Below are 72,089 nucleotides of genomic sequence, written 5' to 3'. Positions count from 1 at the left end.
TAAAAAAAGTGACATTCCACCATGAGGAATAATAGTCATTAATATATATGTACCTAACACAGGATCATCAAATTATATAAAGCAACTCCTAACAGACGTAAAGGGAGAAACTAACAGTAACACAATAATAAGTAGGGAATCTTAAAACCCCACTTACATCAATGGACAGATCATCCAGAAAGAACATCAAAAATAAAACAGTGGCCTTAAATGAAACACTAGACCAAATGAACTTAATAGATATATAGAACATTCCATCCCCAAACTGCAGAATACACATTCTTCTCAAGTGCACATGGAACATTCTCAAAGATAGATGATATGTTGAGAAACAAAGCAAGCTTCAATAAATTTAAGAAGATTGAAATCATATCAAGCATCTTTTCAAAACACAATGGTGTGAAACTAGAAATCAATTACAAGAAAAAAACTAGGAATGTCACAGATATGTGAAGACTAAACAACATGCTACTGAACAACTATTGGATCAATGAAGAAATCAAAGGAGAAATTAAAAAATACCTGGAGACAAATGAAAATGAAAACACATAAAAAGAAACTGAAATAGGGTGATATACACCTGAACTTTACACAATATTGTAAGCCAATATAACCTCAATAAAATAATTTAAGAAAAAAAGCACCTGAGGAAAAAAATCATCATTTGCCGATGCTAAAACCAATTATATGTAAACCCAAGAGAATAATGGAAAACTGTTAGTAATAAAAATAATATAAGGAACTTCTCCAGTTATGACAGAAATATACACCAAAAAGCTCAATGGATTTCTGATATACTAATTAAAACAATTTAAAAACTACATTAGAAGAGTGTTATGGACTGAATTGTGTCTTCCCAAAATTTGTATCTTGAAGCCCTAACCCCCAATGTGATGGTTTCTGGAGATGGGGCATTTGGAAGGTATTTAGATTCAGATGAGGTCCTCAAGGTGCAGCCGCATGTTGGGATTCATGTGCTCATAAGAAGAGGAAGAGACACTGGAAATCTCACACCACCATGTGAGGACACAGAAAAAAGATGTCCAACCTCAAGCCAGGAAGAGAGACCTTGCCAGAACCCAATCATGGCGGCACCATCATATCAAACTTCTAGACTCTGGAACTGTGGGAAAAGAGATTTCTGTTGTTTAAGCCACCTAGCCTATGGCATTTTGTTATGGCAGCCCGAGCTGACTAATACGAAGAGGTCTATGAACAATAGCAAGAATCTCCTATGTTTCTTAGGAATAAACTTATCAAGAAATATGTAAACCTGGTTAAAAAAATAAAAGTCTAATGTGCCACCAATCATACAAGACTTGATTCAATGGACACAGTATCTTTTGTCTGGGATATCCTAAATTTATAAAGATATATCCACTATCCAAATTAAACTACAGATTTAAGTGAGACCTAATAAAATCCCAGTGGGATTTTTTGAGACCTTGAAAATAGTTTTAAAGTATACTTGAAGGAAAAAAAAATGTGTTATGAGAACCAGAAGACTATCTGAAAAATATGAGTAACGGGGGGAGACTAATCCCTGTAAAATGTTACAACTTGTTATACAGTATAGTAATTCTAGCAGTATGTTACAGCCAGAAAAGAGAGACAGATCAGTGAAAAGTGTGGATATGAGTCAGTGTTAAAAAAACAAACAAACAGAAACACACCTAAGGAGATTTAAAATTTTAGCATATGATAAATTTCAAGCCACTGTCTAAAGGTTGAATTATTTGATAGGTGATTGTATCAGCGTGCTTGTGCGACCCTGAGAGTGAGGATTCCTCAGGTTTTTGTTCCCTAAATTCCTCCTGGGCCTCATTATAGTCCAGGTCTTGGATTTGAACAACTGGTCACAAGAAATAAATCAATGATATATTTTCCTTCTTTTCTCTTCCCTTCTGTTCCCTTTCTTCCCTCTTAGCTTTCTTTCATCTATCTATCTATCTATCTATCTATCTATCTATCTATCTATCTATCTATCTATCTATCTATCATCTATCTATCTAGCTAGCTAGCTAACTATCTATTACCTATCTATCTGTCTGTCTGTCTATCTGTCTATCATTTATCTATCTGTCTATCCATCCATCACCTACCTTGTTGTGTGTGCATATATTTAATAAAAAATTTGGAAGGACAATTTTGTATTATTAACAGATATGGTTTTGGTGGTGAACTGGAGGTGGTTTTCAATTTCAATTTAATTACTTCCTTGTTTGTATAAAAATTATAAGAAAATAAAATTATTTTTATTTTGAAAGAAAAGCTGAAAATGCCTTTCTCAATTCTGGCACATAGCAGGTGCTCAATAATGGAACATTTATCGGTCGGTTCTCTGTGTGTGCATGTACTTGCATTTGTAAGTCTTTGTCTTTCATGTTATCTTCATCACTGATTTCATCTCCATTTTTCTCTCCCATCATACATCCTCTCTGCCATCCCCCTCACACTGTCTTTGTGTCTGTAGATGTCTTACATTCTCTTTCCTTCAGAATCCTCATCTTTTTCAAAAATTTTCACCCAGTATTTGGAGTTAGACAAAGGGAGAAAGTCACACACAGACAGGGGTGACAAGGCATTCTCATAGGGTGGGGAGGGCATGGCTTTCCTGTGGAGAATGGGATGAAGACTTCCTGCTTCCTGAAATTTCCCTCTGCATCTGGGAAGTGGCTACGGTGGAAGGTGTCTAACTTCTCAAAGTGGCATGGGTCATGGAGGACAGATCTCATGACAGGGTACACAGTAGTGTCCTAAGAGGATATCAAAGCCAAGGGGACCCAAGTGGACATCTACAAGGACTGGCTGAATCAATGATGGCACATCCACAGTTGATAACAAGCTTCATCCACTGTATTTTCTAAAGTTGGTGGCTGAAATATTGAAATAATTCTACCCAATTTAGTCAATAGTTTTTTTCCCTAGCTCTCCAGGTATCCCCACTGACCACCCTGACACCTCTTCCACAAGCCCCTTTGGACTTCTCCATGATCCATCAACAAAAAGGCTCACATCTGGTTCAGCGGAGGCCTCCTAGGTCTCCTTCACAAAACAGAAAATCAACCATTAACCACTTTAAAGGGTATAATTCAATGGCATTTTTTGCAACCACAATGTTGTAAAATTGTCATCTCTATGCCCAAACATTTTCATCACCCTAAAAGGAAACTCTATACCCATTAAGAAGTCAGTTCCCATTCTTCCCTCCCTCAAGCCCCTGGCACCACTAGTATGCTTCTGTCTCTGTGAACTTACCTGTTATGGAAGTTTCATACAAATGGAGTCAAACAGTAAAGTGGCCTGTGTCTGGCTTCTTTAATTCATCATATTTTCAAGGTTCATCCACATTGTAGCATGTATCAGTACTTCTCCAATATGGTGAGATTGAGTGCTGGAACCAGTCTCATGGGGAATCAATGAGTGGAGAGCAGAGCAAATGATCCCAAGTGAGAACCAGGTGGAAGCTGTACTGCCTTTTATGACCTTGCCTTTGAAGTCATGGAGCATCACTTCCACTGGATTCTCTTGCTCAAAGCAGTTATAAATTCCACTCAGATTCAAGTGAAGGGGAAAAGAGGACATCTCAGTTGGGGCATGACAGTGTCACATGGAAAGAAGAGTGCATGGAACAGGACACTATTAATTTATTAACAGTGGAAATTAATAAAAGAAACCCTAACTAAATTGGAGTGAGGAAGGCCTGTAGGGGGAGCTCTCACATCCTATCACATGTCATCAATTACAGCAAACAGGAAGAGACAGACAGACGCTTGCATCTCTGACAGGAAGTGAAAGTACTTTACTACTGAGAGGAGATTTCTCTCCCCAGCAGGCAAGAGCCCAGCCAATGAGAAACACCACAGCTCAGCCAAGGAGAAGCTGTCACTGCTCTGAACTGTTACTGTCCTCCAATGGACTTTCAGTTTAGAACATCCCCTCCCTACTCCCCCTTTTTCTCTATAAAATCATGCTCCACACCCTTGGTTTTCTGAATTTGCCTATGATTTGCTGTAGTATGCACATTCCGAATTGCAATCCTTTTGGTTATTCCCAAATAAACCCATTTTCAAATAAAATAACAGGTGAATTTGCCATTTTAGTTGACATATATGTGGTTTCAGAAAAGTGGGTCCAAAGGAGGCGATCTCCTAGAGACAGTGACCACCAGAATTGAGCAAGGTACCCACACGGAACCCCTCGTGCTTATTGCTTATGTGTGTTGCCACCTGCTTTCAGTTTGGTGAGTCTTCTCTCAGATGATGAACTCTGCTCTCCTTGAGTTTTGAGCTCTCAGATTTTATTCGGAAATGGGAGAGGCTTTGTCCTCTTGGGGGAGGTACTTGGTCCTCTTAGTTCAAGGCTCTGTCCTTGGGTTCATGACATTGTCTTTGGTGATTACTCATTTGTTTTCTGAGTGTAGCACAGTTTCTTTTGGGACTTGGGCTTGCTGAAAATCCAGGAGTTTTTCTTTGGTTATCAGATTCCTTTTGGAATGACAGCTTTTTCTTTCAAAATAAATCCAGCAACTTTTCTTTTGTTTTTAGATTCCTTTGGGGATTGGGCTAGAACTTGAGCAACTTTCTTGCATTTTCAGAGGAAATTTCAGAAATGGGATAACAGTCATCTAAAGGTTCTGAGCGAAACTCTCTTTCCGGAACCCCATCCTGGTTTATGTTTTAAGAACTTCAGGCCCCCTAAATGCACATTTTAAACTAAGAGTGCCAAACAGAACAAAAGCAGTCCAGAATTGCAATGGCCATTATGGGGAACTTTTGATCTCCCCAAACTATCCTTTCTTAAAATTGAATTGGAAATGTGCAGCTCTAAAATTAAGGAAAACAATTGGTATGTCTGTTTGCATTGGTACCCACAGGCTTCTGGATACCCACTGTTGATGCAAATAATCAATAACCAATCTATAGGTAAGAGAGGTATTTAAAGAGTTAATGTGAGAGCTGGCCTGGAAGCACTCTCTTCCCCAGGGAAGAAAGCACTCTGGGGAAGTGTGGTTTACAGCGTGGTTATATAAGATTTCAGAACAAAGAACATACAGCAGCAGCACAGAAATATAACTTTTTCCTTAAAATCACAAGGAGACGATTTGCCACAGTTGAGCACATTCTCAGCAGGTCAACTTGATATTGGTTTTCTGTTAGGAAAGGCTTGTCTTCAAAGAACTACTGGTATGGGCATCACAGAAAGGGAGACATTCATCTGTATCTTTAAAGAATGCCTTCTCTGCTTTCAGAAAATGTTTGAAGCAGATGTACAATGTATGTGCAGAGGGACACAAATCAGGCTGCTCTGGGATAAAGTTTTATGCCAAATCAGATTTAAACCAGAATGACTTCCCCATATGCCGATATGTGACAGCTTCTTCCTATTATTATTTTCATCATTTTTCCCTTTATGACCGATAATATTTTGATAGAAAGCAATGACGATCAAGTTATTGTCCCTTCTTGCCGGGGTGGTTGCTGCCTGCCCTGGGTCCATCATGTCCCTCAGAGCTGGGCTTTTATTTTATTGGTTCACCCAGTTACCCATGTTGAGGGAAAAATAGCTGAGCTTAGTGAGCAGACATAGTGGTATATCCTGATAAGGGAAGCCTTCCATAGGTCAATAATTTTAGATTGTTGCACAAACACTGTACATACAGTTCAACAAGATTTTGTAGTTATCACTTATAACAGTTAACAACTATAGAGAAGATTTAGTAGTAATGATAGTAAAGTGTTTAGTTGAGAGGAATAAGTCTTAAGCTTAATCCTTATCAGAGAAAGAAGGTTGTTCAAAATGTCAGATTGATCGACCATCTCAAGTTGTCAAGCAATCATTAGTCTAGCTTGCATATCACTCTTGCAACAATAAGCAAAGAAAACCGTTATTAGCTTGATTAGCATGATTAGTACAAGAATTCCAAGAAGTAACAAAAATAGGAATTGTAATCAGATCACAGAAGGGAACCAATATCTGAAAAGAGCCAACTAAATAAATTGAGACTTTGTGAGGGGTCGCTTAGGGTATCACCTGTTTTTTCATGTGTTTTAACAGAGATGACACATTGGAAAACTCATCAGGTATAAAAACACAACATTCAGTTTGAATTATAGCACATGTGACACCTTGGGATGAAGTTAGAGTATCTAAGGCCATTCTATTTTGATGGACAGCCTTTCTCATTAAGGACATCTCAGTACTCAATAAAGCTAGTCCTGTTTGGATACTGGCAAGGGCCTGTTGAGTTAATCTAGTCAGGGCTTCTACATGGGATGTGACATCTTCTAATCCTATGAGGAGAACAAATACAGCTGCTAAGTGGTCACACCAATGGAACAATGAATGAGTCTATCTGTCCTTAAGGAGAGGAAGATGGGCAACAGTTGTTAACTTAGGATGAATCCTTCCCTGCATCTAAGGGAACCCCAGAGCACAGCTTCCTAGCTATCCAGGTGGTAGCCAAGGCACAGATTTGTTCCACAAGACCACTGAGTTCCTATGGGTGCCACCCAATACATGTCTGTACTTTGAGACCAGTCTGTTCCAAACCAATCAATTTCTTCAAGAATGATAGTATTTTGACATGACTCCAGGGGTATCCATCCCATGTTGTGGGTACAGTTAGGTAAGTTTTGTTTGGAATGGTTTCTCTGTTCCAGTGTAAAGGTGCTCACGTACTTAAAGACCCATCACTAGCAGTGAGACAGACAAATCCATCCCAGATTTGTGTGAAACATCCCATAGTTCTTATCGTAAAATTCAATTTCTTTTGTTTAGTGGCAAAGTGTTGGGGATAATTGAGTATTTTGAGCAACAGAAAAGGAATAACCATTTCTTGTACCATTAATAGTATTGGCTATTGGCCAGGCTTCAAGATCATAGTTAGTAATATCAGATGACCTCTGAACATTAGAACTATATCTATCTATCGTGTGGATTGAATAAACAAACATAGTATCAGAAAAACCTTAAATGGCAACCTGATAGTTAATTAAAAGCTTTTGTACTTATGCTCTGCTAAGTGAAAGAGGCCAGACACAAAAGATCACATATTGTGGGATTCTATTTATTTGAAATGTCCAGAGAATGCAAATCCACGGAGACAGAAAGCAGACTGGTATTTTCCAGGGGCTGAAGGGAAGGGGAAATGGGGAGTGACTGCTAATGGGTACGGGGTTTTCTTCTGGGTGATGAAAGTGTTTGGAACTAGATAGTTGTCGTGGATGCACAACATTATGAATGAACTAAATGTCATTGAATGATACACGTTAAAATGGTGAACTTTATGTTGTGTGAGTGTCACCTTTATTTTAAAATATATGTGGGGGGAGAAGGAGCTGTGGTGAAGAGTTTGAGTTCTAGATCCAGGCAGACAGAGTGTGAATCTTCCTCCTCCACTCACCAGCCTTGTGACCTTAGACAGCTGATGCTGCTGCCCGGCCACTGTTTACTCATCTGTAAAGTGCGTGTGATTGTTGCACCCACCAAAGAGGGATAACAGGAGGAGGATTCAAGCATGGTCATGTATGCAGAGATCATGGATCACAAGGAGTTGATAAGTGGCAGCTGTGGTTGTTCTGGGGAAGGGAGAAGCTCCTCAGGGTGAGCCGTGGCCTCATAGGTACAGCTTCAGAAACCCTGATCCAAGTTCACACTTTTGGGCCCTGTTTCTATATGTACACTACTTCTGGAATTGCATTAACAGAGAAAAGGAAAACACCTCCTTGATTCTTTAGAAGAGCTGCAGCTTGATGGAAGGAGGCAAGACCACAGAAAGCACTTTCCCATGGAGGTGGCAACCATGGAGGGGGAGGACAAAGGCTTACAAAGGTTCTCTCAGAGGTAGGAAGACATGGAGACAGTCAGGGGACATTCTCTGCAGAGGTGGGGATACTTTATGACCCTGGAATCCTTCAACTCCCTTCCCTCAGTGCCCTCGGCGGGGCAGGAAGCTGATCTGGTACTTTGGGGGCAGTTTGCCCACACCATTCTCCAGGGGAGTGAAGTCGATGTTCTCAGGAGCCACGGGGCTGACAACAGAGAAGTTCTGGAGGATGGTGGTGAAGAAGAGGAATAATTCCATACGAGCAATGCCTTCGCCGAGACAAACGCGCTTCCCTGTGGGCACAGATGATGATCAATGTGGGCATGGGGCAGATGCACGTTCTTTGCCTTGTCACATCCCAAAGCCCAGACACCTGATTCCATTGCAACATATTTACATGGGATTCACCTTTAAACTGCATTTTAGGGTTGATTTTAGGAAGTTCCCAAACCCTGTGAATCCAAGTGTAAACCTTGGGTGGATGTGTTTTGCACATTTTTCCAGGAGAGAATTTGTAGCTTCTTTTAGGTTTCCAAAAGGTTTGTTGTCCCCACAGACTCTAAGGACCCAGTTCTGGTTGGATGTGTGTGTGTGTGTCTGCCTCCACATATAGGTGTGTGGGTATTTCTGATATAACATTTTCTATGTCCTTCATTTCTAATATGGGGGTACCTATCTCAGAGGGCTATTATGAGGATGAAGAATTTAATATTTGTAAAAATTCTTAGACTAGAATTCTATTCTGACCCAGATTTAGGATCCTGTATATGTAGTTAGTGCTTTCTGTTTGTGTCTGGGTATGTGTGGTGGGAGTGTGTCTCTTACACTGAGCATGTTTGTCTATCTCTTGGACGTCTTCTTATCTCAGCCTGAGAGCCACGCACTTCAAGATTTCAGAGAAATTCCCAAATTGTGCATAAAATTGTGAATGAGATTGATGACTATGAGAGGGGGATCTATGGCTTCCATCAGATTCTCACACCCACCCCCAATAGTTTATGAACCACGGGCTTGGAGAGAAATGAGGAGAAAAGGAGCTGAAAACCCACGCAGAGACACTGAGAGCCTCCTCCTTTACCTCCGTGTTTTTCATCTGCAAGCTGACAACCTTGGGAGGTCATATCAAGGATGGGTTTCCAGGCATTTCCTAGACCTTTCAAGTTTATAGACCTTGTGCCTGTGTGGAGCTATCTGGGGAAGGGTCCACATCTTTCTGGAACTTCCAGAAGTTAGGGGACATGAGCTTAGAAGTACTCAGGGCAGAGCTCAGGGCTGGCTGTTCATGTTTAACTGGTTCTGTGACCCAGGTTTTTCAGAACAGCATGACACCTCTTGTATCCCTCCCTGCCCATCCTCTGCATCCCTGGGGCTGTCCACGTGAAAACACTTTGGTATACGTTTGGCTTTAACACCTGTTTGGCTCGGCTTGCCTTTCTTTCTGCCCATAGCAGTCAGCCTCGGTTTTTTTCTGTCTATACCTCCTGTCAGGCCCTGGTTCTCTGTCTCTCTTCTGTTTGTCTCCTTTTTTCTGCTTTCTTCCTGTTGTTTACCTCCCTATCTCTGTCCATTTGGGTCTGATTCTGTCTGCAACTCTCTCTGTCTCATTTTTCATCCCCATCTACAGGTAACGTTTCTCTCCTTTACTATTTCTTCTTCTCTGCTTATGTCACTCTCTTTTTCCCCTTGTTTGCTTTTCTGTTTCTCTCCCTCTTCTTCTCCCTTTCCCTCGTCCCCTCCCCTCCTCCCTCGTTCTTTTCCTTCTCACTCTCTCTCCTCTCCTTCCTCTCTTGTCTGACATTCACCCTGTCTCTTTCCACTGCTGTCTTCCCTGTGTCTATGTCCTGCTGTGTCTCTCTGTTCCCCTCTCTGTTTCTCACTCACTCTGTCCTTCTCTGTCTGTCTCTGTCCTTGTTTCCCCACCTCTCTGCCTCTCTCTAAACATAGGTCAGGACTATTGAATGGAGGTTTGACCCTCAGCCCACCACATAGCCCCCAACTCTCACTTAAGATGAAATGAGGGAGGAGGCCATTGCACTGGGCAGAGCCAGAGCCCTGGTTCACTGAAGTCACTGATGGAAATCAAGACTCGGGACTTGATTCTCCAGTCTTCCTTTCTCCTAAATGAAGAGGACCCTGGGGCTAGAGGTTTTCTCTGGATGAGGCCACTGAGTGGGGAACTGGGATAGAGACACATCAGAGGATGTCAGGACCCTCCCTGGCTCCCGAGTGCCATCAGGATTAAGCCAAACTCTCCCCAACTTTCAGGGCCCTCCAGATGAGCTCTTTGCCCTTATCCCCTTCCTTAATCCATACCCCAGACAGCCTGGTTTCTTCAAGTTTCTCAATGCACCATGCTATCTCCACCTTTAGGCTCTTCCCTTGCTGTTCCCTCTGCTTGAAACACTCTTTCCAGTAGCTGGTTGATGGTCAGCCATGATGTCTTAGCTTAGAAGCCAGTGCTTCAAGTAAGCTTTTCCTCACTAACCTACCAAGAGTTGTCAGTACCTCCTATTCCATGCTCCCAACACCCCCTTTACAGCACTTATGACAATTATGATTATTATAATAATAACAATTGCCCCATGAGCATTTACTTTGTGTCAACCCATTCTAAGCATATTGCAAGCATTAATTCTTTTAGTTAGTTATTATTGTGTGACTGTACTATGAATGCCCATCTCTCCTGCTGGACCGTAAATTTCATGAGGCAGGAAATGTCTCTATGTGGTGTGTCCAATACATTATCTTCAGCCCCCAATAGAGCATTGTGCTATAAATAATTAACAACAGATATTTTATGCTGAGATGTGGAGAGGTTAAAATACCTGCCCAGGGTCCAGCTAACCAAGATGCGCCTTTGCGATCAAACTTCTCAAGCCCCCTCTAGGGTTGTAGTGAAGATGGAGCAAGTTAATGCAGGTAAGGCAACTGGTATACATTCACTGCTCAATAAACAAAGACCTCTCCCTGATTGTCTCAAGGAGGGGATAGCATCTGCATTCTGGTGTCTGGGAAAGGGAGTACGGGTCCACCTTACCTGTGGAGAAGGGAATAAAAGCTTCATTCTTCTTCAGTGCCCCATTGGCATCCAGAAAGTGGTCAGGGTTGAAGGCGTCTGGTTTTTCAAAGTAACGTGGGTCATGGAGAGCAGAGCTCAGAATGGGATAAACTTCAGTGCCCTGAGGGAGGGTCATAGGAGCAAAATATTGTCTTTCTCTTCCCCACTCCACCCCAAATTCAAAACAAGAGGCCCCTAGTCATAAAACCAACAGGATGTTATGTTTGGAGATGAAGAGAACCCAGGATGCCCACTCTGGAGGCATGCAGGAGCCCAGCTGGCCTCACCTTCGGGATGATGTACCCTCGGAAGTAAGTGTCTTTGGTGACCACGTGGGGCAGGCTCATGGGGAGGAGGTCCGAGAATCTCTGAATCTCATGGATGACTGCGTCAGTGTATGGCATTTTGGCTCGGTCATCGAGGGCTGGAGGGCGTTGTGAGCCAATCACCTGATCAATCTCCTTGTGGATTCTCTCTGCACAGAAGAGTGGGACCAGTGAACCTCATTTCAGCGGGGACACTGATCAATGGGCCAACAAGCAAGGAAATACCTATAGTAAAAGGTTAGATTATTGACACCCCTCAGAGCAACCAGCTTGAGGTGGGGGGAGGATGGAGGAAGCAACAAGATTTCTTACCCACTGAAATCTAGTGAATATTATGGATGCTTTCCCCACATGCACAGGTAAACACAGACACACACATGCCCACAGGTGCCACAATTTTGCATAGAATTTCAGATTAACAACTCTAGGCTATGAATCTATAAAAATTCTCCGAGAAGAGTAGACAATGAACTAATACTTATTTTGTATGTATGATAGATGAGGCACTGTGCTAGGTCCTCAGGAATATGACAGTGAAATAGATCAATAGATTAACCCATGAACAACTGGATACGTAAATGAATACATCAATCAATCAATCAACCAACGGACCGATTCAAGAATGGAAAGATTCATGAATAGAAGAATGTTAATAAATGTATGTATTTACTTATCAATCAATAGATGAATTAATGAATTATTAATTAATAAATGGTCCATAGATCAATAAATCATGTGAATGTATGAATGGCTAGATTTATGGAGAAATAAGGGAATGAGTAAATTAGAGAAAGAATGAGTAAAAAAACCAATAAATAAAAGGATGCATTTAATGACAGATGACCAAATCAAGAATGCATAAATGAGTGAATTATTAAATGGACAAATGAAGGAATAGATGGATGAAGTATGAATTGAAGGACTGACTGATGGAAGGATTAAAGCATAATACCTAGCTTAAAGAAGGACAGATGGATGCATGAATGAATGAATGAGCCAATGAATCAATGACAAATAGTTCGTTGAATTCATCATCATTTCAAAGGACGAATAGATGAATCAGTTAATCCAAATAAAGAATGAAGTGCATGCTTTTGGATAAATCATAGATAAAAGTATCTGAGCATACAGGTTAATTAAGAAATAAAAGGACGGACAGATGAATGGATGGATGGATGGATGGGTGGATGGTTGTGTGGATGCATGAGTTGATTTTTAAGGGATCATAGAAAACAGTGGGAGAACAGATTGACAGATTCTTCATTCATCCATCCACCAACAGGACTGGCCCAGTTGAGAGCTCCTTCAAAACCTGCAGTGATCCAGCCAGAAGAATGGAACACACCCTCTCTCATTGATGAAGGACTCCTAGTCCCACTTCTGCATTCCAAAAGGGGTCAGAAGACCTCTCTTGCCTGGCTGTCCCAAGTCTGCCCACCTGTGATGTGGGGGTATTTGAGCATAAGCAGGAATCCATAGCGGAGAGTGGTGCTGGTGGTCTCAGTGCCCCCGAAGAAGAGCGCGAGAGTATTGAGGATGAGGTTCTGCTCGTGGAACTCACTGTTTGGGTCAGACTTCTCCTGTGCCCAGAAGGGTAGGGCTCGTGTCAGGGGAGGCTGGACCCTCACCCCACACACCTGTCTCAGGTTGCCCTCCACCTGTTTCTGGGTCTCTCATACTGTCTGGCTCATTTTCCTATTCTCTGTCATCTGCATGTCCAACCAAGTATCTCTGTTTCTGTCTCTCTAAGTCTCTCTTCACTCTGTCTGGCTCTGTTTCAAGCTCTCTGTCCATCTCTTTGATGTGTTTGTCTCTCTTCTTCTCTCAGTCTCTTTCTGCCTCTGTGGGTCTTTTCACCTGTTGCTGTATTATTGTCCCCTGTCCTGTATTTCCAGTATCTCTCTCTTCTCTCTTCCCTACTTTCTCCTTCCTTTCATCTCCCACTCCATTCCCTCCTGCATCTCCCCTCCCTTTTCCTAATCTCCCTTCCTCACCCTCTGTACTTCCCTCCTCCTCTTCCCCACCCTCTAAACCTTTCCGCCATCTTGTTCTCAACCCCCATTTTTCCTCTTTCCCCTCCCATCCAGCTCCCCTCTCCCAAACCCCACTTTGTCCATGCGCAGCAGGTACGTATCAATGATGTCCCGGGGGTTGCTGGGGTCCAGGGTTTTACGGTGCTCCTCCACACTGCGGGCAATGAAGGCGTTGATTTCCTGCAGGATTTTGTAGACTTGCCTGTGTGTGCCAGGAAAGTGCTTCAGGAAGTTGGGGAAGAGCTCAAACACCTGAGGCAGGAGGTAGAGAAGGGGATGTGAGGTCCTCCTGGGGCTGAGGTCACAGAAGGGGCAGCCCTGTTGGACCTTTATACCTCCTAGGGGAATCTCTGTCTCCCTCTGTCTTTATCTGTTTGTCTCTGTCTCTCTGTTTCTCTGTCTCATTTTCTCTCTATATATATATTTATATCTGAGTCCCTCAGACACTGATTCTATGTCTCCCTTGATCTGTTTTTCTCTCATTTTTCTCTTTCTGCATCTTCCTCTCTCATCCTTCTGTCTTATTGTTGGTCTCTGCCCCACCTCTCCATCTCTCCTTTCCACCTCTCCTTATCTCTGTGTGTCTCCTCTTATCATCATCTCTCTGGGCTTCTCTTGCCTACCTCAGCCAGTTTACCTGTTTTGCTCAAATCTCTCTCTGACTCTTTCCACCTCCTGCATCTCCCTTGCTGTGTAAGATATTGATAACAGGATGTTGACACAAGATGAGCCTATTGGTGGTTTATGACTATTTATTTATGTGGAACATATTTTTACTGTTATGTCTGATAATAAATGTAATAGTCAAGTCATTGCAAATAATAGCAAAAGATTAAAAACATATCAATGTAAAATTCCTTGTTAATCCCTCCCTCTAAAGACAACCACTGTTAACTTTTTAGTGGATCAGCTTCCAGACATTTCTATTTCCATGGTTCTCTAGGGGAAGAGATAATTGAAACCACCTCTTGGGCTTGTCTCAGATCCTCACCCTGGGACCGCATTCCAGATTTGTAACAGTCTAACCCGTGAATGTGACACACACCTGGTGAAGAACAATGGCCATGTGTATGTTGTGCCATTTAATTTTTTTAAGTTAATATACAATAGATGTATTTCCAGATTAGTTGAGAAAGAGAAAATTCATTATTTTGTTTTAAAAGAGGAGCGTATTCCTTTATAATTTGGGAGACAATTTCTAAAAACATAAAGAAGGAGGAGAAAGGGGGAAATGAAGAAATGCAGTTTCTTATTTTCATTGATCTTTGGATTTCATCAAGTGAGGAGTTTTGCCAAAGACAGAGGCAAAGATCCAGGGGAAGCAGGGACAGAAGAGTAGAGAGCCTGAAAGCCTGATTCATTCTCTCTCTCTCTCTCCCCCGCCCCCGTCTCACACACACACACACACACACACACACACACACACACATGCACACAAACTCTGTTTTCAATTGCCTGTCTCAGGATCTCTTCATGTCTGCCCTTCTTTGTCCTGTTTTCTCTCTGTCTTCTCTCTTTTCCTCTCCTTTTCTCTCCTCTCTCTTCCAAGTCCACATTTCTTAGTCTCTCTCTCTCTATTTCTGCCTCCCTCATCACTCCTCTTTCTTTCTCTTAGTATCTCAGTCCCTGTCTCACCAACTGTCCCTCCCAGCAGGTCTCAGTGTCCCTGTATCTCCCTGTGTCTCTGCCCTTCTTCCAGACCTAAGCTGCATTTCTGGCCCTCAAAGCAGATCACTCCTTTCCCCTGCTCTGGATGCTCCCTCATCACCACTGTACCTCAGCCTCTTCCTGACCTGGCTGGAGAAGGAGCTGATGAGTGCAAAGGACTGGTAAAACAAGTCCAGGAGCCGCAGGAACTCAGGATCTCTGTAGGAGAAGCGTTTTCCAAAGACAATGGAGGAGATGACGTTGGCGGTGATGGCTTGGAAGAAGAAGGTGGGATCCTGGAAGGCTCCTAGGGGGAGGAGGTGAAGGTCATTGGACACAGACTCAAAGGCCTAGAGAGTATTTGGCTGCTGCCCCAGCTCTGTGTGACTGTCCTCCATCGCTCAGTAATGATGGAGAAGACAGGACCAGGAACAGCTAACAGATGTCAGACCATATTATGTGCCAGGCCCTACTCTAAACACTTCATATATTGTTTTACTTAATTTCCCCACAGCAACCCTGTGAGGAATGCACACTTCTGTTATTACCCCCATTTCATAGATGGGCAGACGGAGAAGTTATGTCATTTGACAAGAGTTCCCCAGCTACTCCTCACTGGGGCCAGGATTTGACCCCGGCAGCCCAGCTACAGGGCTGTGTGGTCAGTCCCCGCTCAGGCTCCAGCTCTGACTCTGGGAGCAGGGAGAGTTCAGTCCCAGGGACAGGGGTTGTGCAGTGCAGGGGTTCAGTTAATCACATGTGCAAGTTAAAAACCTCTGCTCCCCCTGTCCCTTATCTGTCACTACCTCTTCATCTCTTCTCCCCACCTGTCAGGCTCTGGTCTTCAGGAATCATTCTGCACTTGTTACTTGATGTCTGTGTAGACAGACTTGGCCCGGTTGGAGGGAGGGTGGGCTGTGAGCCCGGGGAATGTCAGGTGGGTGCAGCCACTCTCTCTGGGTCTCACCCATCCATCTTCCCTTGTTCTCCTGCAGACCCTTTGCTGAGCCTGTCTGTCTGTCTCTCCAATTTTTTCTGCCTCACTTTCTTTCTGACTTTTTTCTTTCTGTCTCTCCGAGCCTCTTCTACTCTCTCTCTTGTCTCTGCGTGTCTCTCGTGGTCTTGGTCTCCCCATCTCTGTCTTTGTCTCTTTCTCTGTCTCTCTGTGTCACTCTGTTTCTTCCCGTCTTTCTTCTCAGCCCTCTGGCTCTATTCTTCTGTTGCTCCCTGTTTCTCTGCCTCTGCATCTCCCTCCCAGTCTCCACACTTATGTCTTGAAATCTCTTAAGAAAGGACACTGTCACATTTGTGTCTCATAAACACTCTTTGATGGAGAATCCACAAACAACCAGAAGTGCTTCTTTGATGGCCCATCCAGCTGCCTGAGAGCAGAATACCCGTCTGCCCTCTTTGCTCACTGCCAGCTCATCAGCTGTTTATGCAAAGAAAGGAAAACTCAGTTCCTCATTTTCAAAATGTCTATACTTTTCACTTTTCTCTCTCTACTTTCTTTTATTTAAGTCTCGTTTTTTCTTTGATAGATACAATTAAGCCATGCATTGGTTTCCCTGAATGTCAGTAAACAGCATGCTAATTTCTTAGCCTATGTCTTTGGGTTGTTGTCAACACTACACACCCCACATCTCTTCTGGCTCCCCGTGTCCGTCTACTGCTCATCTCTGTCCGTCTCCATGCTCCTCTCTCTGGCCCTGTCCCCCAGTCTGATGGTCTCTCAGGCTCTGTCTTTCTCTCTCTCCACCTCTCTTTCTCTGCCCACCTCTACCCCTCTGTCTTTCTGTTGCTGTGCACTACACTTCTCTCCTGATTCACTGTCCTTCTTTCCTCCCCGTCCCCCGGGGCTCACCCTTGGTATTCCGCAGCTCCTCCAACAGACACTGAGCCTCCTCCTGAATCCGCTCCTCCACACTCCGCTTTCCCATCCCGAAGTCCCTCAAGGTGGCCAGAGAGAATCGGCGAAGGGTCCTCCAACGTTCCCCGTTGGCAAAAACCACACCTGGGGTTGTAGAAGTTAGAAGACGACTCTGGGTCCCTCTTGAGCGCTTATCCTGCCTTCCCAGACTCACCTCCCCAATCCCCTTCCTCCATCCTGCCCCTACTCAGTTCTTCTGAGGTCCTTACCATATCCCTGGATGACTTCCTCAACAACAGCGATTTTTCCTCGGCCAGAGAAGGCCTCAGCTTGGTCCACCAGGGCCTCCCGGATGGCCTCTGTCCCACACAGCATGACCACAGGCCTTGGACCCAGGTACACCATAAAGACGTCCCCATATTTCTCTTGGAGCTGCCAACGATAGCCACCCACGGGCTTGCTGTTAGTCAGTGTGCACCTCTGTGGCCATCCTAATTGTTATACCATCAAAAGACTCACAATAGATAAATAGCTGCTCCCCCCGAGACCTTCTACCTCAGGACTCAGCAACTACAAAGTTAATCCAAGACCCAGCCACGATCCACATGATTGGTGCCCTGATGTTTAAATATTTCTAGTAACACTCTTGCCCAAACCCCTGAGTCTATAGACCTCTCTGACATCGTAACTGAAGAATCTTCTTTCTTGTGAACCAACTTCAACCTGCCATCTTCCTCCTGACAAATTCCCCAGAGAACCACCCTGAACTGACCACCTGGAAGACATGAAGGGAAAGAGAGGGCCTTCTGAAGTGATCATGAAATTTGAAAAATCATAACATCAGTACAGCCACTTGGGAAACTCCCCAGCTGTACTTACAAATGCATGTTTACTTAGTGAGTCAGGATATACACTCTAAACAAGATGCACAGCAAAAATATGCATGTGGATTCACCAAAAATATGAACAAGGAGATTCTTAGGAACCTTACTAATGAAATGTTCAGCACCATCGATACAGAATAAATATGTAATGATGCACTCATGCCATGCAATACTATACAACAATGAAAAAGAACAAACCATTGCTATGCCCAACAACACGAATGAAACTCTCAGACATAATGTTGAGTGAAAGCAACTAGACTAAGAGTCCATCCATCCTAATTCTACTTATATTATGTTCAATAACAGATAACACAGACCTATGGTGTCAGGATAGTAAGAAGGTAGTGACTGGGATGGGTGCATGAGGGAGGTTTGCAGGGACAGGCCATGTTGTTACTTACCTGTATGTCATTTACATGAGTATGTTCATTTGAGAATATTCACTGAGGTGCACACTTATGATTCGTGCGCTTTTGTAGAGTGATGTTAAACTTCAATAAAACGTTGACTTGAAATCATAAAAGGGTTAAGTTTACTTAAAACTTACATTAATCTCTGCAAAGCCTCCTCACTGGTCTCCCTACTTTCATTCCTGTCCTCCCTACAATTGTTTGACCACCCACCCACCCCACACCAATCCAGAAGCTAGAGTAACCTCCTTAAAACGTGAGTTAATATCACTAACCTGCTCCAAAACCTCCAACGCTCACACTGCACGGAGAATAACACCTGAAGTCTCACCCTGGACCACACGGCCCTACATAACGTGGCCCCACCACCCCTCTGACTTCTCCTCCCACTCGCCCCTTCACTCACTCAGATCCAGCCTCTGTGTTGTCCCCCAAACATGCTGAGCTTGCCCCCTGTTTTAGGGTTCTTACACCAACACCTGCCTCTCTCTGGTGCCTTCCACCTGCCTCCTTCAGGGTCTCTGCTCAGAAACAGAGCAAGACTGAGCTTTCCCCTCACCACTCAATCTAAAGTAGCTCTCACCACTTTCTAAAATATCACTCTGCTTTATTTTAGTCATAGCTCTTGTCTAACTAATATTTCCTTATTTGTTTATTTTGTATCCCTGTCCAATGCCACATCATCAATGCTGAAAATATTCCCCAACATACAGAAGGTGCCCAGTAAATTATTATTGTATGAGTTAATAGACGAATGAGTGGATTGAAGTAGCTGCCAGTTAGCTTACTATACACCAGGCTCTATGCAATATCCCGTTTGTTCCTCACAACAGTCTCAGGAGGCTCACATTCTTGTGGTCACCATCTCATTTTACAAAGGAGGAATCCAAGAGTAAGAGTTGAGCAAAGAATAAGAGTTGAATCTGGAACATGAACCCAAGTCTGTCTGACCCAGAAGGAATTGGGAGCATACAGGGGAATGGAGGAGGAGCAGTTCCACCGTCCCCAACCTGTCCCATCATGACATCCACTAGCCCATGCCCTCTACCTCCCTCCCTCTCTCAATCTCTCTCTCTCTTCTTCTCTCTCTCTCTCCACAAAGATGGAATGATAATGGAGGCTCATGGACAACTTGAGGATACTTGGAGGGTCTATGGGAGAGCTTTAGGGGGTCTGGAACTCTCACAATTTTATGCTAAAGGTGCATGAATATTTGTAGGGGAGGGAGGGCACAGCTTTAATGAAATTCCCAAAGGATTCAGTGATCCCAAAATTCTTAGGTAGCTTAAGTGCATGAGGGCATTGGAGATGAAAAGGTCTTTGTGCTGGACCCAGCTTCCCCTCTGAAGTCCCAGCTGTGTGACTGTGGACAAGTGCCCTCCCCAGGCTGAGATGTACTGTCTCTGCCTCTATGACGCGGATAGGTCCTCCCCAGCCCTCTTGTTGTAAAAAGACCTGATGAATTCCCACATCAATACAGATAAATCCTAGCCACATAATTCTGAGTGAAGAAACAGAGTCCAGGAGTTTACACAAAAGCATGGTGCCCTTGTGATGCATTAAGGACACTGAAAGTTAAATAATATGCACTTGGGGCCTCCACATCTGTGAGAAAATGCTCTCTATTAAAAGCAAAGGATGGACATTGAGGGTATTATGCAAAGTGAAATAAGTCAGAGGGAGAAGGTCAAATACCATATGATTTCCTTCATTAAGTAGTAGATAACAACAACAATAAACAAACACATAGAGACAGAGATTGGATTGGTGGTTACCATAGGGGAAGGCGGGAGCGAGGAGGGAGAAAGGGATAATTTGGCACATGTGTGTGATGATGGGTTGTAATTAGTATTTGGGTGGTGAACATGATGTAATCTATGCAGAAATAGAAGTATAATGATGTACACCTGAAATTTATACAATGTTATAAACCAATGTTACTGCAATAAACAAAAAATTTTGAAAAGTTTAAAAAATAAAAAGCAAACGGATGACAGCCCAAGACTCAGGAGTGTGGTCCCCACGGCCGGGGAAAGTGGTTGGAGGAGCACAGGGCAGGTGGAAGTTACTGTCAGTGTTCCAATTCTCTATTGGGTAGTGGGTTTATGGAGGTGGATTACATTATTAACTAATAAATAGATCATCAAACATGAAATCATATCTGGAAGTGACACAGAGCCTAGTAAATACTCCACAGTGTCAGCTACTATTACAGTGCATTAATGTTCATTATTGGTAAGCACTCAGCACCTGGCCTCCTGTCCTGCTCTCCCTCCTGTCTCCCCATTGTCCTGGCACTGCCATGAGCCACTCTTTGCTGTCTTTTGTTGGCAGAGGAGAAACCTACCTGACGGTTACCACGTTCCCCTTTTCTGTCTCTTCCAGTGGTGAGCCGGCACCCAGGAACACGACAGAGGGTGGCAGAGGTGGGTGAAGTTCTACACCCGTGGCTCACACCCAGACACCTCTTCTTGCCCAATTGCCTGCTCTAGAGACAGTGCCCACACACTTCCAAATGAGCAAGGACACCTCTGACTGTCTGGCCTCCATCCACCAGCTTCAGCTTCAGGCCACTCACTCACCAACCTTCACACATCCCACCCCTGAGCCTGGGAGGACGCCTCACTGCTTCTGGGGAGTGATACCCAAGTACGGGGGCAGGGAGCCACCATCGGACCCAACTCATCTGCATCTCACCCTCAGGATGGATTTGAGTAGGCCTCTTCTGTCCATCTGCAGAAGGTTCCCCAAGAAGGGCAGAGGACGGGGTCCTGGCGGGAGGTGGCCTTTGGCCTTTGGGCGGCCTCTGGCCAAGAGAACCAAGAGTCCCAAGAGGAGAGCAAGCAGGAGGAGCACGCTGATCTCCATGGTCTCGCTCTGACTGCCTTCCATCCCACTGCAGCCTTGAGCTGGGCCTTTTATCCTGAGCCTGCCTCCCCACCCAGTTATGTAAGGTCGTCCATCCCCCCCCTTCCCTCATCATTGTCCAGGAGTTTGAACTTTAAAGAGAGGAGCTAAGGGACCCATATTTCTGGCTCTGGCAGCCCGAAAACCTGGTCATTCCCTACCTCTGCAATATCACCCTAGATGTTGGCAGAGATACTGTGGTAGAGATACCAAGGTCCACATGAGTTTGTGTGCGTGCATGTGCGTGTGTGTGTGTTTATTTTTGTGGGTATGGGTGAGCATCCACTGACCGCTTGTTTTGGCCATGATTGAGTGTTTTTGTTTGCATACATTTGTCCATCCATGCTTGCATCCGTGTGTGTGCTTGCATGATTTTCATACGTGAAAGGGGTATTTGTATTTATGTGAATGTGATGATGTGTGTCTCTGTGTATGAGTCTGTGTGTGCTTATGCGTATATTTTTGCATATGTGCAAACTTATATGTATTTACATGGTTTCATACCTGAAGGTGTGTTTGCATTTGCATCGTGGTCTTGGTATACGTCCCTGTGTGTGATCCTGTGTGTGCTTGTGTGTTTGTGCATCAGCCAGTTCCTGTCTCTATGGCGCCTGCAGACCCTCAGTGTCCTTCTCTCCAGTCCCCTTTCCTTCATCCTCCTTTCTGTGACAACCACAGATGAGAGTTGGGAGAAACAGAAGGAGGGGAGAGACACAGAACTGGTGAGACTCAGAGGAGGAGGGGTCAGGTGGAGAGAGACAGAGAGAGCGAAACCTGGCAGGTGGAGTGTTGGGGTCCTCTGGATGTCTGATTGCTCTGACCAGCACCAGGAGGGTCTCTCCCTGCCTCTGGCTCTCTCTTCACAGTGCAGGACTTTTCTCTGACCCTCACTGACATTCTGTATGTGTGTTGCTGTATCTCCTGCTCTCTCTCTCTGTCTTAGTGTCTCTGTTTCCCTCTTTACACTCTGAGCTCCAGGAGCTCAGAGACTGGGTCCAGTTTGATTGATGTCCACTTGGCTTGCATCTGTCTCCATCACCACTCTGAGCCTGCCCCCACCCAGCCTCTGGTAGGCTCACTCCGTATTTGCCAAACATGTGAATGAATGTGTCCATGTCCACCTGTCATGGCCTGGGCCTGACTTTCCACCTCTCTCTGTCTCTCTCCTTTAAAAGGGAGTGGGGGGCGATGAGGCAGCACCTTTCCTGCAATGTTAGGCAAAATCCTTGCAGGACCCAGGTCCCTGACTCCAACAATTGAGTCATACTCCTCCAACCCAGGAGTCGTGGACTGATAATCCTGACCTCTTGAATTCAGGGGTGGAACTTGTACTTTCCCGACCTTGGAGAGATGCCACCATGGATTTTCCTGAACCTGGATACTGGCTCCTGCTGTGCTGAGTGATCCGGCACTAGGCTCGGGTCTTCATGTCAGTCCTGGGAATCACAAGTTGGGACACATGAAGTGCTTTACACAGAGTAAGTCAGGTCTTCTCACCCTTTGAGGCAGGTATGGTTGTCATCCCCACCTTATTGATGGGGAGACTGAAGCACAGAGAGGTTGGGAGTTTTTCCCAAGGTCACACCGCAGATTGGAACTGCATTGTCGAATATGGTATCCACTTGCCACATGTGGCTATTATGCCCTTGAAATATGGCTTGTAAGACTAACTAAAACTAAAATTTAATTTTAACTGGAAATTGATACTCAATTCAGTTACTGGAAAACTTTTAAGTACATTTGGAGGAACTTGAGTATGTGAATCTCCTTTTTACATTGTAACTTTCAAGAAATCTAAATACAGATCAGGTATTTCTGAAGAAACTTTAGGGTCCCAGTTAAGATGAAATATAAGTGTGAAATAGACACCAGATTCCAAAGATTTATAATAAAAAAAAAAGATATGATAAGAGGCAGAGGCAGAAACAGAAAGAAACTCGGAGACAAAGAAAGGCCCAGAAATAGACAAGAGATATAAAGTTATAATACAGAAATGGAGGCAGACAAAGGGAAGTTGCAAGAGACAGAGAGAGAGAACAGGAGAGCAAGAGAGGCAGACACACAGACACACAGAGACCGGGGGCCTCCGAGGGACACAGGCATGGCTGGCATCTATGAAAGAGCTTGTTTTTATATGTGAGACTATGTTCATATTATTATTATTTTATTTTTAAAAGTTTTAATGAGGTATGATTGGCATACAATTAAATGCATATATTGAAACGGTACAATTTAATCAATTCTGACATATTGCACAGCTATGAAACCATCACCACACTCAAGATAATGAACATACCCATCACTCCCAAAAGTCTCCTCACGCCCTTCTGTAACTCCTCTTTTCCCCCATTTCCAACCCCCTCCCCAGGCAACCGCTGACATGCTGTTGTCCCTAGAGATGAGCTTGCACTTTCTAAATCTTATAGAAATGAAATCACATAGTACATCCTCTTTTGTGTCTGCCTTTTTCCACTCAGCATAATTATTTTGAAGTCTGGGGTAGGCTGAATAACGGCCTCCCAAATATGTCCATGTCCCAATCTCTATAACCTGTGAATGTGAACTTACGTGGCAAAAGGGATTTTGTAGATGGAATTAAATTAAGGGTCATCAAATGAGTTGGTTATCTAAGTAGGCCAAGGATGTAATCACAAGGATCCTTAAAGAAAGAGGCAAGAATTTCAAAGTGAATAGCAGGAGAGGTGACAATGCGAAGCAAAGTGTTGGAGCGATGTGAAGGGGCACTGAGGCAAGGAATGCAATTTCCAGAAGGAATACAGCCCTCCAACACCTTGACTTTAGCCCAGAGATTGATTATGCTCTCTGACCTCCAGAAATGCAATAGAATAAATTGTGTTGTTTTATGCCACTAAGTTTGAGGTGAATTATTACAGCACTACCAAGAGAGTAATATAAGGTTCCTTCATGTTGTTGCAAATATCAGTCCCCCATTCCTTTTCACTGCTGAGAGTATTCCATTGTACAGATAATCCACTGTTTGATTACTCATTGATGTGTTGTTGATGGACATTTGGATTATTGCCAGTTTGGGGCTCTTACAAATCTTGCTGCATAGAAGTGTGTGTATATACATACACTTTCATTTCTCTGAGTAAATACCAATTTGCGGAATGGGTGGATCATATTATATGGGGTATACATTTTGTAAGAAACTACCAACTTGTTTTCCAAACCTCTTGTAGGATTTTACATTCTCCCTAGCAGTGTATAAGAGTTCCAGTTGTTCCACATCCTTGCCAACTCTTGGTACGGTCAGTCTATTTCATTTTAGACATTCTGATAGGTGTGTAGTGGTACCTCATTGTAATTTTAATTTTAATTTCCATAATGACTAATGGTGCTGAACATCTTTTTGAGTGCTAATTTGTCCTTTGTATGTCATCTTTGGTGAAGTGGCTGGTCAAATCTTTTGTCCTTTTTTTACATTTAGTTCTTCATTTTCTTACTATTGTGTTTTGAAAGTTCTTTATTCTGGAGAGAAACCCTTTTTCAGGTAGGTGATTTATAAATATTTTCTCCAAGTCTATGTCTTCTCCTCTTGTTCTCTTAATAGTGTCTCTTGAGGAGCAAATGTTTTTACTTCTGATGAAGTTCAACTTATTCTTTTTATGGATTGCACTATTATTGTCTTATCTTAAAAAATTTTCCCCACCAAAGGTCACAAAGATTTGATCCTGTGTCTTTTCCTAGAAGCATTACAGTTTGAGGTTTTATATTCAGACTTGTGATCCATTTTTAGACAATTTTTGCATGAGGTGACAGGTATGGATCAAAATTACTTTTTGGCATATGAATATACAATTTTTCCAGCACTATTTGTTGAAAGTATTGTTTCTCCACTGAATTTCCTTTGCACCTTTGTCAAAAATCATATGAACACATATGTGGGTCAATTTCCAGACTCTCTATTATTCTATTCTTTATTTTGTTGATTTTGACCCAATACCAAACTGTCTTGATTACTGTAGATTTGCATTCCTGAAATCAAATAATGTAATCCTCCAACACTCTTCATCTTTTTATAAGGTATATTATTTGAATTCTTTTGCATTTATATCTGAATTTAAAATCAGTTTGTCAATTTCTAAAAGAAAAAAAAGCCTGCTGGGATTTTGATTGGAATTGTGGTGAATCTGTAGGGAACTGACATCTTAACCATACGAGTCTTTTGACCTATGAAGACAATATATTTCTCCATTGATTTAGGTCTTTCTAGCAGGTAGAATAATGGCCCCCCAAAGATGTCTACATCCTAGTTCTAGAACTTATGAATATTTTAGGTTAGACAGAAAAGGAGAATTATCTGTGCAGATTGACTTAAGGGTATAATCAGCTGAATTTAAGATAGGGGCAGTAATCTAGATTATCCAGGTGGGTGCGATGTAATCATGAGGGTCCTTAAAATAAGTGGCAAAGGGTGGCAGAAGAGAAGGATCAGAAGGATATTGGACAATAGAAGGATGATCAGAGAGACACATTATTGCTGACACTAAAATGGAGGAAGGGGATACAAGCCAAGGAATGCAGGCAGCCTCTAGAAGCTGGAGAAAGGCAAGGAAACAGATTCTCCCTTAGAATTTCCAGAATGGAACCCAGTCCTGCTGACGCTTTGATTTTAGTCCAGTGAGACCTGTATTGAACTTCAGACCTATAGCGCTAAGGATCATAAATTTGTTTTTATATTACTCGATTTGTAATAATTTGTTACAGCAGCAATAGAAAACTAATACAATCTTCTTTAACTTCTCTCAGCAGTGTTTTGTAGCAGTCAGCGTACAGGCCTTTCACATATTTTGACAGATTCATTCCTAAGTATTTCACATTTTTGATGTTATAGTAAATATTCTTTTAAAAAAACTTCTACTTCATGGCTAGTATATAGAAATTGCTAGTACGTAGAAATGCACTTGCTGATCTTGTATTCTGCAGCATTGCTAAACTCGCTTATTAGTTCTAGTAGATTTGTGTGTGTGTGTAGTTTCCATCAGATTTAAACAGGCATGTCATCTGTGAATAAAAGATTTCTACCTCTCCATTTGTAATCGGGATGACTTTTATTCCTTTTTTTTCTTTATTGCGCAAGCTAGAATCTCCAGTGCAATCTTGAATAGAAAATAATAAGAGCAGACATTCTTGACTGGCTCTCAATCTTAGAGGAAATGATTTCAGTCTTTCACTATTAAGTATGATGTTACCTGTAGGTTTTTTGTACATGCCTCTTACCAAGTTGAAGAATTCCCCTTATTCCTAGTTCACTGATATTTTTTGGTCATGAATGTATGTTGGATTTTATCAAATATTTTTTACATATCTACTGCAATGATCATAGATATAGATATAATTGTTTGTTAATATGGTGAATTACATTAATTGATTATGAAATGTAAAAGCAACCTTGCATTCCTGAGTAAACCCACATGGGTAATACAGTCAAATCAGGGGGTTGACCCACAATGTATTATATCCTTCTTATACATTGTTTTTTTGATTTGCTGAAATTTTGTTTAGAATTGGTATGTTCATGAGGATATTGTTCTGTACATTTTTTTTCTTTGTAATGACTTTGTCTAATTTTCATGTCAGGGTAATAGTGGCTTCGTAGAATGAGTTTGGAAGCATTACTTCTTAATTTCCTGGAAGAGTTTGTATAGAATAGGTAATGTTTCTTTACTAACTGTTTGGTAAAATTCACTAGTGAAGCCATATGGGCCTGGAGTTTTCTTTGTAGAAAAGATTTTTTTTTAAGTTTTTAATTGCAGTAAGATACACATAACATAAAATTTAGCATCTTAACCAATTTTCAGGGTACAGTTCACTAGAGTTAAGTATATTTACATTGTTGTGCAATCAACCTCCTGAACTTTTTTGTCTTGCAAAACTGAAACTTTGTACCCATTAAACAACAGCTCCTCATTTCTCTCTTCCCCCGGTCCCTGACAATCACCATTCTCCATGATGTTTTTGTGAATTTGGCTGCTCTAGATACCTCATATAACTGGAATAATAAATATTTGTCTTCTTGTGACTGGCTTATTTCATTTAACATAATGTTCTTGAGGTTCATCTATGTTATGGCTTGTGTCACTTTTCCTTTTTTTTTTTTAAGGCTGAATTATATTCCACTACAGGTATATACCACATCTTGCTTGTCCATTCATCCATTAATAGACACTTGTGGGGCTTCCACCTTTTGGCTATATTGAATAGTGCTGCTATGAACATGGGTGTATAAATAACTCTTTGACACCTTGCTCTCATTTCTTTTGGATATATACCCAGAAGTGAAATTGCTAGCGTGGATGGTAATTCTATTTTTAATCTTTTAAGGAACTTCCCTATTGTTTTCCTTTTTAGCTGCCCTATTTTACATTCTCAGCAACAGTGTAAAGCTGTTCCAATTTCTCCATATCCTTTCCAACATTTGTTATTATATATATATATGTAGCCACATAAGTGACCTGCCCAACCTTCCAACAGCTGAAACAATTGTGTGCTGCCATGCCTGAGGCTGGCCCCACCAAGCTGCACTTCTAAAAGACCTGACAACAGCCTTGCAGACCAGAGGCCTTCATCAATTGTGAGCCCCTGAGCCTAGCAACCGGCTATGCTGGGGGCCTACACACTTGCCAGAAAAACAGCAGCAGGTATGTGCTATTAGACCTTGCAGCCAACTCTGCTGGGGTTCCACTACCCCAACAAAGTGACTAATGGGACAATAGCAGCTGCACACAGCTGAACCTTAAAATCAGCTGGCCATGGGGATAGCCTAGCCTCCCCATGCACCTACAATAAGAGCAACCCTGCACAACAGAAGGACATATGTAACTCACTCAGAGGATACTTCTGGAATATTTGGAACTGGTGATGAGAGGGAAGCACATGGCTGGGCCTCATAAGGCATGAATTACTTAAGGCCACTTCCCCAAGTTTGGGAGATGTAGCTGATCTACCTAATAATAGACATAAGCACAGAGAATTAGGCAAAATGAGAATAAAAAGGAACATGTTCTGAATAAAGGAAAGGGCAAATACTCAGAAAAAGAACTAAAGGAAACAGAGATAAATAATCTACATGATAAAGAGTACAAACTAATAGTCATATGGATACTTGCTGACCTTGGAAGAAAAATAGATGAACACAGTAAGAATTTCAACAAAGAAACTGAAAGTGTAGAAAAGAACCAATCAGAACAAAAGAATACAATAATGGTAATGAAAAATTCACTACAGAGATTCAATAACAGAGTAGAGGATACAAAAGAATGGATCAGTAATCTGGATGAAAGACTAGAGGAAATCACCTAAGCTGAACAGATGAAAGAAAAAAGAGTTAAAAAGAATGAGGACAGTCTGAAAAAAAAACAACAACTTGAAGCATATTAACATCCGTATTATAGGTGTCCCACAGGGAGAAGAGAGACAAAGGAGCAGAAAATCTATTTGAAAAAAAAATAACTGAAAATTTTCCTACCCTAAGGAAGGAAACAGAGATCCATGTACAGGAAGCACAGAGAGCACCAAACAAGATGAACTCAAAGATGCCCACACCAAGACATATTATAATTTAAATGTCAAGAATTAAAGATAAAAGGGCTGGCCTGGTAGTATAGTGGTTAAGTTCATGCACTAAGCTTTGGTGGCCCTGGGTTCACAGGTTTAGATCATGGGCATGGACTGATGCACTGCTTGTCAAGCCATGCTGTGGTGGCATCCCATATAAAGTAGAGGAAGATGGGCATAGATGTTAGCCTAGGGCCAATCTTCTTCAGCAAAAAGAGGAGGATTGGCAACGGATGTTAGCTCAGGGCTAATCTTCCTCACACACACACAAAAAAAGAGAATTAAAGAGAGAATCCTAAAAGCTGCAAGAGAAAGACAATCTACATACAAAGGAAACCCCATAAGGCCATCAGCTGACCTCTCAGCAGAAACCTTACAGGCTAGAAGGGAGTTGCACAATATATTTAAAGTGCTTAAAAGAAAAAAGCTACAGCCCAGAATACTCTGCCAAGAAAGGTTATCTTTCAGAATTGAAGGAGAGATAAAGAAGTTTCCATACAAGCAAATCTAAAAGAATTTATCACCAATAAACCAGCCTCACAAGAAATGTTAAAGGGACTTAGTTAAGTGGAAAAGAAAAGGCCATGAATAGGAATAAGAAAATTATCAAAAAATGAAATAAAATCACTGGTAAAGGCAAGTATACAGTAAAGGTAGCAGGTCAACCACCTATGAAGCTAACATGAAGGTCAAAAGACAAAGGACTGAAATTATCTATTTCCATGATAAGAGGGTAACAGATACACACGCACAGAAAACGAGGTTAGCCATGATACCAAAAACATAAAATAGGGGTGGAGGGGTGTAAAAAGATAGATCTTTTAGCAAGAGATCAATCTTAAGAGACCATCAACTTAATATAGATTGCTATTTATGTAGCTTATTACATATGGACCTCGTGGTAATCGCAAACCAGAAACCTATTATAAATACAAGAGAAATTAAGAAAAAGAAACCCAAATATAATAATAAAGAAAGCCATCAAACCACAAGGGAAGAGAGCAAGAGAAGAAGAAAGGAACAGAGAATAACTACCAAAACACCCAGAATAAAAGCAACAAAATGGGAATAAGTACATACTTAGCAGTAGCTACTTTAAATGTCAATGGACCAAATGCTACTATCAAAAGACATAGGGTGGCTGATTGGATTAAAAAAGCAAGACCCATATATATGCTGCATAGAAGAGAAACACTTCAGACCTAAAGACACTCACATATTGAAAGTGAAGGGATGGGAAAAGGCACTCCATTCAAATGGCAATGAAAGAAAACTGGAGTATCAAAACTTACATCAGACAAAATAGACTTTAAAACAAAACTGTAATGAGAGACAAAGAAAGGCACTACATAATGATAAAGGGAACAAGCCAGTGAGAGGATATAATACTTGTAAATAGCTATGCACCCAGCATATGAGCAACTAAATACGTAAAGAAATTATTAACAGACATAAGAAGAGAAATAGACAGTAACACAAAAATAGTAGGGGACTTTAACACCCCACTTACACCAATGAATAGATCATTGAAAAAGAAAGTCAATAAGGAAACATTTGCCTTAAATGACACATTAGAGCAGATGCACTTAGTAGATATATACAGAAAATTCCATCCAAAAATCGCAGAATAACTCATTCTTTTCTAATGTACGTGGAACATTCTCCAGGATTGATCACATCTTAACCCACAAAACAACTCAGTAAATTTAAGAAGATTGAAATAATACCAAGCATATTTTCTGATCACAATGGCATGAAACTAGAAATCAACTACGTGAAGAAAACTAGAAAAGCCACAAATATGCATATAAAAATACATAATACTATTGAACAAATATTGATTCAATGAAGAAATCAAAAGGAAATCAAAGAATACCGGGAGACAAATAAAAATAAATATATGACATGCCAAAATTTATGGGACACAGCAAAAGTGATAGTAAAAGGGAAGTTTATAGCAATACAGGCCTACATCAAGAAACAAGAAAAATCTCAAATAAACAACGTAAAATTGCACCTAAAGGAACTGGAAAAAGAAGAACAAACAAAGCCCCAAATCCGTAGAAGGAAGGAAATAATAAAAATCAGAGTGGAAATAAATGAAATAGAGACTAAAAAAAAAAAAACAGAAAAAAATCAACGAAACCAAGAGCTGGTTCTTTGACAAGATAACAAATATTGACAAACCTTTTGGTTGACTCAAAAAGCAAAAATGAGAGAAGGCTCAAATAAATAAAATAGAAAATGAAAGAGGAGAAATTACAATGAACACCTCAGAAATATAAAAGATTAAAAGAATACTACAAAAAGCTATACACCAATAATTTGGATAATCTAAAAGAAATATACAAATTCTTAGACTCATACAACCTCCCGAAACTGAATCAAGAAGAAATAGAGAACTTGGATAGAACAATCACCAATAAGGAGATCAAAACAGTAATGAAACACTTCCCAAAAAACAAAGCTCCAGGATGCAGGTCACTTCTCTGGTGAATTCTACCAAACATTCAAAGAACACTTAATGCCTATCCTTCTCAAAATCTTCTAAAAATTTGAAGAGATGGGGAAGATTCCTAACTGATTCTATGAGGTCAACATTACCCTGATACCAAAACCAGAAATGGACAACACAAAAAAAGGAAATTACAAGCCAATATCTCTGATGAACATCAATGTAAATATCCTCAACAAAATACTAGCAAATGAAATACAAAAATACAACAAAAACATCGTAGACCATGATAGGGTGGGATTTATTCCAGGGATGCAGGGATGGTTCAACATTGCAAATTAACCAACATGATACACCAAATTAATAAAATGAAGAATAAAAATCACATGACCATGTCACTAGTTGCAGAGAAACCATCTGACAAGATACAGCATCCATTTATGATAAAAATTCTGAATAAAATGGGTATAGAAGGAAAGTACCTCAACATATTAAAGACCATATTTGACAAACACACAAATAACATCATATTCAATGGGAAAAAATTGAAAGCTATCCCTTTAGGAACAAGAACTAAGAAGGAGGCCTACTTTTGCCACTCTTATTTAACATAGTATTTGAAGTCTTAACCAGAGCAATCAGGCAAGAAATAGAAATAAAGGGATCCAAATTGTAAGGAAGAAGTAAAACTGTCACTATTTGTAGATGACATGATTTTTTATATAGAAAACTCTAAAGAATCTGCCAAAACAACATTAGTAATAATAAATGAATACAGGAAAGTTGCAGGATACAAAATTAAGATACAAAATTCAGCCACATTTCTATACACCAACAATGAAGTAACAGAAAGAGTAATTAAAAATACAATTCCGTTTACAATTGCAACAAAAAGAAAAAAGTACCTGGGAATAAATTTAACCAAAAAAGTGAAAGACCTATAAAACTGAAAACTATAAAACATTGTTGAAATAAACTGAGGAAGACACAAAGAAATGGAAAAATACTCCATGGTATTGGATTAGAAAAATTAACATAGTTAAAAAGTCTGTACTTCCTAGAGCAATCTACAGATTCAAGGCAATCCCTATCAAAGTTCCAATGACATTTTTTCACAGAAATGGAACAAAGAACCCAAAAATTTATATGGAATGACACTTGACCCTCAATAGACAAAGGGATCCTGAGAAAAAAGAGCAAAGCAGGAGGTATCAAACTCTCTGATTTCAAAATATACTACAAAACTGTAGTAACAAAAACAGCATGGTACTGGCAGAAAAACAGACACACAGATCAAGGGAACAGAATCAAGATCCCAGAAATAAACCCACACATCTATGGATGGCTAATATTTGACAAGAGAGCCAAGAACATACAATGGAGAAAGGAAAGTCTCTTCAATAAATGGTGTTGAGAAAACTGGACAGCTACATGCAAAAGAATGAAAGAGTATTATCTTGCACTATCTGCAAAAATTAACTCAAAATGGATTAAAGACTTGAATGTAAGACCTGAAACCATAAAACTTCAAGAAGAAAAAAGTAGTACGCTCTACAACATCAGTCTTCAGCAGTATATTTTCAAGTTTCATGTCTGACCAGGCAAGGGAAGCAAAAGAAAAAATAAGCAAATCAGACTACATCAAACTAAAAAGCCTCTGAACAGCTAAAGTAACCATCAACAAAATGAAAAGACAACCCAACAATGGGGATAAGATATTTTCACACCATATATCTGATAAACAGTTAATATCAAAAATATATAACGAACTCATACATCTCAACAACAACAACAACAACAGCACAATTGGAAAATAGGCAAAAGGTCTGCACAAGCATTTTTCCAAAGAAGATATACAAATGGCCAACAGGCACAGGAAAAGATGCTCAACATCATTAAGTATTAGGGAAATGCAAATCATAATTACAGTGAGATATCACCAAGTGCCCATCAGAATGGCTATAATTAACAAGACATAATATAACAATTGTTGTAGAGGATGTTGGGATAAGGGGACTCTCATGCACTGCTGGTTGGAATGTAAACTGGTGCAGCCACTTTGGAAAACAGCATGGAGACTCTTAAAAAAATTAAGAACTACCATATGATCCAGCTATTCCATTGCTGAGTATTTAACCAAAGAACATGAAAACACGAATGCATAAAGATATACGCACCCCTATGTTCATTGCAGCATTATTCACAATAGCCAAGATCTGGAAACAACCTAAGTTCCCATCAAGGGCTGAATGGTTAAAGATGATGTGGTATATACACTCAATGGAATACTACTGTTATAAAAATATGTGAAATCTTGACATTTGGGACAACATGGATGGACCCTAAGTGTTTTATGCTTTGTGAAATAAGTCACATGGAGTAAGTCAAATACTGTATTATCTCACTCATAAATACAAGATAAAAAGAACAACAACAACAAACAAACACATAGATACAGAGATTAGATTTGTAATTACCAGAGGGGAATGAGGAGGGTGGAGGGCCAAAGAGATGACTGGGCACATGTGTATGGTGATGGATTTTAATTAGACTTTGTGGGGTGCACATGATATAGTCTACATAGAAATCAAAATATAATGATGTACACCTGAAATTTATATAATGTTATAAACTAAACTTACCTTACCTTTTAAAAAAGAAAAGAAAAATAAAAAATAAAGTAGCTGTTACAAAGAAACTCGATGAGTTACAAGAAACATCAGGAAGACAGTTCAGTGAGGTCAGGAATAAAATTAACGAACAGAGAAATAATTCACCAAAGAGATTGAAACTGTAAACAAAAAAAAACAAACAAAAATTCCAGATATGAAAAAACAATTCTTGAGATAAAATATAATGTAGAAAACATTAAAAATAAAGCACATCTTATGGAGGAAATAATTACTCAGCTTGAAGATAAAAACCTAGAAGTGATTCAGTTGGAGGAGGACAGATGACTAAGATTTTAAAAAATGAAGAAATTCTTTCAGAAGTATTCAACTCAGTTAGGAAAAGCAACATAGGGATAATAGATATCCCAGAGGAAGAAGAGTAGGAGAAAGAAGCAGAGAATATTTTCAAAGAAATAATAGCTTAGAACTTCCCTAACTCTAGGAAGAAGCTGGACATACGAGTACATGAAGTTAAAAGAACTGCCAAATGCATCAATCCAGAAAGACCTTCTCCAAGGCATATAATATTAAAACTGTCAAAAGTCAATGACAATGAAGAATTATTAACGACAGCAAGACAGAAGGAAATAGGCTCCAAAGGAACCCTCATCAGGCTTTCAGCAGATTTCTCAGCAGAAACTTTACAGGCTAAGACATAGTGGAATGATATATTCAAAACACTGAAAAACTATCAGCCAAGATTACTCTATCCAGCTAAATTATTCTTTAGATATGACGGAGAATGAAAAACTTTTCCAAAGAGACCCAAGGGAGTCCGTTGCCACTAGACTTGCCCTGCAAGAAATGTTGTAGAGAGCCCTCCTCTCTGACACAGAAAGGCAAAGGTCTACAAAGCTTTGAGCAAGGCAATAAACGGACAGACAAAATCAGAAAATTGCAGCTTTACATCAGAATAGGTTAGTAAACATTTAATTGTAACCTAAGGATAAAGGGAAAGAAAGCATCAAAAATAACTATAAACATTTCAATTTGGTCACAAACTCACAGCACAAGAAATAATAATTTTTGAGAACAAAAACATAGAAGGGGAAGAGGAAAGAGATGGAACCTGCATAGGCTAATGGAGATTAGAGGCTATCAGAAAAACTACTGTCTCATCTATGAGTTTTTTTTTTTTTACAAACCTCGTGGTAATCACAAAACACAAAAACAGAGCAGAGTCATAAATGATAAATAAAGAGTAAACTGAGAAAACTTCACAGAAAACCACCAAACTGAAATAATAGACAGAAACATAAAGAAAAAGAAACAATGGAAATATAGAACAACCAGAAAACAAAAGATAAAATGGCAGTATTAATCTCTCTATATATGAATAATCACTCTAAACGTAAATGGATTGAATTAACCAATCAAAAGACAGAGAGTGGCTGAATGGATTAAAAAATAAGACCCAACATTATGCTGCCTCTGGGAAACACATTTCAGCTCTAAAGAGAAACATAGGCTCAGAGTGAAGAGATAGAATATTGATACTTCAAGCAAATGGCAAGCAATGAAAGCATATGTAGCCATCCTTATATCAGAGAAAGTAGAATTCAAGATAAAAAAGATAATGAGAGACAAAGACGGGCATTATATCATTAAAAAAGGGGCACTCCACCAGGAAAATATAACACTTATTTACATTAGTGCACATAACGTAGGAGCACATAATTATATAAAATAACTATTAATGGACTGAAAGGGAGAAATTGACAGCAATACAATAGTGGGGACCTTAAAACCCCACTTAAGTCAATAGATAGATCATCTAGACAAGAAGTGAACAAAGAAACAGTGACCTTGAATGTAACACTAATCCAAAGGACCTAATAGATATATAGAGAACATTCTATCCATAAACAACAGAAAACACATTCTTCTCAAGTGAACAGGGAACATTCTCAAAGATAGACCATATGTTAGGAAACAAGGCAAGCCTAACAAGTTTAAAAAGATTGAAATATCAAGCATTATTCTTGACCACAATGCTATGAAACTAGAAATCAACTACCAGAAAAAAGCTGGGAAAGTCACAAATATGTGGAGACTAAAAAACAGACTACTGAACAACTATTCAATCAATGAAGAAATCAGAGGAGAAATCAAAAAATATCTGGAGACAAATGAAAATGAAGACAACACACCAAAACCTATAGGATGCAGCAAACGTAGTATTAAGAGGGAAATTTATAGCAATACAGGCCTACTTCCAAAAAAAAAAAAAAAAAAAAAAAAGAAAAATCTCAAATAAACAAACCTACTGTATACCTAAAAGAACTAGAGAAAGAAAAACAAAGCCCAAAGTCAGTAGAAGGAAGGAAATAATAAAAATCAGAGTAGAAATAAACAAAGTAGACACTAAAAAACAAAACAAACAAACAAAAAAAGCAAAAAAAAAAATACAAACCAGGAAGGATCAATGAAACTAAGAGCTGGTTCTTAGTTGAGAAGATTAACAAAAATGACAGACTTAGCCAGACTCACTGAGAAAAAAAGACAGAAGAATCAAATGAATAAAATTAGAAATGAAGGGGATAAATTACAACAGACACTACAGAAATACAAGATTATAAGAGAATACTATGAAAAGCCATACTCCAAAAAAATTGATAACCTAGAAGAAATGTCTAAATTCCTAGCATCATACAACCTCCCAAAACTGAATCAAGAAGAAATAGAGAATCTGAATAGATCAATCACAAACAAAGAGATTGAAACAGCAATGAAAAACCTCCCATAAAACAAAAGCTGAGGACCAGATGGCTTCTCTGGTGAATTCTACCAAACATTCGAAGAAAGTCTAATTCCTATCCTTCTCAAATTATTCCAAAAACTTGAAGAGGATAGGATGCTTCCTAACTCATTTTAAGAGGCTTATATTACCCTGATACCAAAACCAGACAAGGACAACACAGAAAAAGGATAACTGCAGGTCAATATTCCCTATGAACATACACACAAAAATCCTCAGCAAAATATTAGCGAATCGAACCTGACAATACATTAAAAGGATCATGCACCACCATCAAGTGGGATTTATTCCAGGGATGCAGGGATGATTCAACATCCACAAATCAATCAGTGCGATATACCACATTAACAAAATGAAGAATAAAATTCACAGGATCATCACAATAGATGCAGAGAAAGCCTTTGACAAATTCCAACATCCATTTATGATAAAAACTCAGGAAAATGGGTATAGAAGGCAAGTACCTCAACATAACGAAGACCATATATGGGAAACCCACAGCCAATATCATACTCAATGGAGAAAACTGAAAGCCATTCCTCTAGAACAGGAGTAAGACTAGGTGCCATCTCTTGCTACTCTTATTCAACGTATACTAGACATTTTAACCATTGCAATGAGGCAAGAAAAAGAAAAAAAGCCATACAAATTGGAAAGGAAGATATAAAACTCTCGCTATTTGTAGATGACATGATTCTATGTATAGAAAATCCTAAAGAATACATCAGAAAATTATTAAAAATCATCAACAATTGCAACAAAGTTGCAGAGTACAAAATCAACATATAAAAATCAGTTGCATTTCAGCATTTTTTTGGTGATAGTTTTAAACTGGAAACAACCCACATATCCATTAACATTAGGATGAATAGAATAATTGAAGTTTATTCGTGCAATGGAATTCTATGCAACAATGAAAATGAATGAACTGCAGCTACAAACCATAGTGATAAATTTCACAAACATAACAGTGAGTGAAAGATGCCAGAAACAAAAAGATACATACTACATGATTCCATTTGTGTAAAGTTCAAACAGGGAAAACTAATATCTGTTGTTAGAAGTCACAGGAAGAAAGGAGTAGTTTGGGAGGAGCATAAGGGGGATCTTCTGGGCAACTGGTAATGTTATATTTCTTGACATTGGCAGTGGTGATATGAGTGGTTTTACTTTGTGAATTTCATTTAGCAGTACACCTATGATTTGTGTACTTGTTTATATGTGTATATTTCAATAAAAAGATTTTTTTAAATTGAAAATAAATCAGTTGCATTTCTTTTATTTTATGGATTTTTGTTGTGGGGGCAGTGATAAATTCGCCCTGAGCTAACATTTGTTGTCAATCTTCCTCTATTTTTTTTTCTCCCCAAAGCTCCAGTACATAGTTATATGTGCTACGTGTAGGTTATTCTAATTCTTCTATGTGAGCCACCTCCACAGCGTCACAACTGACAGCTTGTGGGGTTCCGTGACTGGGATGCAAACCCAGGCAGCTGAAGCTTTGAGCTCTGAACTTAAACCACTAAGCCGTCAGAGCTGGCTTGCATTTCTATACACTAATAATGACTAGTAGAAATAGAAGTCAAGAATACATTCTCATTTACACTCATGAAGGAAAATAATGATTAAAAGAACTAGGAATAAATTTAAACAAGGAAGTGAAAAACCTATACACGGAAAACATGTCATTGTTGAAAGAAACTGAAGACTTAAAGAAATAGAAAGATGTGTCTGTATCTCTCCAGTCCCCCTTCCTGCGTCCTCGCTTCTGTGACAAGCACAGATGAGAGTGTTCGGGGAAACAGAAGGAGGGGGAGAGAGAGACCTGGTGAAACTCAGAGGTGGAGAGGGTCAGGTGGAGAGAGACAGAAAGACTGAGACCTGGCAGGTGGAGCATTCACCCTTCTCTCCCTGCTCTGGCTATGTCTTCACAGTGCAAAACTTTTCTATGACCGTAGAAGACAATCTGTATGTGTGTATTTCTCTCTGCTGCTGTCTCTTTCTGTCTCAGTGTCTCTCTTTCCCAATTTAAATCTTAGCTCCAGGAGCTCAGACACTGGGACCAGTTGGATGTCCAGTGGGCTTGTGTCCGTCTCCATCATCACTCTGAGCCTGCCCCCACAACAGCCTCTGGAAGGCTCAGTCTGTATTTGTTGAATATGAGAATGAATGTGTCCATGTCCACCTGTTGTGACCTGGGCCTGACTTTCTACCTCTCTCTGTCTCTCTTTTAAAGATTTTATTTATTTATTTTTCCCCCAAAGCCCCAGTACATAGTTGTCTGTCATAGCTGCACATCCTTCTAGTTGCTGTATGTGGGACGCGGCCTCAGCATGGCTGGAGGAGTGGTGCCTCGGTGCGCACCCGGGATCCGAACCCGGGCCGCCGGCAGCGGAGCGCACGCACTTAACCGCTAAGCCACGGGGCCGGCCCCCTGTCTCTCTTTTAAAAGAGAGTGGGGGAGATGAGGCAGCATCTTTCCTGCAATGTTAGGCAAAACCCTCGCAGGACCTAAGTCCCTGACCCAGACAGCTGAGTCATACTCCTCCAACCCAGGAGTCATGGACTGATGATCCTGACCTCTTGAATTCAGGGATGGAACCTGTACTTTCCCGACCTTGGAGATGCGCCACCATGGACTTTCTTGAACCCAGGTACTGGATCCTGCTGTGCTGTGTGATCTGCCACTGAGTTGGATCCTCATTCCAGCACTGGGAATAGCTGGTGGGGACGGGTGAAGGGCTTTACAAAGAGTAACTCACTTAATTCTCACACTTTGAGGTAAACATTGTTGTCATCCCCACTTTATAGATGGGGACAGTGAAGCACAGAGAGGTGGGGAGTTTTGCCCAAGGTCACACTGCCGGTTAGAACTACATTATCCAATGTGATAGCCACTTGCCACATGTGGCTATTACGCACTTGAAATATGGCTGGTAGGACTAATTTAAATTTAATTAGAAAATTAATACTTTATTCAGCTATTGGAAAACTTCCACATATGTTTGGAACAACATGGGTATGTGAATCTGCTTCTTCAATTGCAACTTTCGTGAAATCTAAATACACATCAACTATATTATTTCTGAAGAAAATTTATAGTCCCAATTAAGAGGTGCTATAAGTACAAAATACACACCAGATTTCAAAGACTTATACTGAAAAAAAGATATGATAAGTGGCAGAGACAGAAACAGAAAGAAACCCAGAGATAGGAAGAGGCCAAAAAATGCATAAGAGATATAATACCATCTCCATAAGAGATGGAGGCAGAAAAGGGAAGTCACAAGAGAGACAGAGACGGAGAACAAGTGAGCAAGAGAGGCAGAGACACAAAACACAAGAACGGGGGACCTACAGGGGGCACAGGCATGGCTGGCATCTGTAAAAGAGCTTGTTTTTATACGTGAGAGTGTGTTTTTATTATTGTTTTTTTATTTTTGCCAGCTTTACTGAGGTATAATTGGCATACAATAACCTGCATACACTTAGAGTGTACAATTTGATCGGTTCTGACATATCGCATACTTGTGAAACCATCGCCACAATCAAGATAATGAACATATCCATCACCCCAAAAGCCTCCTTATGTCCTTCTGTAACTTCTGCCTTCCTGCACTCCAACCCCCTCCCAGGCAACCACTGATCTGCTGTTTGTCCCTAGAGATTAGCTTGCACTTTCTACATTTTTTAGAAATGGAATCACACAGTATGTCCTCTTTTGTGTCCGCCTTCCTCCACTCAGCATAATTATTTTGAAGTCTGGGGTAGGCTTAATAATGGCCTCCCAAATATGTCCGTGTCCTAATCCCTATAACCTGTGAATTTGACCTTACATGGTAAAAGTGATTTAAGAATCATCAAACGGGGAGATTATCCAAGTAGGCCAAGGATGTAATCACAAGGATCCTTATAAGAAAGAGGCAAGGATGTTAAAGTGAGCAGTAGGAGATGTGATGATGGAAAGTAACGAATTGGAGTGAGGTGAATAGGCCCCGAGTCAAGTAACGCAACTTCCAGATAGAATACAGCCCTGCCCACAATGTGACTTTAGCCCAGTGAGACTGACTTTGGACTCTGACCTCCAGAACTGTAAGAAAATAAATTGTGTTGTTCTAAACCACTACATTTGTGGTGATTTATTACAGCAGTACTGAGACTAATAGAAGGTTTGTTCATATTGTTGCAGTTATCAGGTGCTCATTCCTTATCATTGCTGAGAGTATTCCATTACTTGACTACTCAAGGATTTGTCGATGGACATTTGGGTTATTTTAAGTTTAGGGCTCTTACAACTCAACCTGCTTATGTATATTTACATACAAGTGTTTGTATGTACATATGTTTTAATTTCTTTTGAGTAAATACCTATTTTTGAAATGGTTGGGTCATATGATAGGTGTATTCACTTTGTAAGAAACTGCCAACCTGTTTTACAAAGAGCCTGTAAGATTTGACACTCCCAGCAAGAGTTACGGGAGTTCCACTTGCTCCACATCCTTTCCAACAGTTGGTATGGTCACTGTATTTATTTTAGCCATTCTGATAGGCATAAAATGGGATCTCATTGTAATTTGAATTTGAGTTTCCAGAATGACTAATGATTCTGAACATCTTTTCATGTGCTAACGTCATATGTTGTCATCTTTGGTGAAGAGTCTGAGCAAATCTTTTGTCCATTTTTTAAATTGGGTTGTTTGTTTCCTTACTATTGAGTTTTGAAAGTTCTTTATCCTAGAGACAAGTCCTTTGTCAGATGGGAGATTTGTAAATATTTTCTCCCTGTCTATGGCTTGTTTTCTTCTTCTCTTTATAGTGTCTTCTGAGGAGCAAACGTTTTTAAATCTGATGAAGTTCAACATATCATTCTTTTTACGGATAGCACTTTTAGTGTCATATCTAGAAATTTTACAGTTTGAGGTTTTACATTTAGGTTCATGATGCATTTTTAGACAAAGGGAATCAAAATTCCCTTTTTTGGCATAAGAATATCCAATTTTTACAGCATTATTTTGTGTGTGTGTGAGGAGATCAGCCCTGTGCTAACATCTGCCAATCTTCCTCTTTTTTTTATTTTTTCTGAGGAAGACTGGCCCTGGGCTAACATCCGTGCCCAAATTCCTCCACTTTATATGGGATGCCACCATGGCATGGCTTGCCAAGCAGTGCATCAGTGCGAGCCCGGGATCTGAACCGGCGAACCCTGGGCTGCCGCAGTGGAGCGCGCAGACGTAACTGTCTGTGCCACTGGGCCAGCCCCTTCACAGCACTATTTTTTAAAAGTATTGTTTCTCCACTGTGTTGCCTTTGCACATTTGTCAAAAATCAGATCAATACATATGTGGATCTATTTCTGGACTCTCTATTCTTCTGTTCTTAATTCTCTTGATCTTGAGTGCAATACCAAACTGTCTTGATTATTATAGATTTACATTTCTTGAGATCAGATAGTGTAGTCCTCCAACACTGGTCTTCTTTTCCAAAGTTGTATTGTTTGAAGTCTTTTTATTTATATCTGAATTTTAGAATCAGTTTGTCCATTTCTGGATTTTGATTGGGATTGCTCTCAATCCACATGAATTGAAATCTTAACCATATGAGTCTTCAGACCTGTGAAGACAGTATATTTTTTCATAGATTTAGGTCTTTGTGGCAGGCAGAATAATGGCTCCCCCAAAGATGTCCACAACCTAATTCCCAGAATCTCAGAATATTTTACGATAGCAAAGGAGAATTAAGCTTGCAGATGGAATTAAGATTACTAATCAGCTGAATTTAAGAAAGGGGTAGTATGCTGGATTATCCAGGTGGATGCCATGTAAACATGAGGGCCATAAAATTAAGTGGAAAAGGGAGGCAGAAAAGAGGGATCACAGGGAGATTTGATTGTAGAGAAATGATCAGAGAGATACAATCTTGCTGGCTTTATAATGGAGGAAGGGCCACAAGCCAAGGAACGCAGGCAGACTTTAGAAGCTGGAAAAAAGGCAAGGAAACAGATTTTCCTTCTAATTTCCAGAAAAGAATGCAGTCATGCTGACACCGTGATTTTAGCCCATTGAGAACCATTTGAACTTCTGACCTACACAACTAAAGATCATAAATTTGTGTTGTTTTATATCACTAAATTTGTGACAATTTGTCACAGCAGCAATAAAAACTAGTACATTCTTTAATTTCTCTCAGCAGTGTTTAGAGGATTTCAGTGTACAGGGCATTCACGTATTTTGTCAGATTCATTCCTAAGTATTCATATTTTTGATGATATAGTAAATATTCTTTTAAAATTTCTATTTCTGATTGGTCATTGCCAGTATATAGAAATACACATGATTTTTTATGTTGATCTTGTATCTGTAACCTGGGACAAACAGCAGTGCAGTCGTTGCTGGGGAGCGGGTTGGAAATGGGGAAAAGGAGGAGTTACGGAATGGCCAGAGAAGACTTTTGGGAGTGATGGATATCTTGATTGCGGTGCTGGTTTCACAGGTGTGGAACATGTCAGAATTGGTTAAATTGTACCCTTTAAATATATGCAGTTTACTGTATGTCAATTATACCTCAGTAAAACTTTTGAAAATAAAGTAATAATAATACAAACACACTCTTACACATAAAAACAAGCTCTTTCACTGATGTCAGCCATGCCAGTGCCCCGCCCCATCTCTGTGTGTCTGTGTCTCTGCCTCTCTTACTCTCCTGTTCTCTCTCTCTGTCTCTTGCATATTCCCTTTGTCTGCCTCCATGTCTGTATTATATCTCTTGTCTATTTCTAGGCCTCTCTTTGTCTCTGGGTTTCTTTCTATTTCTGCCTCTGCCTCTCATCATATCTTTTTTTCATTATAAGTTTTGAAATGTGGTGTTTATTTTGCACTTATGTTTCATCTTAACTGGGACCCTAAGTTTTCTTTGGAAACACTTGAGCCCTATTTAGATTTCTTGAAAGTTACAATTGAAAAAGGAAATTCACATACCCAAGTTGCTCCAACGTACTTAGAAGTTTTCCAGCAACTGAATTGAGTATCAATTTCCAGTTAAAATTAAATTTTAGTTTTAATTAGTCTTACTAGCCATATTTCAAGGGCTTAATAGCCACATGGGGCAAGTGGATACCATATTGGACAATGGATTTCTAACCTGCAATGTGACCTTAGACAACATTCTCAACTTCTCTGTGCTTCACTCTCCCTATCAATAGTGGGGATGACAACCATACCTGCCTCAAAAGGTGAGGATACGTGACTTACTCTGTGTAAAGCACTTCATGTGTCCCAACTTGCGATTCCCAGGACTGACATGAGGACCCGAGCCTAGTGCCAGATCACACACACAGCAGGAGCCAGTGTCCAGGTTCAGGAAAGTCCATGGTGGCACCTCTCCAAGGTCATGAAAGTACAGGTTCCACCCCTGAATTCAAGAGGTCAGGATCATCAGTCCATGACTCCTGGGTTGGAGGAGTATGACTCAACAGTTGGAGTCAGGGACTTGGGTCCTGCAAGGATTTTGCCTAACATTGCAGGAAAGGTGCTGCCTCATCTCCCCCACTGCCTTTTAAAGGAGAGAGACAGAGAGAGGTGGAAAGTCAGGCCCAGGCCATGACAGGTGGACATGGACACATTCATTCACATATTCAGCAAATATGGAGTGAGCCTGCCAGAGGCTGGGTGGGGGCAGGCTCAGAGTGATGATGGAGACAGATGCAAGACCAGTGGACGTCAATCAAACTTCAGCCAGTCTCTGAGCTCCCGGAGTTCAGAGTCTAAGGCAAAAAACAGAGTCTAAGACAGAGAGAGATAGCAGGAGGTAGACCAACACACATATAGGTTGTCAGTGAAGGTCAGAGACAAGTCCTGCACTGTGGAGACAGAGCCAGAGGCAGGAAGAGAACCACCTAGTGCTGGTCAGAGCAATCAGACATCCAGAGGACCCCAACGCTCCACCTGTCACATCTCAGTCTCTCTGTCTCTCTCCACCTGCCCCTCCACCTCTGAGTCTCACCAGTTCTGTGTCTCTTCCCCTCCTCTGTTTCTCCCAACTCTCATCTGTGGTTGTCGCAGAAAGGAGGATGAAGGAAGGGGGACTAGATAGACACTGAGGGTCTGCAGGCCCTATAAAGACTAGAACTGGTTGATGCACAAACACACAAGCACACACAGATTCACACACAGAGACATGTACCACGACCACCATGTAAATGCAAACACACCTTCAGGTGTAGAAACATATAAGTCTGCACATATGCAAAAATATACACATAAGCAACACAGACTCATACACAGAGGCACACATCATCATGTTCACATAAATTCAAACACCTCTTTCACGTAGGAAAATCATTCAAGCACACACACAGATGCAAGCATGCATGGACAAATTTATGCAAGCAAAAACACACAAACATGGCCAAAACAAGTAGACAGTGCATGCTTACCCATACCCACAAAAATAAGCAAACACACGTAGACACATGCACACACACTCATGTGGACCCTGGTATCTCTACAGCAGTATCTCTGCCAACATGTAGGGAGGGAGTGCAGAAGTAGGGAGTGAGCAGGTCACTGGGCTGCCAGAGCCAGAAGTGTGGGTCCCTTAGAGCCTCCCGTTAAAGTTCACACTCCTGGACAATGATGAGGGAGGAGGTGGGGAAGGGAGGAAGTTACATAACTGGGTGGGGAGGCAGGCTCAGGATAAACGTCCCAGCTCCAGGCTGCAGTGGGGTGAAAGACCGTAAGACAGGGACCATGGAGATTAGCGTGCTCCTCCTCCTTGCTCTCCTCACAAGACTCTTGCTTCTGGCCAGGGGCTTCCCAAAGGCCCAAGGCCACCTCCCTCCAGGACCCCATCCTCTGCCCTTCTTGGGGAACCTTCTGCAGATGGACAGAAGAGGCCTACTCAAATCCATCCTGAGGGTTAGACACAGGAGGATGGGGTCTGAGGATGGCTCCCTGTCTCTGTACTTGGGAATCACTCCCCAGAAGGAGTGAGGCATCCTTCCAGGCTCAGGGGTGTGATGTGTGAAGGTTGGTGAGTAAGGGGTGTGAAGTTGAAGCATGGTAGATGGTGGTCAGACAGTCAGAAGTGTCCTTGCTCAGTTGGAAGTGTGTGGGCACTGTGTCTAGGGCAGGCAACTGGGCGTGAAGGGGTGTCTGGGTGTGAACCACGGGTGTAGAACTTCACCCACCTCTGCCACCGTCTGTCGTGTTCCTGGGGACCTGCTCACCACTGGAAGAGACAGAAAAGGTGACAGTGGCATCAGTCAGGTAGGTTTCCCCTCTGAAACAAAAGACAGCAAAGAGTGGCTCATGGCAGTGCCAGGACAATGGGGAGATGAGAGGGAGAGCAGGACGTGAGGCCAGGTACAGAGTGCTTACCAATAATGAACATTAATGCACTATAATAGTAGCTGACACTGGAGTATTTACTAGGCTCTGTGTCACTTCCAGATATGATTTCATGTTTGATGATCTATTTAGTAGTTAATAATGTAATCCACCTCCATAAACCCAGTACCCAATAGAGAATTGGAACACTGACAGTAACTTCCATTTGCTCTGTGTCCTCCATCCACTTTCCTCCACCTTGGTGACCACATTCCTCAATCTTGGGCTGTCATCTCTTTGCTTTTAATAGAGAGCATTTTATCACAGATATGGAGGCCCCAAGTGCATATTATTTCAGTGTCTTTAATGTATCACAAGGGTACCATGCTTTTGTGTAAACTCCTGGACTTAGTGTCTTCACTCAGAATTACTAGGATTCATCTGTACTGTCATGGGAGTTCATCAGGTCTTGTTTACAACAAGAGGCCTGGAGAGGAGCTATACTCATCTTAGAGGCATGGCAGTGAAGTTCAGCCTGGGGAGGGCACTTTGCCACAGTCACACAGCTGGGATCCCAGAGAGAGGAAGCTGGGTCCAGCACAGAGATCTCTTCACCTCTAATGCCCTCATAGACTGAAGCTGCCTAAGAATTTTGGGATCAATGAATCCTTTGTGAATTAGATTAAAGCTGTGGGCTCCCTCCCCTACAAATATCCAGGTACATTTAGCATAAAATTTTGAGAGTTCTAGACCCCCAAAGGCTCTTCCCTACAGTCTCCAAGGATCCTCAAGTTGTCCATGTCCTCGATTATCATTCCATCTTTGTGAGGGGGAGGGAGAAAGAGAGAGAGACAGATTGAGAGAGGGAGTGATGCAGAGAGCATGGGCTAGCAGGTGTCATGTTGGAACAGGTTGAGGATGGTGGCTCTGCCTCTCCTCCATTTCCCCATATGCTTCCAAATCTGTCCAGGGTCAGATCAGATGTGTGTTCATGTTCCAGATTCAACTCTTACTCGTTACTCAATTCTTACTCTTGGTTTCCTCTTTTGGTAAAATGAGATGGTGACCACAGGAATGTATACCTCTTGAGACTGTTATGAAGATTAAACGCGATATTACATAGAGCCTGGTCTATAGTAAGTTAAATGGCAGCTACTTCAATCCACTTATTCATTTACTCACTCTAACAATGATAGTTTACTGGGCACATTCTTTGTGCTGGGGAATATTCTCAGCATTGATGATGTGGCATTGGACAGGGCATACAAAAATAAACAAGTAAGGAAATATTAGGTAGACAAAAGCTATGATGAAAATAAACCAGAGTGATATTTTAGAAAGTGGTGGGAGCTACATTAGATTGAGTGTTGAGAGAAAGACTCAGTCTTTCTTAGTTTCTGAGCAGAGACCCTGAAAGATGCAAGTGGAAGGCACCAGAGAGAAGCGGGTGTTGATGTAAGAACCCTGAAACAGGGCAAACTCAGCATGTTTTGGGGACAATACAGAGGCTGGATCTGAGTGTGTGAAGGGGCAAGTAAGAGGAGAAGTCAGCGGGGTGATGGGGTCACGTTATGTAGGGCCGGGTGTTCCATGGTGGAGACTTAAGGTGTTATTCTCAGTGCAGTGGGATCATTGGAGTTTTTGGAGCAAGTTAGGGATATTAATTAATTTACATTTTAATGGGATTACTCTCACTTCAGGGTGGGGTGGGATGGGAAGATGATGAAATGATTGTAGAGGGAACAGGAATGAAAGCAAGGAGGCTTTGCAGAGATCAATGTAAGTTTTAACTAAACTTAACCCTTTTATGATTTCAAGTCAACTTTTTATTGAAGTTTAACATTACTCTAAAAAAGTGCACAAATCATAAGTGTGCATCCCAGTGAATTTTCTTAAGTGAAAATACTTATGTAATTGACATAGAGATAAGTACAACATGACCTATCCCCAGAAGCATTCCTCATGTACCCTTTCCAGTCACTCCCCTGTTACTATCCTGACACCACAGGTGTGTGCTGTTTGAACATAATATAAATAGAATTATGACATAAGGACTCTTTTGTGCCTAGTTGCTTTCATTCAACATTATGTTTGTGAGTTTCATTCGTGTTGTTAGTTTTAGCAATGATTTGTTCTTTTTCATTGCTGTGTAGTATTCCACGGCATGAGTGCATCATTACATATTTATTCTGTATCGACGGTGCTGAACATTTCATTAATAAGATTTTTATGAATCTCCTTGTTCATATTTTTGGTGAATCCACATGCACATTCTTGCTGTGCATTTTGTTGAGAGTGAATATGCTGACTCACTGAGTAAACATACATTCAGCTTCAGGAAGTATAGCTGGGGAGTTTCCCAAATGGCTGTATTGATGTTATGATTTTTCAAATTTCATGATGACCCCAGTGGGCCCTCACTTTCCTTTCATGTCTACTGGGTAGGGGGTTCAGGGTGGTTCTCTGGGGAAATGTCAGGAGGCAGACGGCAGGTTGAAGTTAGTTCACAACAAAGATGATTTTTCAGTTGCGATGCCAGGGCGGTCTATAGACTCAGGGGTACGTGCAAGTGTGTTACTAGAAATATTTACACATCAGGTACCAGTCACATGGAACTGGCTGGGTGATGGGTTACTCCTTTAATTGCTGGGTCTTGAGGTGGAGAGTCTTGGGGGCAGTAGCTAATTATCAATTTAATGTAAGTCTTTCAACTGTTTAACAACTGGGATGGGCACAGAGGTGCACGATGATTAACAGCAACCCTATGAGTGGGTATGATTGGCAGCTCCAAGAGAAATATGGGGACGTCTTCACAGTGTACCTCGGGCCACGGCTATGGTCCTGCTGTGTGGGACAGAGGCCATCCGGGAGGCCCTGGTGGACCAAGCTGAGGCCTTCTCTGGCCGAGGTAAAATTGCTGTCATTGAGCAAGTCGTCCAGGGATTCAGTAACGATATCAGAAGCACTGAGTGAGGGCAGAAAGGAGGAAGGGGCTTGGGGAGGTGAGTCTTGGAAGGGAGAGTAAGGAGTGGAGAGGGACCCAACCTAACTTCTACACCCCCAGGTGTGGTCTTTGCCAACAGGCAACATTGGAAGACCCTTCGCCGATTCTCTCTGGCCACCATGAGGGACTTTGGGATGGGAAAGCGGAGTGTGGAGGAACGGATTCAGGAGGAGGCTCAGTGTCTGTTGGAGGAGCTGCGGAATACCAAGGGTGAGCCCCGGGGGACGGGGAGGAAAGAAGGACAGTGAATCAGGAGAGAAGTGCAGTGCACAGCAACAGAAAGACAGAGGGGTAGATGTGGGCAGAGAAAGAGAGTTAGATATAGAGAAAGATAGAGCCTGAGAGACCATCAGACTGGGGGACAGGGCCAGAGAGAGGAGCATGGAGACGGACAGAGATGATCTGAAGATGGACACGGGGAGCCAGAAGAGATGTGGAGTATGTAGCATCGAGAACAAACTAAGACATAGAATAAGGTATTAGCACACTCTGTAGCTGTGTTCAGGGAGACCAATGGATAGATTAATTGTTATCTATCAAAGGCAAAAACAGGACTTTCATAAAAGAAAGCAAAGAAAGAAAAGAGAAAAGTACAGACATTTTGAAAATGACAAACTCAGTTTTCTTTCCTTGTGTGAACTGCTGATGAACTGGCAGTGAGCCAAGAGGGCAGTCAGGTATTCAGGTCTCAGGCAGCTGCACTGGCCATCAAAGAAGCACTTCTCGTTGTTTTTGGATTCTCCATAAACAGGTGTTGATGAGACACAAAGGTGACAGGGTCCTTTCTTAACCATTTGCAAGACATAAATGTGGAGACTGGGAGGGAGAGGCAGAGGCAGAGACACAGGGAGCAACAGAGGAATAGGGACAGAGTGCTGAGAAGAAAGACAGGAAGAAACAGAGTGACACAAGGAGACAGAGAAGGAGACAGAGACAGAGATGGAGGGGCCAAAATGAAGAGAGACATGCAGAGACAAGAGAGCAAGTGTAAGAGGCTCAGAGATGCCAAAGGAAACAATGGCAGAGAGAAACTGAGACAGAGAAAATAAGAGAGACAGACAGGATCAGGAAAGGGTCTGCAGGGGAACAAGAGAAGATGGATGGGTGAGACCCAGAGAGAGGCTGCACCCACCTGGCCTTTGTGGGCTCACAGCCCACCCTCCGTCCAACTGGGCCAAGTCTGGAGTACACCAACATTAGTTAAAAGTGCAGAATGATTACCAAAGACCAGAGTCAGAGAGGTGATGAGAAGAGCTGAAGTGGGAGAGACAGATAAGAGAAAGGGGGAGCAGAGCTCTTTAATTTGCACATGCGGTTGATTGAAAACCTGCTCTGCACCACCCCTGCCCTGTGGGACCGAACTCTCCCTGCTCCTAGAGTCAGGCCTGGGGCCTGAGCAGGGTTCAACCACACAGCCCTGCAACTGGGACACCTGTTTCTGAGTCCTGGCCACAGTGATGAGTAGCTGGGTAACCCTGGTCAAAAGAGATAACCTCTCTGTCTGCTCATCTATGAAATAGGGGTAATAACAAAAGTGTGCATTCTTCACAGGGTTGTGGTGGGAATAAGTAAAACAATATGCGAAGTGTTTAGGATAGGGCCTGGCACATAATATGGGCTGATGACTGTTAGCTGTTTCTGGTCCTGTTTTCTTCATCATTACTGAGCGATGGAGGACAGTCACACAGAGATGGGCAGCAGCCAAATGCTCTCCAGGCCTTTGAGTCGGTGTCTGGTGACCTGTACGTCCTCCCCCTAGGAGCTCTCCAGGATCCCACCTTCTTCTTCCACGTCATCACTGCCAACATCATCTGCTGAATTGTCTTTGGAAAACGCTTCTCCTACAGAGATCCTGAGTTCCTGTGGCTCCTGGAATTGATATACTAGTCCTTTGCACTCGTCAGCTCCTTCTCCAGCCAGGTCAGGAAGAGGCTGAGGGACAGTGGGGATGAGGGTGCATCCAGGGCAGGGGAAAGGGGTGATCTGCTTTGAGGGCCAGAAATGCAGCTTAGGGCTGGAAGAAGGGCAGAGACAACAGGGAGAGACAGGGACTGAGACCTGGAGGGAGGGATAGTTGGTGAGACAGGGACTGAGAAACTAAGAGAAAGAAAGAGGTGTGAAGGGGAGGCAGAAATAGAGAGAGAGACTAAGGAATGAGGACTTGGAAGAGAGAGGAGAGAAGAGGGGTGGAAAAGAGAGAAGACAGAGAGAAAACAAGACAAAGAAGGGCAGAGATGAAGAGATGCTGAGAGAGAGAGTTGAAAAGAGTGTGTGTGTGTGTCTGTGTGTGTGTGTACGCGTGTGTGTGAGAGAGAGAGAGGGAGAATGAATCAGGCTTTCAGGCTCTCTACTCTTCTGTCCCTGCTTCCCCTGAATCTTTGCCTCTGTCTTTGACGAAACTCCTCACTTGATGAAATCCAAAGATCAATGAAAATAAGAAACTGCATTTCTTCATTTTCCCTTTTCTCCTCCTTCTTTATGTTTTTAAAAAATGTCTCCTAGATTATAAAGGAGTATGCTCCTCTTCTAAAACTAAATAATAGTTTCTCTTTCTCGACTAATATGGAAATACACCTATTGTACATTAACTGAAAAAAATTAAATGGCACAACATACACATGGCCATTGCTCTTCATCAGGTGTGTGTCACATTCACAGGTTGGACTGTTACAAATCTGCAGTGGGTCCCAGGATGAGGAGATGAGACAAGCCCAACAGGTGGTTTCAATTATCTCCTCCCATAGAGAACCACAGAGAAAGAAATGTCTGGAAGGAGATCCACCAAAAAGTTAACAGTGGTTATCCTAGAGAGGGGGATTAGCAAGGAATTTTACATCGATAGGTTTTGAATCTTTTGCAGTTATTTGCAACAACTTGACTATTACATTTATCATCAGCCATAACAGTAAATATATGTTCCACATGAATGAATAGTCTTAACCCACCAACAGGCTCATCTTGTGTAAACATCCTGTTATCAATACCTGACACAGCAAGGGAGATGCAGGAGGTGGAAAGAGTCAGAGAGAGGTTTGAGCAAAACAGGTAAACTGGCTGAGGTAGGCAAGAGAAGCCCAGAGAGATGACAATAAGTGGAAACACACAGAGATAAGAAGAGGTGGAAAGGAGAGATGGAGATGTGGGGCAGAGACCAACAAAAAAACAGGAGGATGAGAGAGGAAGATGCAGAAAGAGAAAAATAAGAGAAAAACAGATCAAGGGAGACATAAAATCAGTGAATGAAAGACTCAGATATAGATAGATAGATAGATAGATAGATAGATAGATAGATAGATAGAGAAACAGAGAAACAGAGACAGACGCATAAAGAGAGAGGGAGACAGAGATTCCCCTAGGAAGTGTTAAGACCCAGCAGGTCTGCTCCTCCTGTGACCTCAGCCCCAAGAGGACCTCACATTACCTTCTCTACCTCGTGCCTCAGGTGTTTGAGCTCTTCCCCAACTTCCTGAAGCACTTTCCTGGCACACGCAGGCAAGTCTACAAAAACTTGAAGGAAGTCAACACCTTCATTGCCCACAGTGTGGAGGAGCACCGTAAAACTCTGGACCCCAGCAACCCCTGGGACATCATTGATACCTACCTGTTGCGCATGGACAAAGTGGGGTTTGGGAGAGGGGAGCTGGAGGGGACGGGAAAGAGGAAAAATGTGGAGTGAGAGCAAGAGAGGGGAAGGGTTTAGAGAGTGGGAAAGAGGAGGAGAGAAGTACAGAGGATGAGGATGGGAGATTAGGAAAAGGGAGGGAAGATGAGGGAGAGAATGGAGTGGGAGATGAAAGGAAGAATAAAGTAGGGCGGAGAGAGAGAGAGATACTGGAAATACAGAACAGGGGACAATAATACAGCAACAGGTGAAAAGACCCACAGTGGCAGAAAGAGGCTGAGAGAAGAAGAGAGACAAACACATCAAAGAAATGGAGAGAGAGTTTGAAACAGAGCCAGACAGAGTGAAGGAAGACTTAGAGAGACAGAAACAGAGATACGTGGTTGGACCCTCAGATGACAGAGAATAGGAAAATGAGCCAGACGGTATGAGAGACCCAGAAACAGGTGGAGGGCACCCTGAGAGAGGCGTGTGGGGTGAGACTCCAGCCTCCCCTGACACGAGCCCTACCCTTCTGGGCACAGGAGAAGTCTGACCCAAACAGTGAGTTCCACCAGCAGAACCTCATCCTCAATACGCTCCCGCACTGCTTCGCTGGCACTGAGACCACCAGCACCACTCTCCACTGTGGATTACTGCTCATGCTCAAATACTCCTACATCACAGGTGGGCAGGCTTGGGACAGCCAGGCGAGGGAGGTCTTCTGACCACTTTTGGGGCTGCAGAAATGGGGCTAGGGTTCCTTCATCAACGAGAGGGGGTGTGTTCCATGCTTATAGCTGGAGCACTGCCGGGATTTGAAGGAGCTCCCAACTAGGCCAGCCCTGTTGGTGGATGGATATATGAAAAAATCTGTCAATGTGTTCTCCCACTGTTTTCTCTGATTACTTAAAGATCAGTTTATCCATCCATCCATCCATCCATCCATGCATCCATCCCTCCATCCATCCATTGATCTGTCTGTACTTTTATTCATTAATTAACCTGTATCCTCAGATTCTTTTATCTATCATTTATCCAAAAACATACACTTCCATACTTTATTTGGATTAATTGATTCATCTATTGATCCTTTGAAATGGTGATTAATTCAATGAAGTATTTGTCATTGATTCATTGGCTCATTCATTCATTCATACATCCATCTGTCCTTATTTGAGCTAGGTCTCATTCCTGAATCCTTCCATCAGTCAGCCTTTCTTTTTTTTTTTTTTTTTTTTAATTTTTTGTTTATTGCAGTAACATTGGTTTATAACATTGTAAAAATTTCAGGTGTACATCATTGTACTTCTATTTCTGCATAGATTACATCATGTTCACCACCCAAATACTAATTACAACCCATCATCACACACATGTACCGAATTATCCCTTTCACCCTCCTCCCTCCCCCCTTCCCCTCTGGTAACCACCAATCCAATCTCTGTCCCTATGTGTTTGTTTATTGTTGTTATTATCTACTTCTTAATGAAGGAAATCATAAGGCATTTGACCTTCTCCCTCTGACTTATTTCACTTTGCATTATACCCTCAATGTCCATCCATGTTTTCACAAATGGCTGGATTTCATCGTTTCTTATGGCTGAGTAGTATTCCATTGTGTATATATACCACATCTTCTTTATCCATTCATCACTTGATGGGCACTTAGGTTGCTTCCAAGTCTTGGCTATTGTGAATAACGTTGCAGTGAATACAGGGGTGCTTGTATCTTTATGCATTGGTGTTTTCAAGTTCTTTGGATAAATACCCAGCAGTGAAATAGCTGGATTGTATGGTAGTTCTATCCTTGATTTTTTGAGGAATCTCCATACAGTTTTCCATAGTGGCTGCACCAGTTTGCACTCCCACCAGCAGTGTATGAGAGTTCCCTTCTCTCCACATCCTCTCCAACACATGTTGTTTTCTGTCTTGTAAATTATAGCCATTCTGACGGGCGTGAGGTGATATCTCATTGTAGTTTTGATTTGCATTTCCCTGATAGTTAGTGATTTGGAACATCTTTTCATGTGTCTGTTGGCCATCTGTATATCTTCTCTGGAGAAATGTCTGTTCAGGTCTTTTGCCCATTTTTTAATTGGTTTGTTAGTTTTTTTGTTGTTGAGATGCATGAGTTCTTTATATATTTTGGAGATTAAGCCCTTATCAGAAGTATGGTTTGCAAATATCTTCTCACAATTGTCACGTTGTCTTTTCCTTTTGTTGATAACCATCAACCTTTGCTGTGCAGAAACTTTTTAGTTTGATGTAGTCCCATTTGTTTATTTTTTCTATTGTTTCTCTTGCCCGGTCAGACATGGTGCTTGAAAAGATGTTGCTAAGACCAGTGTCGAAGAGCATACTGCCTATGTTTTCTTCTAGAAGTTTCACAGTTTCAGGTCTTACATTCAAGTCTTTAATCCATTTGGAGTTAATTTTTGTGTATGGTGTAAGGTAAGGGTATACTTTCATTTTTTTGCATATGGCTATCCAGTTTTCCCAACACCATTTGTTAAAGAGACTTTCTTTTCTCCATTGTATGTTCTTGGCTCCTTTGTCAAAGATTAGCTGTCCATAGATGTGTGGGTTTATTTCTGGGCTTTCGATTCTATTCCATTGATCTGTGTGTCTGTTTTTATGCCAGTACCATGCTGTTTTGGTTACTATAGCTTTGTAGTATATTTTGAAATCAGGGAGTGTGATACCTCCAGCTTTGTTCTTTTTTCTCAGGATTCCTTTAGCTATTCGGGGTCTTTTGTTTTTCCATATAAATTTTAGGATTCTTTGTTCTATTTCTGTGAAAAATGTTGTTGGAACATTGATAGGGATTGCATTGAATCTATAGATGGCTTTAGGAACTATGGACATCTTAACTATGTTAATTCTTCCAATCCGAGAGCACGGAATATCTTTCGATTTCTTTGTGTCTTCTTCAATTTCTTTCAGAAATGTTTTATAGTTTTCAGTGTACAGATCTTTCACCTCTTTGGTTAAGTTTATTCCTAGGTATTTTATTCTTTTTGTTGCAATTGAAAATGGGATGGTATTCTTAATTTCTCTTTCTGCTACTTCGTTGTTAGTGTACAGAAATGCAACTGATTTTTGTATGTTGAATTTGTATCCTGCTACTTTACCATATTCGTTTATTACTTCTAAAAGTTTTCTGGTGGATTCTTTAGGGTTTTCTATATATAAAATCATGTCATCTGCAAATAGTGAGAGTTTCACTTCTTCCTTTCCAATTTGGATCCCTTTTATTTCTTTCTCTTGCCTGATTGCTCTGACTAGGACTTCCAGTACTATGTTACATAGGAGTGGTGACAGTGGGCATCCTTGTCTGGTTCCTGTTCTTAGAGGGATAGGTTTCAGTTTTTCACCATTGAGGATGATATTAGCTGTGGGTTTCTCATATATGGTCTTTATTATGTTGAGGTACTTTCCTTCTATACCCATTTTATTCAGAGTTTTTATCATAAATGGATGCTGGATCTTGTCAAATACTTTCTCTGCATCTATTGAGATGATCATGTGATTTTTATTTTTCATTTTATTATTGTGGTGTATTACGTTGATTGATTTGCGAATGTTAAACCATCCCTGCATCCCTGGAATAAATCCCACTTGATCATGGTGTCTAATCTTTTTAACGTATTGTTGTATGAGATTTGCTAGTATTTTGTTGAGGATTTTCGCATCGATGTTTATCAGTGATATTGGCCTGTAATTTTCTTTTTTTGTGTTGTCCTTGTCTGGTTTTGGTATCAGGGTAATGTCAGCTTCGTAGAATGAGTTAGGGAGCTTCCCCCCCTCCTCAATTTTTTGGAAGAGTTTGAGAAGGATAGGTATTAAGTCTTGTTTGAATGCTTGGTATAATTCACCAGGGAAACCATCTGGTCGTGGACTTTTATTTTTGGGGAGGTTTGTGATTACTGTTTCGATCTCCTTTCTGGTGATTGGTCTATTCAAATTCTCTACTTCTTCTTGATCCAGTTTTGGAAGGTTGTATGATTCTAAGAATTTATCCATTTCTTCCAGATTGTCGAATTGGTTGGCATATAGCTTTTCATAGTATTCTCTTATGATCTTTTGTAATTCTGAGGTGTCTGTTGTAACCTCTCCTCTTTCATTTCTGCTTTTACTTATTTGTGCCTTGTCTCTTTTTTTCTTGGTGAGTCTAGCTAAAGGTTTGTCAATTTTGTTGATCTTTTCAAAGAACCAGCTCTTGGTTTTATTAAATTTTTCTATTTTTTTGGTCTCTATTTCATTTATTTCTGCTCTGATTTTTATGATTTCCCTTCTTCTACTGATTTTGGGTTTGTTTGTTCTTCTTTTTCCAGTTCCTTTAGGTGCATTGTTAGATTGTTTATTTGAGATTTTTCTTGTTTGTTGAGATAGGCCTGTATCGCTATAAACTTCCCTCTTAGAACTGCTTTTGCTGTATCCCATAAATTCTGGCATGTCGTATTTTCATTTTCATTTGTCTCCAGGTATTTTTTGATTTCTTCTTTGATTTCTTTGTTAACCCAGTCGTTGTTCAGTAGCATTTTATTTAATCTCCACGTATTTGTGGCTTTTCTGATTTTCTTCCTATAGTTGATTTCTAGTTTCATACCGTTGTGGTCAGAAAAGATGCTTGGTATTATTTCAATCTTCTTAAATTTATGGAGACTTGTTTTGTGGCCTAATATGTGATCAATCCTGGAGAATGTTCCGTGTGCATTTGAAAAGAACGTGTATTCTTCGGTTTTTGGATGGAATGCTCTGTATCTAACTACTAGGTCCATCTGTTCTAGTGTGTCATTTAAGGCCAATGTTTCCTTATTGATCTTCTGTTTGGACGATCTATCCGTTGGTGTAAGTGGAGTGTTAAAGTCCCCTACTATTATTGTGTTACTATCTATTTCTGTTTATGTCTGTTAATAATTGCTTTATATATTTAGGTGCACCTACATTGGGTGCGTAGATATTTACAAGAGTTATATCCTCTTGTTGGATTGTTCCCTTGATCATTATGTAATGCCCTTCTTTGTCTCTTTTTACAGTTTTTGTTTTAAAGTCTATTTTGTCTGATATGAGTACTGCTACCCCAGCTTTCTTTTCATTGCCATTTGCGTGGAGTATCTTTTTCCATTCCTTCACTTTCAGTTTGTGAGTGTCTTTAGGTCTGAAGTGTGTCTCTTGCATGCAGCATATATATGGGTCTTGTGTTTTTATCCAATCAGCCACCCAATGCCTTTTAATTGGAGCATTTAGTCCATTGACGTTTAAAGTAGCTATTGATAAGTATGTACTTACTGCCATTTTTTAACTTTTTTTTTCTCAATGTTTTAGTAGTCCTTCTCTGTTCCTTTCTTCTTCTATACAGAATTGATGGTCACTTTAGTTTGACCTCTGTCTGAAAGCTGTACTCTTTAACTCCCCTCCTCCCTCCTTTTATGTTTTTGATATCATATCTAACCTCTTTTTTGTGCGTTGTATCCATTACATTCTAATCATGGAAATAGATAATTTTTCCTATTTGTGGTCTTCTCTTTTCCCCTTAAATCAGTCCCTGTAACATTTCTTGTAGCACTGGTTTCTTGGTGACAAGCTCCTTTAATTTTTGCTTATTTGGGAAAATTTTGATCTCTCCTTCCATTTTGAATGATAATCTTGCTGGGTAGAGTGTTCTTGGCTGTAAGTTTTTTCCTTTTAGCACTTTAAATATATCGTGCCATTCTCTTCTAGCCTGTAAGGTTTCTGCTGAGAAGTCAGCTGATAGCCTTATGGGGTTTCCTTTGTATGTAACTTGACCTCCTTTGCAGCTTTTAGGATTCTCTCTTTATCTTTAATTCTGGACATTTTGATTATGATGTGTCTTGGTGTGGGCCTCTGGGTTTATCTTGTTTGGGGCTCTCTGTGTTTCCTGTACCTGGATGTCTGTTTCCTTCCTTAGGTTAGGGAAGATTTCATCTATTATTTCTTGAAACAGATTCTCTGGCCCCTTCTCTCACTCTTCTCCTTCCGGGACACCTATAACACGGATGTTAGTGTGCTTGATGTTGTCCCAGAGGTCCCTTAGACTGTCCTCAGTCTTTTTAATTCTTTTCTCTTTTACCTGTTCACCTTGGGTAATTTCTTCTAGTCTTTCATCCAGCTCACAGATCCATTCTTCTGTATCCTCTACTCTGCTTTTGAGTCCCTCTAGTGAATTTTTCATTTCCAGTATTGTATTCTTCATTTCTGATTGGTTCTTTTTTATATCTTCCATTTCTTTGTTGACTTTCTCACTGAGTTCATCTATTCTTCTCCCCAGATCAGTGAGCATCCTTAACACTCTTTGTTTGAACTCTCTGTCGGGTAGGTTGCTCATTTCCTTTTCACTTAGTTCCTTTTCTGGGGTTTTGTCCTGTTCCCTTACTTGGAATGTATTCTTTTGCCTCCTTATTTTGCCTCTTTCCCTGTGCCTTGTGTCTACGTATTAGGTAGGTCAGCTACGTCTCCTGCTCTTGTATAGGTGACCTTATGTAAGTGATGCCTTAGGAGGCCTGCAGTGTGTTTCCCTCAGTTCTCAATGTTCCAGGGGTGACTCTTATGTGGGATACGTGTGTCCTTCTGTTGTGGCCTGTTTGCTCTCCCTGTAGGTGCCCAGGGAGGCCGAGTTATGCTCCTGGCCAGCTGTTGTAATGCCCAGCTGCTTGTAGTTGTTGTGGGCCCTTCAGTCTCTTTATCAGGTGTGGGGAGCCCCAGCACAGTTGGCTGTACGTTCTAATACCACATTTGTGTTGCAGTATTTCTTTTAAGTGAGTAGGCCCCCAGCGTGGCAGTTTGCTAGGCTCAGGGCCTTACAATTGCTGTAAGCCTCTAGCCTATTAGGTCTCTTGTCAGCTATCTGATGATTGCAGCTGGGTGGGGCTGGCCTCAGGCACAGCAGCACCCAATTCTTTCAGGCTTTGGAAGGTGGGGCAAACCTCCTATGTGGGTCTTTGAGAAGCACAAGTCTTCTGCAGCTGACAAGTCCTGCCGCCCACAGGTCCACACACACAGTCAACACAGTCCTGCCCTGTGTGAACGCCCCGACCACCCCAAGCGGACCCAGTCTCTCCATGGCAGGAGCCCCACACACTCCGCCACCACCCCACACTCTCCACCTGCTCCTTCTGCACACCCTGCCCTGCTCAAGTCGGCTCAGTTGCCAGGCTGCAGAGAATCCAGTCACCAATCTATGCAGGCCCACAAGTTGCCTGAGGGCTTGTTGTTGGTTGGGGCCAGTCTCTAGGGTGGGCTGCCTGCCCTGGCTGAGCTGGATTAAATCGGTGCTCCAGCGGGTGGGGCAGACCCTGGGCTAGCAGGCCCCAGGAGAACTCCAATGGCGTCTGTTTCAGCATGCCCACACCAGGCCACAACAATGGCCGCCGCCAATGTCCCAGTCCCTGGAGAGGTCTCACCCCTCACCGAGATGCTCTCAGGGCCTATTAGGTGAGTCTCTTGTCACCAAAGCACTGTGCACCTTTCTTTCTGGTGATTTTAGGATGCTTTCTGAAATGGGTGAGTTTGCACGTGGGCCCTTTAAGAGCCAGTTTTAGTTTCTTTGTGAACCGAGGTTTCTGGGGGTACTCCCCAATGCTTTAGCAGCAGGCACAGTCAGATATTATGCCACTGGTCTCGATTGTGGTGGGTCCACCAAATGCCCACAGCGGGTGCGCTCCCCGGCTCAGGGCCCCGCGCCTCCAGGGAGGCTGCGTACCTGTGCGCTGCTCCCGGAGGCAGTGACGTTGGCATCTTGTGAAGGTGTTTTTCCTCTCCAGAAGGGAGTCTCTGCCTCTTCCACCTCAGTTAGGATTGTCCGTTGTTGCAGGAGTTCCTCTTATCCAGTTTTCAGTTCTGTCTCAGGGGTAATTTTTCCATGAGTAGTTGTAGATTGGCTGTGTCTATGGGAGGAGGTGAGTTCAGAGTCTGCTTACGCTGCCATCTTGACTCCGCCTCTCAGTCAGCCTTTCAACTCATACTTCATCTATCTATTCCTTCATTTGTCCAATTAATAATTCACTCATTTATTCATTCTTGATTTGGTCATCTATTATTCAATACATCCTTTTATTTATTGCTTAATTTACTCCTTCCTTCTCTAATTTACTCATTCCCTCATTCCTCCATAAATCTAGCCATTTATCCATTCACGTGATTTATTGGTCTATGGACCATTTATTAATTAATGATTCATTAATTTATCTATTGATTGATAAGTAAATACATGCATACATTTATTAACATTCTTCTATTCATAAATCTTTCCATTCTTGAATTGACCCTTTGGTTGATTGATTGCTTGATGTATACATTTACATATCCAGTTGTTCGTGGGTTAATCTATTGATGTATTTCACTGTCATATTCCTGAGAACCTAGCACAGTGCCCCATCTATCATACATACACAATAAGTATTCGTTCATTTTCTACTCTTCTTGGACAATTTTTAGAGATTCATAGCCTAGAGTTATTATTCTGAAATTCTATGCAGAAATGTGGCACCTGTGGGTATGTGTGTGTCTGTGTTTACCTGTGTATGTGGGGAGAGAATCCATAATATTAATTAGATTTCAATGGATGAGAAATCTTGTTGCTTCCTCCATCCTTCCCCCACCCTAAGCTGTTTGCTCCGAGGGGTGTCAATAATATGACCCTTTTCTATAGGTATTTCCTGGCTCTTTGGCCCATAGAGCAGTGTCCGTGCTGAAATGTCTCTTTGAAATGAGGTTCACTGGTCCCACTCTTCTGTGCAGAGAGAGTCCACAAGGAGATCGATCAGGTGATTGGCTCACAACGCGTTCCAGCTCTCGATGACCGAGCCAAAATGCCTTACACTGATGAAGTCATTCACAAGATTCAGAGATTCTCGGACCTCCTCCCCTGAGTTTGCCCCATGTCATCACCAAAGACATTCACTTCCGAGGGTATATCATCCCCAAGGTGAGACCAGCTGGGCTCCTGCATCCCTCCAGAGTGGGCATCCTGGGTTCTCTTCATCTCCAAACTTGGCCTACTATTGGTTTTATCACTAGGGCCCTCTTTTTTGATTTTCAGTGTGGAGTGGGGAAGGGAATGACAATATTTTTATCCTGTGACCATCCCTCAGGCCACTGAACTATATCCCATCCTTAGTTCTGCTCTCCATGACCCACGTTACTTTGAAAAACCAGATGCCTTCAACCGTGACCACTTTCTGGATGCCAATGGGACATTGAAGAAGAATGATGCTTTTATCCACTTCTCCACAGGTAAGGTGAACCCTCACTCCCTTTCCCAGATACCAGAGTACAGGTGCCATCCACTTCTTGAGACAATCAAGGAGAGGTCTTTGTTTATTGGGCAGTGAGAATATACCAGTTGCCTTACCTACATTAACCACTCCATCTTCACTGCAACCCTAGAGGGGGCATGAGAAGTGAAATCATATTCCAAATGCGCATCTTGGTTAGCTGGACCCTGAGCAAGTATTTTAACATCTCCACATCTCAGTATAAAATATCTGTTGATAATTATTCAGAGATCATGCTCTATTGGGGGCTGAGGATAATGAATTGGACAAGTCACATAGAGACACAGTTCCTACCTCGTGAAATTTATAGTCCAGTAGAGAGATGGACATTCATAGCATACTCACAAAATAATAACTAATTAAATGAATTAATGCCTGCAGTGTGCTTAGAATGGCTTGACACAAAGTAAATGCTCATGGGGCAATTATTATCATTATAATAATCCTAATGGTCATAAGTTCTGTAAAGGGGGCTTTGGGAGCACGGAATAGGAGGTACTGACAGCTCTTTGTAGGTTAGTGAGGAAAAGCTTACTTGAAGCACTGGCTTCTAAGATAAGACATTGTGGCTGACCATCAACCAGCTACTGGAAAGAGTGTTTCAGGGAGAGAGAACAGCAAGGGAAGAGCCTGACCCTGGAGACAGCACGGTGCATTAAGAAACTTGAAGAAACCAGGCTGTCTGGGGTATGGATTAAGGATGGGGCTAAGAGTGAATAGCTTATCTAGGGGGCCCTGAAAGTTGGGGAGTGTTTGGCTTAACCTTGATAGCACTGGGGAGCCAGGGAGGGTCCTGACATGCTCTGATGTCTCTCTATCCCTGTTCTCCACTCTTTGGCCCCATCCAGAGAAAACATCTAGCCTCAGGGTCCTCTTCATTTAGGAGAAAGGAAGACTGGAGAATCAAGTCCCAAGTCTTGAGTTCGATGAGTGACTTCAGTGACCCAGGGCTCTAGCTCTGCCCCGTGCGATCGACTCCTCCCTCATTTCATCTTAAGTGAGAATTGGAGGCCATGTGGTGGGCTGAGGGTCAATTCCTCCATTCCATAGTCCTGTCCTATGTTTAGAGAGAGGCAGAGAGGTGAGGAAACAAGGAAAGAGACAGACGGAGAAGGAGAGAGTGAGTGAGAAACAAAGCGGGGAACAAAGATAGACACAGCAGGACGTAGACACAGGAGACAGTGGTGGAAAGAGACAGGGTGAATGTCGGACAAGAGAGGAAGGAGGGGAGAGAGAGGGAGAAGGAAAAGAACGAGGGAGGAGGAGAGAGGAGGAGGAAAAGTGGGAAGAAGAGGGAGAGAAACAGAAAAGCAAAAGAGTGAAAAAAGAGAGTGACACAAGTGGAGAAGAAGAAATAGTAAAGGAGAGAAACGTTACCTGTAGATGGGGATGAAAAATGAGACAGAGAGAGTTGCAGACAGAATCAGATCCAAATGGACAGAGATAGAGAGGTAAACAACAGGAAGAAAGTAGAAAAAAGGAGACAAAGAGAAGAGAGACAGAGAACCAGGGCCTGACAGGAGGTATAGACAGAAAAATACCGAGGCTGACTGCTATGGGCAGAAAGAAAGGCAAGCCAAGCCAAAAAGGTCTTAGAGCCAAGACATTCCAAAGTGTTTCTACGTGGACAGCCCCAGGGATGCAGAGGATGGGCAGGGAGGGATACAAGAGGTGTCATTCTGTTCTGAAAGACCTGTGTCACAGAACCAGTTAAACATGAAGAGCCAGCCCTGAGCTCTGCCCTGAGTACTTCTAAGCTCATGACCCCTAACTTCTGGAAGTTCCAGGAAGATGTGGACCCTTTCCCAGATAGTTCCACACAGGCACAAGGTCTATAAACTTGAAAGGTCTGGCAAATGCCTGGAAACCCGTCCTTGATGTGACCATCCATGATTGTCAGCTTGCAGATGAAAAACACCTAGGTAAAGGAGAAGGCTCTCAGTGTCTCTGTGTGAGTTTCCAGCTCCTTTTCTCCTCATTTCTCTCCAAGCCCGTGGTTCATAAACTATTGGAGGTGGTTGTCCTTACACCTCTGAGAATCTCATGGAAGCCATAGACTCCCCTCTCATATGCGTCAGTCCCGTTCATGATTTTATGTACAGTTTGGGGATTTCTCAGAACTCTTGAAGTTTATGGCTCTCAGGCTGAGAAAAAAAGACATACAGAGATAGACAAACAGGTGCAGCGCCAGAGACACACACCCCACCACACATACCCAGAAATAGACAGAAAGCACTAACTGCATCTACAGGATACTAAATCTGGGCCAGAATAGAATTCTATTTTAAGAATTTTTACAAATATTAACTTCTTTATCCTCACAATAGCCCTCTGAGATAGGTACCCCCATATTAGAAATTAAGGACATAAAATATTTTATGTCAGAAATAGACACACACACACACACACACACACACGCACACACATCCAACCAGAAGTGGGTCCCTAGATTCTGTGGGGCCACTGAACCCTTTGGAAATCTAACAGAAGCTACAAACTCTCTCCTGGAAAAATGTGCAAGGCTCATCCACCCAAAGATTTACACGTGGATTCACAGAGTTTGGAAACCTCCTAAAATCAACCCTAAATTGCAAGTTAAAGGCCAACTCCATGCAAATCTGTTGCAATGGACCCAGATCTCTGGGCTTGGGGATGTGACAAGGCAAAGAATGTACATCTACCCTGCGCTGATATTGGTGATTCTCTGTGCCCACAGGGAAGCGCATTTGTCTTGGCGAAGGCATTGCTTGCACCGAATTATTCCTCTTCTTCACAACCATCCTCCAGAACATCTCCTTGGTCAGCTCCGTGGCCCCTGAGGACATCAACCTCACACCCCGGGAGAATGGTGTCTTCAAACTGCCCCTGAAGTACCAGATCAGCATCCTGCCCTACCAAGGGTACTGAGGAAGGGTTCTAAGGATTCCAGGGTCATGGAGTGTCCCCTTCTCTACAGAGAATGGCCCCTGACTCTCTCCATGTCTTCTCACCACTGAGAGAAACTTTGTAAGCCTTTGTCCTCCCCGCTCCATGGTTTCCACCTCCATGGGAAAGTGCTTTCTGTGGTCTCGTCTCCTTCCATCAAGCTGCAGCTCTTCTAAAGAATCAAGGAGGGGTTTTCCTTTCCTCTGTTAATACAATTCGAGAAGTAGTGTACATATAGAAACAGGGTCCAAAAGTGAAAACCTGGCTCAGAGTCTCTGCAGTTCCACCTCCCAGGCCACAGCTCACCCTGAGTGACTTCCTTCCCCAGAACAACCACAGCCGCCATTTATCAACTCCTTGTGCTCCATGATCTGTGCATGACTACATGACCATGCTTGATCCTCCTCCCGTTATCCCTCTTTGGTGGGTGCAACGATCATGCCCACTTTACAGATGAGTAAACAGTGGCCGGGCAGTGGCATCAGTTGTCTGAGGTCACAAGGCTAGTGAGTGGAGGACCAGGATTCACACTCAGTCTGCCTGGATCTAGAACTCCAACTCTTCACCACAGCTCCTCTCCTCCCAGGTATATTTCAAAATTAAGATGAGATTCAAGCAACATAAAATTAACCATTTTAACGTGTATCATTCAGTGACATTTAGTTCATTCACAACGTTGTGCATCCACCACCACTATCTAGTTTCAAACATTTTCATCACCCAGGAGACAACCCTGTACCCATTAGCAGTCACTCCCCATTTCTCCTTCCCTTCAGCCCCTGGCAAATACCAATCTGCTTTCTGTCTCTGTGGATTTGCCTTCTCTGGACATTTCAAATAAATAGAATCCCACAATATGTGATGTTTTGAGTCTGGCCTCTTTCACTTAGCACAGTATAAGTACAAAATCTTTTAATTAACTACCAGAATGCCATTTAATGTTTTTCTGATACTATGGTTGTATAGAGAGATCTAGTTCCAATGTTCAGAGGTCATCTGATATTACTGACTATGATCCTGAAGCCTGGCCAACAGCCAATACTATTAATGGTACAAGAAATGGTTATTCCTTTTCTGTTGCTCAAAATATTCAATTACCCCAACAATTTGCCACTAAACAAAAGAAATTGGGTTCTACAACAAGAACTGTTGGAGATTTCACACAAATCTGACCTGGATTTGTTTGGTTCACTCCTAGTTATGGGTCTTTAAGTACATGAGCACCTTCATGCAGGAACAGAGAAACCATTCCAAACAAACTTACCTCAATGTACCCAAAACATGGGATGTACAACCTTGGAGTCATGTCAAAATACTATCATTCTTAAAGAATGTGATTTGTTTGGAACAGAATGGTCTCAAAGTACAGACATGCAATGCATGGCACCCATAGGATCTCAGTGGTTTTGTGGGACAAATTTTTGGCCTTGCCTACTGCCTGGATGTCTAGGACCCCACACCCTGGGGCTCCCTTAGATGCAGGGAAGGATTCACCCTAAGTTAACAACTGTTGCCCGTCTTCCTCTCCTTAAGGACAGATGGACTCATTCGTTGTTCCATTGGTGTGAACACCTAGTGCTGTATTTCTTCCCTTCATAGGATTAGAAGATGTCATATCACATGTAGAAGCCCTGACTAGATTTTCCCAACAGGCCCTTATCAATAGCCAAACAGGAATAGCTTTATTGAATGCTGAGATGGCCTTAATGAGAAAGGCTGTCCTTCAAATTAGAATGGCCTTAGATACTCTAACTTCAACCCAAGGTGGCACATGTGCTATAATTCAAACTGATTGTTGTGTTTTTATACCTGATGGATCTTCCAATGTGTCATCTCTGTTAACACACATGACAGAGTGTTCCTGGGGATGGCAATGGACAATCCGTTAGATCTCCCTTTGGAAAGATTTCCAGTTTCTGTATCTTCTTTTCTCCTCAACCATTCCCATGTTACTTAGTGCCAGTTTTTCTTTTCCTGTATTTCCTTTTTTTTTTTTTGTCACAACCAAAACCGTAGCAAAAGAGTGGGCTCTGGAGCCACATGGCCTGCTTTCAAACTCAGGCCCTACCATTTTCTAGCTGTGTGTCTTTGGGCAAGAAATTTAACTTCTCTGTACCTTACAGAGGCACAATATAACCTCTCTGTGCCAAAATATCCCCTGTGGGGTTGTGTTGATATTATGTATGTAAGTGCTCAATAAACATCAGGATTAATTTTTTGTTGTTATTATATTCTCTCCCCTTTGGTGTCTTCACTCTCCTGATTTGGCCTTGCAGCTGTATATCCAGAAGTAATATTGAAGATATTTAACAACCAGACCAATCAGAACGGACATCAGCCTCCAACAAATCAGAACAGACATGGGTTCTGACCAGTCAGAACAGACCTGGCCCTCTGTCCAATCAGAACAGACATGAATCTCTGAACAGTCAGAATGACAGTGGGCTCCTTAGGCAAGGGAAACAAAAGAAAAAATAAACAAGTGGGACTACACCAGACTAAAAATCTTCTGCAAGGAAAAGGAAACCATCAACAAAACAAAAAAACAACCCACCAACTGAGAGAAAATGTTTGCAAGTCATATATCTGACAAGGGTTAATTTCCAAAATATGTAAATAACACATACAACTCAACAACAGAAAAGATAATAACTCAGTCAAAAAATGGGCAAAGGATATGAACAAACAGTTTTCCCAAGAAGATATTCAGATGGCCTACGGGCACATGAAAAGATATTCAACATCACTAATTATTAGGGAAATACTAATCAAAACCACAATGAGATATCTGTCTCATACCTGTCAGGATGGCTATTATAATGACAAGAAATAACAACTGTTGGAGAGGATGTGGAGAAAAGAGAACCCTCATACACTGCTGGTGGGAATGCAAACCGGTGCAGCTGCTATGGAAAACAGTATGGAGATTTATCAAAAATATTAAAAATAGAACTACCATATGATCCAGCTATTCCACTGCTGGGTATTTATCCAAAGAACATGAAAACATTAATCTGAAAAGATTTATGCACCCTAATGTTCATTGCACCATTATTCACAATAGCCAAGGCTTGGAAATAACCTAAGTCTCCATCAACAGATGAATGGATAAAGAAGATGTGACATGTATGTACAAGGGAATACTACTCAGCCATTAAAAAAAGACAAAATCGTGCCATTAGCAACAACAGGAATGGACTTTGAAGGTATTATGTTAAGCAAAACAAGCCAGACAAAGAAACGCCATACAATTTCACTGCTATCTGGAAGATAAACAAACAAACACCTAAATAAGGAGAACAGATTGGTGGTTACCAGAGAGGAAGGGGGTGGAATTGCTGGATCACATGCGAGTTCCACTTTTAATGTTTTGAGGAATCTCTATACTATTTTCCATAGTGGCTGCACAAAATTTATATTCCCACCAACAGTGCACAGGGCTCCCTTTTCTCTACATTCTCACCAACACCTGTTATTTCTTGTCTTTTTGATAATAACCATTTTAACAGCTGTGAGGTGATATCTCATTGTGGTTTTGATTTGCATTTCCCTGATGGTTAGTGATGTTAAGCACATTTTCATGGACCTTGCCTCCTTCTTATAAAATCTATCAGATTACATCCTTGGTTACTTGGACAATCCAGGGTAATCTCCTTATTTGATAAACTTTAATGCCATCTACAAAATCCTTTTATCACATAAGATCACATTCACAGGTTAAAGGGATTAGGACAGGGACATATATAGGAGGTCATTATTCAGTCTACCCCAGACTACAAAATAATTTTGCTGAGTGAAAGAAGGCAAATGCAGAAGAGGACGTATTGTACAATTCAATACCAATAAAATTTAGAAAGTGTGGGGCTGGACCCGTGGCTTAGTGGTTAAGTGTGTGTTCTCCACTACTGGTGGCCCAGGTTCGGATCCTGGCGCGCACTGACGCACTGGCTGTCCGGCCATGCTGAGGCGGTTTCCCACATACAGCAACTAGAAGGATGTGCAACTATGACATACAACTATCTACTAGGACTTTGGGGAGAAAAAGGGGGAAAAAAAAGGAGGAGGATTGGCAATAGATGTTAGCTCAGGGCCAGTCTTCCTCAGCAAAAAAAAAAAAAAAGTCAAAAAAATTTAGACAGTGCAAGTGATCTCTAAGGACAAACAGCAAGTGAGTGGTGTCCTGGGGAGGAAGTTGGAAATGGGAGAAGGAAGGAGTGGCAGAAGGGCATGAGGAGACTTTTGGGGTGATGGATGTGTTCATTATCTTGATTGTGGTGATGGTTTCACAGGTCTGCAATTCATCAGAATTGATCAGATTGCACCCTTTAAACATATGCAGTTTATTGTATGCCAATTATACCTCAGTAAAGCATTTAAACATAAAAAATCAATAATACAAACACACTCTGACATATAAAAACAAGCTCTTTCATAGATGCCAGCCCTGCCTGCACCCCCTGCAGGCCCCCTGTCTATGTGCGTTTTTATCTCTGCCTCTCTTGCTCTCCTGTTCTCTCTCTCTTGCACCTTCCCTTTGTCTGCCTCCATCTCTGTGTTACATCTCTTGTTTATTTCTTGGCCGTTCCCTTTCTATGGGTTTCTTTCAGTTTCTGCACCTGCCTTTCAACATACCTTGAAATCTGGTGTGTATTTTGCACTTATAGTGCATCTTAATTGGGAACCTAAATTTTGTGCAAAACTACTTGATCTGTGCTTAGAATTCATGCAAGTTGCAATGGGAAAAGCAGATTCACGTACCCAAGTTGCTCCAAATATACTTAGACGTTTTCCACTAACTGAATTGTGTCCATTTTCTAATTAAAATTAAATTTAAATTAGTCCTACCAGCCATGTTTCAGGTGCTTAATAGCCACAGTTGGCAAGTGGCTACCACATTACACAATGTGGTTCTAACCCACAGTGTGACCTTGGCTAAAATGCCCAACCTCTCTGTGCTTCACTTTTCTCATCAACAAAGTGGGGATGCCAACCATACCTACCTCAAAGAGTGAGGATTAGGTGAGCTTCTCTGTGTAAAGCACTTCACCCATCCCCACCAGTGATTCCGGACTTGACTGAGGACCCAAGCTCAGTGCCATAACACACAGACAGCAGGAGCCAGTACCCAGGTACAGGAAAGCCCATGGTGGCACGTCTCCAAGGTTGGGAAAGTACAGGTTCCACACCTGAATTCAAGAGGTCAGGATTGTCAGTCCACGACTCCTGGGTTGGAGGAGTATGACTCAACTGCCAGGGTCAGGGCCCTGGGGCCTGCAAGGGTTTTGCATAACATTGCAGGAAAGATGCTGCCTCATCTCCTTCCACTCCCTTCTAAAGCAGGGAGACAGAGAGAAGCAGAAAGTCAAGCCCAGGCCATGACAGATGTGCATGGACACATTCATCCACATATTCAGCAAATACGGTTGGAGCATGCCAGAGACATGGTGGGGCAGGCTCAGAGTGATGATAGAGACAGATGCAAGCCCTGTGGACATTAACCACACAGGATCCAGTCTGAGATCCTGAAGCTCAGAGTGTAATGAGGGAAACAGAGACACTGAGAAAGAGAGAAATAGCAGGAGAGAGAGCCTCACTCATATAGATGGTCAGCAAGGGCCAGAGAAAATACTGCACTGTGAAGACAGAGCCAGAGGCAGGGAGAGAACCGCCTGGCATTGGTCAGAGCAATCAGACATCCTGAGGACCTGAATGTTAAACCTGCCAAGTCTCAGTCTCTCTATCTCTCTCCACCTGATACCCTCCTAATCTGAGTCTCATCAGTTCTCTGTATCTCCTTCTTCCTTCTGTTTCTCCCATCAATCCCATCTGTGGTTGTCACAGAAGTGGTGTCACACTGACCACAGAATATGGTCTTTATCATGTTGAGATAATTTCCTTTTATACCCATTTTATTGAAAGTTTTGATAATAAATGGATGCTGGATCTTGTCTAATGTTTTCTCTGCATCTATTGAGATCATCATGTGATTTTTATTCCTCACTTTGTTAATGTAGTGTATAACATCATCTGATTTGTGAATATTCAACTGTCCCTGCATCCCTGGAATAAATCCCACTTGATGGTGTATGATCTTTTTAATGTATTGTTTTATTCAATTTGCTAATATTTTGCTGAGGACGTTTGCATGTATGTTCATCAGGGATATTGGCCTATAATTATCCTTTTTTGTGTTGTCCTTGTCTGGTTCTCGTTTCAGGGTAATGTTGGCCTCATAAAATGACTTAGGGTGCATGCTGTCATCTTCAATTTTCTGGAATAATTTGAGAAGGGTAGGAATTAAATCTTATTTGAATGTATGCTAGAATTCACCAGAGGAGTTGTCTGGTCCTGGACTTTTGTTTTTTGGGAGGTTTTTGAGTGCTGTTTCAACCTGTTTCCTTGTTATTGGTCTATTCCAATTGTCTGTTTCTTCTTGACTCAGTTTTAGAAGGTATATGATTCTTTTTTTTTTTAATTTTTTGTTCATTGCAGTAACATTGGTTTATAACATTGTAAAAATTTCAGGTGTACGTCATTATACTTCTATTTCTGCATAGATTACGATTCTAAGAGTTTACCCATTTCTTCCAGGTTATCAAGTTTGTTGACATATAGCTTTTCATATTAAGCTCTTATAATCTTTGTTATTTTGTAGTGTCTGTTGTAATTTCTCCTTTTCTGTGTCTGATTTTATTTATTTGATTCTTTTCCCTTTTTTTCACAGTGAGACTGGCTAAGGGTTGGTCATTTTTGTTAATCTTCTCAAATAAGAACCAGCTCATAGTTTCATTGATCCTTTCTATTGTTTTCTTCGTCTCTAGTTCATTTCTGCTCTGATTTTTATTATTTCCTTCCTTCTACTGACTTTGGGCTTTGTTTGTTCTTCTTTTTTAGTTCTCTTATGTAGTTGTAAGCTTGTTTATTTCAGATTTTCCTTCCATTTCTGAGGTAAGTCTGTATTGTTATAAATTTCCATCTTAGTACCACGTTTGCTGCATCTTATAGGTTTTGGAATGTTCTTTTCATTTTCATTTGACTCCAGGTATTTTTTTATTTCTCTTATTGATTTCTTCATTGATCCAATAGTTGTCCAGTAGCCTGTTATTTACTTTCCACTTATTTTTGACTTTCCCAGCTTTTTCTTGTAGTCAATTTCTAGTTTCATAGCATTGTGTTTGGAAAAAGATGCTTGCTATGATCTCAATCTTCTTAAATTTATTGAGGCTTGCTTTGTTTCCCAACATATGGTCTATCTTTGAGAATGTTTCATGTGCAATTGAGAAAAATGTGTATTCTGTTGTTTGGGGATGAAATGTTTTATATGTATCTATTAGGGCCTTCTGGTCTAGTGTTTCATTTACGGTCACTGTTTCCTTGTTGAATTTTGTCTGGATGATCTCTCCATTGACTTAAGTGGGGTTAAGTTCCTCCACTATTAACGTGTTTCTGTCAATTTCTCCCTTTTGGTCTATTAATTGTTGCTTTGTGTAATTAGGTGCTCCTTT

At 41.5% G+C, this 72,089-nt stretch overlaps 1 protein-coding gene and 1 pseudogene across 1 annotated transcript; one reads left to right on the top strand and one right to left on the bottom strand.

Moving 5' to 3' along the window:
• Positions 1-7,930: 7,930 nt before the first annotated feature.
• On the bottom strand, positions 7,931-20,927 carry LOC101390876 (cytochrome P450 2B11-like). The gene is made up of 9 exons (XM_004441610.3): positions 20,757-20,927; positions 17,032-17,194; positions 16,757-16,906; positions 15,039-15,199; positions 13,321-13,497; positions 12,651-12,792; positions 11,174-11,361; positions 10,866-11,007; positions 7,931-8,121 (listed from the first exon to the last, which is right to left on the bottom strand). The coding sequence occupies exons 1-9, from the start codon at positions 20,925-20,927 to the stop codon at positions 7,931-7,933; spliced, it is 1,485 nt and encodes a 494-aa protein (XP_004441667.1).
• A 24,249-nt stretch (positions 20,928-45,176) lies between these two features.
• LOC101391128 (cytochrome P450 2B11-like) lies at positions 45,177-64,566 on the top strand (annotated as a pseudogene).
• Positions 64,567-72,089: the final 7,523 nt, after the last annotated feature.

The sequence above is a fragment of the Ceratotherium simum genome, chromosome 33 (assembly GCF_057802395.1).
Source record: "Ceratotherium simum simum isolate JZ-2026a chromosome 33, ASM5780239v1, whole genome shotgun sequence".
NCBI classification, from domain to species: Eukaryota; Metazoa; Chordata; class Mammalia; order Perissodactyla; family Rhinocerotidae; genus Ceratotherium; species Ceratotherium simum.
The sequence above is the reverse complement of the archived record's forward strand: the minus strand, read 5'-3'. Positions and strand labels throughout refer to the sequence as shown.

Bases quoted from the DNA above. Each gene is read 5' to 3' on its own strand.
- LOC101390876 (XM_004441610.3), bottom strand. From the start codon at position 20,927: ATGGAGATCAGCGTGCTCCTCCTGCTTGCTCTCCTCTTGGGACTCTTG. The intron at 16,907-17,031 runs GTAAGGACCTCA...CTACAACCCCAG, and splicing joins GGAAGTCATCCAGGGATATG to GTGTGGTTTTTGCCAACGGG. The intron at 13,498-15,038 runs GTCAGGAAGAGG...CTCCTGCCTCAG, and splicing joins TCAGCTCCTTCTCCAGCCAG to GTGTTTGAGCTCTTCCCCAA.